The 66795-nt window shown below is 37.4% G+C and overlaps 1 pseudogene; it reads left to right on the top strand.

The window, feature by feature from the left end:
- The first annotated feature begins 3909 nt into the window (after nt 1-3909).
- On the top strand, nt 3910-60719 carry LOC115900325 (annotated as a pseudogene).
- Nucleotides 60720-66795: the final 6076 nt, after the last annotated feature.

Below are 66795 nucleotides of genomic sequence, written 5' to 3' on the forward strand. Positions count from 1 at the left end.
AGTAAGAAAAGAGAACCAGAATAAGGTAATTCAGTCACTTTTTTCTTGAAGTCTGTCAACTTTCTGGATGCAGATGCACTATTATTATATTATTTAAGTCAGATTTGGAACTTCATAACATGCCTATACTATTGTCCTTTTAACCAAAGTTTTCATGAGGAACCAAATCTATCTTTTATTAAAATAATTGATTGAGTATATGTGATGCCTAGCTAATGGCTATTTGTCTTAGAAGTATGAAGTTTAGGCCGGGTGTGGTGGCTCAAGCCTGTAATCCCAGCACTTTGGGAGGCCGAGACGGGCGGATCACAAGGTCAGGAGATCGAGACCACCCTGGCTAATACGGTGAAACCCCGTCTCTACTAAAGAATACAAAAAAAAAAAAAAACTAGCCGGGCGACGAGGCGGGCCCCTGTAGTCCCAGCTACTTGGGAGGCTGAGGCAGGAGAATGGCGTAAACCCGGGAGGTGGAGCTTGCAGTGAGCTGAGATCCGGCCACCGCACTCCAGCCTGGGCGACAGAGCCAGACTCTGTCTCAAAAAAAAAAAAAGAAAAAAAAAAAAAAAAGAAGTATGAAGTTTAAATTACCCAGAACTGTTTCAAAATCCCTTAGCATATATTCACAGAAAATGTTTGCCTATGAATGACAGCATTCTTAGGTAAGCTGCCGTGTACCAGTTCGCATTTAGGAGAAATTTGTTAGTATTGCTTTATCAAAACAATATAAGCTCAAGGCCACTGAATACAGAGAAACCCATTTTCATTTATCTAAATGCATCTCTTATATTTTGCCATTCTTCAAACAATACAGTCTCCAATTTTGGAATGACTTCTTTTCTTTTTTCTTTTTTTTTGTTTTGTTTTGATTTGATTTGTTTTGTTTTGTTTTTTTCGGACAGGGTCTCTCTCTCTCACCCAGGTTGGAGTACTGTGGCACGATCTCGGCTCACTGCAACCTCCTCCTCCCAGGTTCCAGCGATTCTCCTGCCTCAGCCTCCCAAGTAACTGGGATTACAGGTGTGCGCCACCATACCCAGTTAATTTTTATACTTTTTAGTAAAGACAGGGTTTCACCACATTGGCCAGGCTGGTCTCGAACTCCTGACCTAAGGTGATCTACCCATCTCAGCCTCCAAAAGTGTTGGGATTACAGGCATGAGCCACTGCACCTGGCCTGTATTTTCTTATTGTAATCCCAGACAGACAGTTAAATGGAAATAGGAGAAAATGAGCTATTTCTATATGCAAATAGGCCTTGTTTTTTTAACTTTCTAACTAAACTGATTTATTTTGAAGCACATTATATTTACATTTTCATCCACGTTTAGAATTAAACACTTTGACTGGCTGTACTTGCATACAAACAGTCCAGGAAAAAAAATTCCAAAACAAAAAGATGGAAAGTGAGATCCTAAATCAATCTATTTATGTTGAAAGTCCCCAAAAACCTGGAGACACTCACAGGTAGATCTGAAGAGTCACAAGTCTCATACTCATGTGGCAGTAGTCACAACCCCACTTTGTCCCTTCTGTGGTAATCTGTCCTCTTGATGTGGGATTAGATGAAGCCTGAACCACTAGGGGATAAGCCATTTGCAGATAATGGGGCTACTTTGTCAAAGTTGTGATGCCGAACACTCCAAATCCCGGCTCCTGGTGAGATTTAAGTGACATGCCAGTGGTTAATGCTTAACTCACTTTATAACCTATAAATATTAATTTTAGGCCACTCTCATGTAGACTTCAGACAGGGAAGATTTTAGAATCATTTTTTTTCCTAATTCAGACCTTATGAGATAAAAAAAAATGCTTGAAAACACTGTTTTAAATCACTAGAACCACTTCTACTCAAGTGCTACATGCAGAAAGAGAGGTTGAATTATCCCCAGCATTGCAATGCAGTGTTCTTCAATAGCAGCAAAGTTTCCAGACTAGCTCACAGGGGCTAACCTAGTGGAAATATTAACAAATTGCTGAGTAACTCTAAGATATGAATGCAGTTTCATCCGCTGAGACCGTGAACAACGCCTGGGAGCATAGAGATGCTCAGACCATTGCCCTCTGAGGCCTTGTTTTGAATGAGTAGAAACCAGCACCTTCCATGTTGGGTCAGATTCTCTTTGTTTCTTGGCCTAAGCTGTAGATTTTCAGTGCCCAGCCTTCCTATTTCAGCTTCCTTAGAAACCTCCTTTTTTCCCAGATCAGTAGATAACAATAAGTGCTTTTTGCCCCTGTTCACTGGAAAGGGTACAAAAGTAGGGAGCGGAAGGATGATGGTAGGAAGAGGTGTCCTGGAAGAGTGACAAATGCTGTTAATTATTCAGGGGTAGCCAGAATATTCTCCTGGTACCTGTGCAAGCTGGTGGCTCATAGCAGGTAGGGAACACACTCAGTGGCCTTGTCAGTTTAGCTCTGGAAGTCCATAAGATAAAAGGCAGTGTTTGAGTTCCCAAATATTTCATAATAAACAGGGTGTATTTTAACATCCTTTTTGACTGCCTCTTTTCCAGCAAAAGGCATTTTCTCATTTATTGTTTAAATTAAAATTCCACAGGCTCTGCATTGACCTGCAGTATTTTATCTATCCTGAGTCTCAGGACACTGTTTGATGGAATTAAGGTATTATGTCTTAAAGTCTGTGTGACTTTCTCTTGTTTACTTTGGGGGAAAGGATTCCAGGCACATATACAGTGTCTCAGTGCTAATACTCCATGATGGATTAACTCTCAATGTTGAGAGATGACTCATATTATCTTAACATGCTTTCTTTTATTGAAGGTGGAGGGTGGGTAGGGGTAGAATGTGATTCTGCAGAAATAGCCCACGTCTTCAGAATGTTCTGCTGATACATTTTATTTCGGGTCAGATGTGCTCAGTTTTTGTTCTCATTCTGTCTTTGAGTTCTGGTACCCAGCTAGATTCTCACATGTGTATATGTTGAAATTAAACCAATGCAAAGGTTTTTACCCTGAGGTGTTACTAATTCATGAGCCTATTTTCTTTACAGTTTTTTCCTCCTATATAGCCTATATCTTGTTAAATGTCTTTTCTTCTCCTAGATTGTTTTCAATAGTAGATCAATTTTAGCTTTGTTCAGTCTCAATTATAGAAAAACCCTGAAAATAGCCAAATATTTGAACATTGTAAGGTACTAATCAGATTAGTCAGAAAAAAAAAAGGTACAGGAACACTTCCTACAGTTCCAGAAGAGTGAGCTTTCCTGGCTGAGAGTTATTTCATAAGATGTAGTATTTCATCAAAGCCTAAGTATGTGGACACTAATGGTTAGTCATCACCAGGGTGAGATGAACAATCTGCACTGTGTATTTGTGTTGATGCCACATTTCAGGCCAAAGGTTTTGCATCCAAACTATGCACTCTAGCATCCTAAGTCCATGGCTGCTCTGGCAGTGGCTCTTTTCACACCAAAAGGGAGGGAGAAAACCAGCTAACTCCTGGGATCTCTGACTGCAGTCAGGCCAAGGAACAGGGAACCAACGTTTGTTCACTAGGATGAGGATATAAAGCATCTTCTGGGTTTTCAGATCCTGCCAAGAAAAGCTTTACAGGAAGACTCTAGGTCTTTGTGAACCCCAACCTGTCTTTGAATGACTGGGCTCCTCAGCAGATCTACAGACTTTTAGTTCTTTTTGGGGTGGTGATGACTCCTGACATTTATTGTCCAGGTCTGGTCTGCAGCACTTTGGATGCCTCCAGGCTATGGAGATGGATTACATGTCATGCATGGAGACTGTACATGCTACAACACTTCTCAAACCTCAACCTCTATCAAAGGGCATTTGGGTATGGCTCAAGACGGGAGTAATCTCTCTTTTCAGTGTGTCAAGTTCTTATGCCATGTTTCATTTTTCCTCTTTATACAAGGCAAAGCACATCTGCAAAAAGACATTGCTTGAGGAGGTGCAAGAGCTGGAAACCAAGTCTGCAGTCCTGGCTAAAGCAGTGCTGTGGAACAGCAATGGAAAGAGGTAGGGAGCTTCATCCCAATATTTGTGTTTACAGAACACAAATTCTCCTTGTCCCTTTCCCTGTTTTTCTTTCTATTTATACACTTTTTTCCCATCTTGCTTTTCGATGGAAGCACAACATGCTGAGTTTTAAGCATTTTGGTTATTCTCAGATTTAAGTTGCACTCTTTCAGTGGCCACATGAAATCTGACTTTCGGGGTCACTGGGTCTGTCCCTAGGTAAGAATGGGCATTTTGACTTGGCACAGTGGCTCACACCTGTAACCCCAGCACTTTGGGAGGCCGAGGTGAGTGGATCACGAGGTCGGGAAATCGAGACCATTCTGGCTAACACAGTGAAACCTCATATCTACTGAATATACAAAAAACTAGCTGGGTGTGGTGGCAGGCGCCTGTAGTCCCAGCTACTTGGGAGGCTGAGGCAGGAGAATGGCATGAACCTGGGAGGCGGAGGTTGCGGTGAGCTGAGATCACGCCACTGAACTCCAGCCTGGGCAACAAAGAGAGACTCCGTCTCAAAAAAAAAAAAAAAAAAAAAAAAAAAAAAAAAAAAAAAAAAAAAAAAAAAGAATGGGGGTTTTATTGGGTTTAGAAGTGAGCAAAACTACCCATGTGCAAAAAAAAATCAATGTCATAGCATTATTATCTTAAGGTGGAAAGGTCCAGGTTTAGCAGGATTCCACAGAGGAGTTAAAGCCAGGCCTTTGGATTTCAAACCCAATTATTGTACCCAGGGATGAGTATCACACATGAAGGTTTGCATGTGAAATAATTCATGTTATTATTCATTTAAATATTGTCAATCTCACTTCAGCATACCTAGGTGAGGGAGTTGTTTTTAATTAATACTTTCTGCTGAGGTTGAGAGGGATCCTGTGAACTTTTGGAACAAATATTGCTGCTTGCATTGCTAATTGCTCGTGAACATCAGCCTGCCTGCCCTTCCCTGCACATAACAGCTAGGCCTGTGCATAGCTTTTGTTTCATCGCATATGTTAAGATGCTCTTAGAGCACACTCTGTTAAAATCTCTATAACACCAAGGAAAATTTCTCTGGTCCTGAGAAAAATTTTCAGAGTACTAGGAAGCCATTGCTGTATTAAGGATATGGAATGTCTAGAATATTCTGAATATGATTCTATAAATGCTTAGAAAGAAATCTGTAACTAACGTCTAATGAAACACATATCTAGAAGTCAAATATTTATAGGGATTCCCACTTTGTGTATGGTTTTATATTTTGTTTATTTGTACCATCTTTTAACACAATAAAGATAAGCAATTTTTTTTTGTTAAAGAGGATCCAAAAATTTTGAGAGTCTTTAGAAGTATAATTTCAAATAGATATTTTAGGAAGGAGATCATGACATATAGTTGAAGTTGTGGATTTTTGATTACTTTAAGTAAGTACATTTCTTAAGCCATTATTTTATAGCACCTATGCTAGTCACTAAAAACTAATCAGCCAACAACACAAAAAGCACTGTATTCAATAAGCTTAAAATTGTGAATATGTGGGGATAGCAGGCTGATTTTACTGCAGGTGTATATACAACCACTACATGTGGCTGAGGCAGGCACAGGACTGTTCTATCTTTCACATAACTTAAGCACAGGGCTCAGAATCTACTAGAGTTTTAAGGACCTACAACATTCTTTGGGACCTGAAAAAATACATATTTATAGGCTCCAAAAATTGGGGAGCAGGAAACCTCTGCGTAATAAAATTAAGAAACACTTAAAACATTGTAAAATGAATATCAGCTGTAAGAATTGTTAAGCTTAGGAAGAACAATAAGTTTATCATATTTAGAAACAACTTACAGGCTTTCTTATATCTCAAGAGTTCTCAAGTATACAGAATGATTGCTGAGCAAGCGTAAGTAATTTCTAAGTAAAATGAGAATTTCAGAGCCAAGTTCTAAAACTCCTTGAAAATATTCTGCAAGAAAACATTACATAAGGCTGAAATCAGTGTTAGCCAGCTGGGCTCTTATCAGAAGACTCTGGAAAGAAACTTCTTCCAAGCCCATTTATGCTGTTGGCAGAATCCATTGCCTTTCTTGCATTTATAGGACTGAGGTAACCATTCCTTACTGGCTATCAGCTGCAGGACAGGGGACACCTTTAGTTCCTAGAGGCTTTTATAAGGACTTTGCATGTCTCCCTACATCTTCAAGCCAAGAAAGACCAGTTAAATCCTTCTCATGCTTAGAATATCACTGACTTCCCCTTCTGTTATATGTCTCTTATTTTGTCTTCTGCCACATCTTCCACTGGCTTCCTGCCTTCCCCTTCTGCTTTTGAAGGCTCATGTGATTACATTGGGTCTGCCCGGATAATGCAGGATAATTTACTTATTTTGAAGTCAGCTGACCAGTAACCTTAATTCAATCTGCAAAGTCCCTTCGCAGCAGAACCTGCATTAGGGTTTCCTTGAATTACATGTGGATAGAGAATTGGGGGTTTCTTGAGAATTTTGCCTAACCCAAGAAGATACTCTGGGTGCTTCTCATTTATATAGACTGGTATTTGTTTCTAATATTTTTAAATTCCTCCTCTTAGGTCTTTAATCACTGAAAATACTTATCTTATCATCTTTATTTGCCTTTCTATTTTGTAAGAGGCTTGGAGAGCAGTCTAAATGTTTGTATCCATTAATTTGTCATCATAGGGATTGGTTCCTTTCATGTTTTCTTATTTTCTATTGTAAATTTATGTTTCAGTCTGGGTTGAGGTTTTGTGTTTACTCCACCACCTGATTCCTCATGTCAATTTAAAGTTTGGGGTTTATTAAACCAGGTACATAGTGTAAATTCAAACCCAAAATCTATTTATAGCCTGTTGGGCTCTACATTTTTATAGCACACTTTTTATCTCCTCTCCAGAGCATAGAGCAAATTGGACAAGCTTTATTATTGTCTCCCAATGCTGTGATTTGGGGTTTTGTGATTTCTGTGCATGTGTGTTTTGTGTGTTTGTTTGTTTCTATCATTAAATGTTCTACCCTGTCACTGAAAGGGCACCCCTTTGAAATTCTCAGCCATATGAACAGGGTCTCATCAGTTTCTACCTCCCATTCATTAGAAGCCTGAAGTCTTTTTATTTGGAACATTAAAACCAAAGTTCATACATTATTGAGACAGGATAACTTCTCTAAGGCAACCTGTTTGAGCTTTAAGTTTTAAGGTTTCCATTTTATTTCTGACCCCTAAAGATTTTTCTTAGTTTCTTGTGGACTCAAGTACTCATTTTAAGTAATTTTAATTAGGATAGATTTTAGATTGTCTAGTTTGCCTTCTTACCAGAAACAGAAATTCTTTCAGTGATTTATTTTACAAACCAATCTTTAGTGACCTCTACAACTACAACTCCACTCAGGTCAGGAATGACTTTCACATTGCCAAGTCAGTGAATATTTTGTCTTCATCTTAGGCAACATTTCATCAAAAATGTTTTCATTGAGACATTCCTGTCAGAAACATTTTTTACCTTAATATTTTAATATATTTGTTTTTGTAACAGTGTGCTTAGTTTGGCTTTCTCATTTTTCTTTTATTTCACTTTTATTTTTTCAGGACTACATCTGCAGGTCTGTTACATAGGTAAACTAGTGTCATGGTGGTTTGTTGTACAGATTGTTTTATCACTCTTGTATTAAGCCTATTATTATCTTGTATTAACCCATTCATTTTTTTTTTTTCTGATCCTCCCTCTCATCCTACCCTCCACCCTCTGATAGGTTCAAATGTTTGTTGTTCTCCTCTATGGGTCTATGTGTTAACATTTAGCTCCCACTTATATGTGACAACATTTGGTATTCGACTTTCTGTTTCTGCATTGGTTTGTTAAGTATAACAGTCTCCAGTTCCATCCCTGTTTCTGCAAAGGACATAATTTCATTCTTCTTTGTGGCTGCAAAGTATTCTATCGTCTTACTATTCTGGCAATTTTTAGTTTTCACATAGCTTTGTTGTATCCTAAATTGCATAAAACTTCTTTGGGCATTTGCCTTTCTCACTCTATAATTTTTACCAGATTTTAGTACTTAAAATATTTTGTCTCCAATATGACAATAGCTACTGAAGTGATCTCCCTGATAGTACTCCTCTGTTGTCTTTCAAGGTATTGTTCACACTACAGTTAAAGTGATTTTTTTTTTTTTTTGAGGTACAGTTTCACTCCTTTTCTTTCTTTTTCTTTTCTTTTCTTTCTTTCTTTCTTTCTTTTTCTTACAGGGCCTCCTCAAGCCCTGTAAAAGCCCTGCAACACAACTGTCCCAAGGAACACACCTTCTTTGGGTCACTCTTCTTTCCATGGCTTTACTGTGGGTAAGAAATATCCCTTCAAAGTTAGGTCTGAACCCTTTTGAAATGCTGCATGGATGATCTTTTCTTACAAATGATTTTCTTTCAGGGCAAGAGACTTCTTAGTTGATTTAGCATATAACCCCCTAGCTCACTTTCTTGGTCTGCAGTCCAATGCTCTAACCCTGAGCTATAGCCCCTCCTACCCTAGCTCACTTTCAACAAGAGTTAACACACTTTCATAATAAATCCATCTGCATAATAAAAGATTAGGGTGGGAGCTACCAAAGATTTGTGTTCTATGCAAATGGCACACCTGATCTAACCAGTTTTTTACACCCTGTGTAAGTCAGACACCACCCCTTACCAGCTTATCTATGAAACCCCCTGCATTTCACCACAGACCAGCAATCAGTTTCTCCAGTCTCCTGTCTGCAGCAGAGAGCTATTCTCTTTCTTTTGCCTATTAAACTTGTGCTCTCAACCTTACTCTTTGTGTGTCCATGACTTTGTTTACCATAGCTGTGAGACAGTGAACCTCAAGGGTTAGTCCAGATATTGAAGCTGTTTTACTATGAAAACATACTTCTGATTATGCCGTCTCCTGCTTAAAATTTTTAAATGGCTTTCCATTAGAATGAAATTCAAAAGTCCTTTATGCCCTGAAAGCCTACACCAGTTGATTCCTAGCTTCATTTGTGAGCATCTCATTTCTTTTCTTACTATACAATAATGACTGTATCAGCTAGGGTTGACTGTTGCATAAGCCACAGAAGTGAATTCTGTGCAATTTAAGCAAAAAGAGGAATCTATTGCCTTTTTATGCTTGTTGTAGAGAATTAAAGGCAAAGCCTATTTCATAATTCTGGAATGACAGAAATAAGCTTGGTTTTAAGAGTTAGATGAACAAGAATTAACCAATAGGCTTCATTCTACTACCATTGGACTAACATAGGTCTGATAATTTTCTGCTCTTTTGAGTACACGTTTAAGGTTTAAACACCTAAGAGAAACTATTATTGTCTTGGCATGGGTAATGTGTTCACTCATGAGCCAAGAGGGTATGAAATGTGGAAGGTTCACCTCACCAATAGAAAAGAGAATGCGATTTGGGAAAGAAATGAAAGGAATTCTGAATAAGTTAAAACAACAGAAATCATTTCTAAGGATTTCTTATTAGTTGATGTGTCCCTTTTGCAGAGACACCTGCCCTAAACTGCTACTCTCAGTGGTTACCTTTTAAAATTCTATTAAAGCACATTTTACTTTTATGATAACATTAATATGTGTATGATTTTATAATCTCTATTCCCTTCACTTTAAGTTTCATAAAGGCAAGGATTATATCTATTTAGTTTTTTTGCAGTACTATTGCATCTATTATTTTATCTAGGCATAAAAGGCACATATGATTTACGGAATACTGTAAAAGAAAATTATGCAAAATTCTACTGATGTAGTCAACTAAATGATGTTAAAAGATTTAAAAGAATTTTATAATGAAATAGAAAATGTGTATGTTAAAAATAAAAAGAATTGAAAATTCTGCATTTGGTATATAGGCAATTATATAGAAGAAAACAAAACCACAAACTATACACTAAAAAGCTTGAAAAATACTTTATCACTTTTTCATTTATGAAGCTTATTTTTGACAGACACAGAATTCTTGACTGGCATTCATATGGTTTCAGGCTAAAAGCAGGAGGGCCCCAATCCCTCTGGTTTGTAAGGTTTTTGCTGAGAAAATTGCTGTTAGTCTGACAGATTTTTTTATAGGTTACCTGATACTGATACTCTGTCTCAGAATATCTTTCTCACAGAAAACTCTTTCCTTCACATTGACTTTTTTCAGACAAACAAGTGCTGAGGGAATTTGCCACTACCAAACCAGCACTATAAGAAATGCTAAAGGGAGTTCTAAATTTTAAAACAAAAGCTTTATGTACACCAAAATAGAACTTCCTTAAAGCATAAGCCTCACAGGGCCTGTAAAACAATAACACAATGAAAAAAAAAAACAAAGTGTCTAGGTAACTACTAACAGGATTAACTGAACAGTACCTCACATCTTAACGTTAACATTGAATGTAAATGGCCTAAATGCTCCACATAAAAAAAATACAGAATGACAGAATGGATAAAACTCCACCAACCACTTATCTGCTGTTTTCAAGAGAGTCACCTAACACATAAGGACTTAGGAAACTTAAGGTAAAAAGGTGGAAAAAGATATTTCACGAAAATGAAAAGTAAAAGCAAGCAGCAATAGCTATTCTTATATCAAACAAAGCAAACCTTAAAGCTACAAAAGGTTATTGCTTTAAGGTCTGTATCCTTTTCTATGTTTAAAAAAAAAAGACAGGGCCAGGCGCAGTGGCTCATGCCTGTAATCCCAGCACTTTGGGAGGGCGAGGTGGGCAGATCACAAGGTCAGGAGGTTGAGACCATCCTGGCTAACATGGTGAAACCCCATCTCTGCTATAAAAAATACAAAAAAATTAGCCAGGTTTGGTGGTGGGTGCCTGTAGTCCCAGCTACTCGGGAGGCTGAGGCAGGACAATGGTGAAACCCAGGAGGCAGAGCTTGCAGTGAGTCGAGGTCACACCACCACACTCCAGCCTGGGCAACAGAGTGAGACTCCATCTCAAAACAAAGAAAAAAAAAAGACAGATACTATGATACTAACTAAGCATATGAAATACATAAAAAGACAGGATTGTTTTTAAAATGGATTGCAAAACATAGTAATGATTTATGGATATTAGATTTTTCCTATTTACCTTCATAATCAAAAAATAAATTTTAGAAGCAGTTGACATTGATGGAGTAGTTAATTTCCTGTAGCTATAATTTTATTTTAAACTTGGGGGAAGGACACTAACTCACTGATTCTTACTGTTAACTTACAGACTCGAATGAATTGAGAACACACCTGGATAAACTATACAGGACCCAAAGTTGAACGAGAAATATGTTTAGTGTGAAGGCTGGTTATAATGATATCCCATAGCTTATTTGTTGCTTTTTAATATTTTTTCCTTTATTTTTGATAAACAAGCTATCATTCAATGTGGTAAAATATCCAGGCCATAATATAATTAAAAAATTGGCCATCTTGAGAAATTGATTTTATTTGACCTACTTTGTATTCTAATTTAGAAAATATACATATGTAATAAATATCCAAGTTGTGTGCTATTTGTTTAGTTCTCAAACATTTTCCTTTCTATTTTTATCTACAAAGATTACAAGTATATTTCAATATATATTTAATGAGGAAGCTTACTTCTGCATTATTGAACCAAAACTTTTCACATGAAGGTGAATAAAGATGTAGATATGGTTGCTCAAGTAAGGTGCAGTTTCCACCCAAGAAAGCAAAGTTTTGGGAAGCATTTGTTTTTAAACCAATGTTTTTGTGGCCCAATTATATTGCAACAATATTGCTTTATATAAAATTAGAGACTGCTATGTAAATATGATAAACCGTAGTATCTTGTAATTTATCAGAGCAGTATATTTAAATTTTAAAATACATTATTATGTTTTAAGTGACTGAAGTATGCAAATAACCTTTATGTCTTTTTGTAAATTAAAAGTTCTGTAGAAATATTACCTCAAAAAAGTAAAAGCAATTTGTGAAAGGTAGTTAATGATAATGACTGTAAAATTTTTTATGATTTTATTTTTTGTATATAAATTATATTATGCCCTTCTTTTAGAGAAAAGTCCTTTTCCAGAGAGATATGAACAATTATTTTTAGCTTGGTAGACAAAATAGGGGCAAATGGAAATTTTATGCAAGGTTTTAAGAAGGGTTTTTAAATAAAATGCACTTATATATATATACCACATATTTCATAATTCTAACCTTTTTTCCTGTTTGAGTCTTGGTTTTCTTCTTAAGAAAACTGAATTGGAATTTTGATAGGAATATCTCTTAATGGAAGACATGAGGCAGGTTTGAAGTTCTAACATTTTCTTTATGTAGAACCCAAATGGGAAGTCTCGGTTATTATAGTAGAGTACAGTCAGCATTTTTTGTACCAGGGTATTTGTCAACCCATTATAGCTCATTTTACAATTGATATTATAATTGGTTGGTATTTAACAGACTTCTTCATCTGAATAGGTAAACATAATAAAAGTTTCAGGCCATTTGTTCTATTAGGGACATTCTAATTATTTTTACCCTAGCTCTAAACAGTACAGCTACTATGGATTTTTGGAATCCCCATGGGTTTTTGGAAACCCTGTGGATTTCACTGCCTCATTCAGAAGCTCTGTTTTTGTGGGGGATGCAGGAGGTTATGTGTCAAAGCTTTATCCAGTTCTTCTCACAAGTGGTCCTTTGGCTAGATACAAAAGACCATTCACATGGACGAAGTGCTAGGGTTTGCCCTCCCTGGAATAAATCAGAAGGTGATCTGGTGGATAAGATTACTTGATTTGTACTCAGCCGAGGGCCTGGGGTCGAATGTGGACTATGGAAGGCCTAAAAGGAAGAGCAATGATTGATGATCTGTTTAATTTTATGGTGACCTCTCCTTAAACATTGGAAAGCAATAGCCTTGAGCAAGACAGATTCTCAGTTGTCACACACACACAACCTAATGATGCTCAAACTAAATGTTATTTATGTCAATGTAATGTCCCTTGCAGCTGGCTGAAGAGCTTCAGAACAAGCCATTAAACAGTGAGATCAGAGAGCTGTTGAAACTACTGTCAAAACCCAGTGTGAAGGTGAGGACATATTGCACTGCTAATAAATACCTTCAAACGGGGCCACTTTCTGAGCCTTCAGATGAATTTTGTTTCAAGCATCAATTCTCAAGTAAATGTGTTTCAAATAGGCACAGTATTTTAATAGCCTGAATCCTATTAATAATAAAGAAATGAGCTTTTCATTGTAATGTGATGAGAAACTATAAAGTACTCTAATTGGGAAGCTCAGAATTGAAGTTCTGACAAATATAATGTAGCTTCAAGGTCATTTTCATTTTAAATAAAGAGTACACTATACAGAACCTACTAGTAATTTTGTTTAGGCCCATTTTACTTGGGTAGTTAATGGGATTCCAATATGTTTGACAAATATACCTATTTTTCTGTAGGATCATTTCAACATTCCTCTTTATTTCCCCTTTCACCTCCCCATTTCCTGTCCCTTTACTAATTTATGTTTCAAAATATCATTCCATTTTACAGAGAAGAGTATTTTTCCAGTGTAAAATACCCATAAAATATTGGCAGACAGATTTCAGTTCTCCCTTTCCCATTGCCTCCTGAGTTAATCACTTATTTTTCATCCAAATGTGATCAGTTTACAGCAGGCTTTTAAGAATTTTCCTGCAGTTATTCTGAGGTCATTACTGCACTAAATCCTGCAGTGTATATATTTTGGACTTGACACTGTCACAATTATGTGTCAGATATTGTTCTGTGAGTCAGAATTGCATATGGATTACATAATTACATAATTAAAATGATCATTTAGCTTGAGATGATTACTGGTGATCATATGTAGACTGTTGAATGAAAATTTCTGCCTAGATACAAAAACTAGTTTCTACGTTTTTTGAGAAATAGCTTTTGGAATTGTGCTGTAGTTGGTCTTATGTTTATTTTTGTAAAAAGAGAGATGGTATTAAACAAAAAATGACATTAAAAACATGCATGGACTGTAAAACCTAATCCCTATAAATAAATATAAATACATGAATATATTGCTATAAAGGCTAAACAGGCTATGATTAATGATGTGAGGGTAATTGATTTGTAGTGGTTCAGGAAGTCATTAAATTTTTGTTCTAAAAGAACAAGGATCAGATTATAGCAGAAAAGTTCCTTGATGTTAAAAGCAAAGTGTGTAAAAACATTAAGAGAAGGAGATTTTTAGCCAGAGAATGTTCTGAAGATTTCTTCATTTGGTCTTAGTCTGCACCTGAGAAGTTAGTATCACCCAGGGGAGGGAGAGGTGAGCTATGAGTAGTTTCTTAAACTCCTTTTTGAGATTATTGTTTTGGTTTAAGGGTATTAGAAATGAAAGCAGCATGTTTCACACACACACACACACAAATCCCTGATTATGGTATTTGGTTCAAGAGTGTTTCAAATGGAATAGCTAATTATGTAATATTATACTGGATGAGAACTGGTATTTGGCTCAAGAAAGAGGTATGACTTTAGACAGTATTAAGAAGGGCCATTTGGTAAAATATTATAATTAGATAGTTAAATTTTATTAGGTGGAAAATATTTTAGGTAGATAATTTGGTTATTTTTCATATTTATCTATCAGTGTGGCTAAAGAACGGTGTAAAGTTGTCATGAAAGACATATATTCATATATGTAGGAAATATGTGTAGAAAATAGATAATATTCCAGGATACATGATGTTTCATTTGGCAATGTCAGTTTGTAGTTAGCTAGTCTTGGGAAGAAAATATACTTTTTCCCTTTTTGATCTAACATTTAACATTGCTTTTCTTGAAGTCATTCATATTATCTACCATCACTTTGACCTCATTTCCAAACCCCCAAATAAAGACTATTTCAAGATATAATCAGTTAATCTATTTTGTCCTGGGAGTAAACTAAAATCTTTGTTTGTTTTCCTTTTAAACAGAAGCAAGGTATGTAGGTTGTTAGTTGTATTGACAGTCAAAATATGAAAAATCCAACTCTAGTGTGTTAATTTGAATATTATCTTTCATTTCTAGTGGGTTAGGGAAGTTATTTACTTTTTAAAGATTTGCTATTTCATTTTAAATACTTAATTCATTGTACTAAAAGTAAAGTTGAAGTGTATCTTCAAAGTAATAGAACTTTAAAAAAACACAGATGCACTCATTTGCACACACACACACACACACACACAACCAAATATGCACCCATTCTGGTAGATAATACACATATTTCAAACATCTGGCAATTCTTCCTGAAAAAATTTATAACTTTCTTCAGCAATTCCTAAATGTCACCAGGGACAGATATTCATTCATTCATTTATTCTTTTATTTTTTTACGGAGTCTTCCACTGTCTTTTGGGCTGGAGTGCAATGGCGCGATCTCGGCTCACTGCAACCTCCACCTCCCAGGTTCAAGTGACTCTTCCACCTCAGCCTCCGGAGTAGATGGGATTACAGGTGTGTGCCACCACACCTGGCTAATTTTTATGTATTTTTAGTAGAGACGGGGTTTCACCATGTTAGCTAGGAACGCCTCAATCTCCTGACCTCGTGATCCGCCCCCCTCAGCCTCCCAAAGTGCTGGGATTACAGGCATAAGCCACTGCGCCCAGCCATTCATTTATTCTTAGATATTTTTCTATTAATGCCTATTGTGTGCCAGGCCCTATGGATGCAGATTATAGAAGATATATGTACACTAGTGAAGGTGATAGGAGAAATACTGGATTTAAAAGAAGGAGTGCATGGAAATGATATGAAATACATAGGAACCGTGCTAAACCCAAACTTGGGCAGGGGGAGAATATTGAAGAAAACTTTACAGAAGAAGTGGCATATAAGTGAGACCTCATGGTAGAGTATGAGGGAAACAGAAGGGGACAAAGAAGTGGGAGATGGGTCGGGGGTGGGATGTGAAAAAGAAATGATTTCGGTACAGGGAAGAGCACGTAAAGTCCCATAAAGGAAAAACTTTCAGTTTGAAGATGTAAAAATGCAAAACCAGCCTCAGAACAGGTAAATGGATGGCTTGCGAAGGAGGAAGGGGTAACAGTTTGGAGCTGGGGAGTCGAGCCTTTTCAATAGGGTTTGTCAAGGACAGTCTGCTTCATGCCTGCAGTTCCAGCATTATTACAAATAAATACTCTTTCTCCCATTTTCAATCGTTTCCCTATTTGGGGGATAAATTATGTGGCCACACCTGAAATCCTGAGCTTATTAAAAAGTGGAAAACCATTCAAAGGATTTGAAGCAGGAAGTGATATGTCACTCCATATGTAGTCTAAGACCAGCCTTTTGAGGCATTGGGAGGTGTAGAATGGGAGAAATACAATACTGAATGGAGAAAGGCCAGTGGGAGCCTGTAGAAATAATTCAGATAGAATACTAGCACTTTGGTCGGCCAAGGTGGGCTGATCACCTGAGGTCAGGAGGTCGAGATCAGCCCGGCCAACATGGCGAAACTCTGTCTCTACTAAAAATACAAAAATTACCTGAGCGTGGTGGCAGGTGCCTCTAATCCCAGCTACTTGGGAGGCTGAGGCAGGAGAATCACTTAAACCTGGGAGAGGGAGGTTGTAGTGAGCTGAGATTGTGCTCATCACTCCAACCTGGGTGAAAGAGTAAAACTCCATCACACACACACACACACACACACACACACACACACACACACACACACAAAAGCATACGACTGAAGTCCTAATGAAAGAGTGTGGGATGGGTGGAAGGAAGCATGGGGGATGGGCAGCTTGAGGGACAATTTCATTACGTGGTCTTGGAATAACTAATACTTTGGGATAAAAAAAGAACAATTGCCACTAGAGTGAACTCCAAAAATATTAAAAATTTAAGTGTAAAAAGTTGAACCATAAAAATATTATTGGGCTGGGGGCTGTGACTCAGTCCTGTAATCCCAGCACTTTGGGAGGCCAAGGTGGGCGGATCACAGGGCCAGGAGATCGAGACCATCCTGGCTAACACAGTGAAACCCAGTCTCTACTAAAAATATAAAAAATTAGCCAGACGTGGTGGCGGGAGCCTGTAGTCCCAGCTACTCGGGAGGCTGAGGCAGGAGAACGGGGTGAACCCCGGAGGCGGAGGTTGCAGTGAGCAGAGATCACACCACTGCACTCCAGCCTGGGTGACAGAGCGAGACTCCATCTCAAAAGAAAAAATATATATGTTTTTAATTGAAAAAATATATATTAGAAGAAAATTTGAAAGTTATGTGATCATGGGCCAGGCACGGTGGTTGACGTCTGTAATCCCAGCACTTTGGGAGGCCAAGGCGGGCGGATTACCGAGGTCACCAGATGGAGACTATCCTGGCTAACACAGTGAAACCCCATCTCTACTAAAAATACAAAAACTTAACTAGGCGTGGTGGCGGGCGCCTGTGGTCCCAGCTACTCGGGAGGTTGAGGGAGGAGAATGGCATGAACCCGGGAGGTGGAGCTTGCACTGAGCAGAGATTGTGCCACTGCACTCCAGCCTGGGCTACAGAGGGAGACTCCATCCAAAAAAAAAAAAAAAAAAAAAAAAAAAAAGAAGAAAAAGAAAAGTAAAGAAAAAAAAAAAAGAAAGAAAGTTATGTGATCATGGAATAGAAAAACGTTTGAAACACAAAGACAGGAATACACACATACAGACACACAAACATGCACCCATAAAGGAAAGAATATTTTAAAATCCATAAGTGAGGTTAGAAGGAATCATTTATTAATATACCTGATTTATGATATTTGTCCTTAATAAGATGTCTTAATTTATCACGTTCACTTTATTTTACCTTTTACAAAGTGACTTGATAAAGACTTAAAAGGAAATAGAGATATACTTTTTTGATAATATATAATTGTATTTTTCATTTAATTTATAAAGACAGCAGTAGCCCGTATCCTCCTTGCTTTATTAGTGAGGATGAATATCTTTTCCTAAAGTTATATGTTTTTATTTCTTCTGTGAATTGAGTGTTCATATACCTCTAGGGATAACTGCTCTTGGCTGGCTGCATTACCTTGCAACCATTTCTGTATGTATATGTGTATATGTATATATATATAAAATATGTGGGTTTTTCCTAGTATATTCTATGGGATCATAGAATGCACTACTTACTGTGATTTTTTTTTTTTTTTTGCTTTTAATATTTTTGACATTTTGTAGCCTTCTCTTTGTGTGAACAAAATTATTTAACTTTTTCTTATAGATGAACCTTTATTATTTCTGCTTTTCTGCTATTTAAATAAGACTATGATGCACATCTTTTGTTTATTAGACAATTTTATGGATTTTGTCAAAATATACTTTAATTAGGACAGTAAATTATTGGGGCATACATAATGTTTGTACATTTTACAGTTTTGATCATTATTTCCAGCTTGTTGTTAAGACAGACCTTCTTGAGCACCTGCTGTATAGTGCATGAGAAGGCCTGTTTCCCTATGCAGTGGCAATTTGCAAAAGCTATTTTTTTTCCATTGCTTACAATAGCATGTATTTATTTCTTGTTCATGAAAGTTTTCTTTTTTCTTTTTTTTATTATACTTTAAGTTCTAGGGTACATGTGCATAACGTGCAGGTTTGTTACATATGTATACTTATGCCATGTTGGTGTGCTGCACCCATCAACTCGTCAGCACCCATCAATTCATCATTTATATCATGTATAACTCCCCAATGCAATCCCTCCCTCCTCCCCCCTCCCCATGATAGGCCCCAGTGTGTGATGTTCCCCTTCCCCAGTCCAAGTGATCTCATTGTTCAGTTCCCACCTATGAGTGAGAACATGCGGTGTTTGGTTTTCTCTTCTTGTGATAGTTTGCTGAGAATGATGGTTTCCAGCTGCATCCATGTCCCTACAAAGGACACAAACTCATCCTTTTTTATGGCTGCATAGTATTCCATGGTGTATATGTGCCACATTTTCTTAATCCAGTCTGTCACAAATGGACATTTGGGTTGATTCCAAGTCTTTGCTATTGTGAATAGTGCCGCAATAAACATACGTGTGCATGTGTCTTTGTAGTAGAATAATTTATAATCCTTTGGGTATATACCCAGTAGTGGGATGGCTGGGTCATATGGTACATCTAGTTCTAGATCCTTGAGGAATTGCCATACTGTTTTCCATAATGGTTGAACTAGTTTACAATCCCACCAACAGTGTAAAAGTGTTCCTATTTCTCCACATCCTCTCCAACACCTGTTGTTTCCTGACTTCTTAATGATTGCCATTCTAACTGGTGTGAGATGGTATCTCATTGTGGTTTTGATTTGCATTTCTCTGATGGCGAGTGATGATGAGCATTTGTTCATGTGTCTGTTGGCTCTATGAATGTCTTCTTTTGAGAAATGTCTGTTCATATCCTTTGCCCACTTTTTGATGGGGTTGTTTGTTTTTTTCTTGTATATTTGTTTGAGTTCTTTGTAGATTCTGGATATTAGCCCTTTGTCAGATGAGTAGGTTGCAAAAATTTTCTCCCATTCTGTAGGTTGCCTGTTCACTCTGATGGTATTTTCTTTTGCTGTGCAAAAGCTCTTTAGTTTAATTAGATCCCATTTGTCAATTTTGGCTTTTGCTGCCGTTGCTTTTGGTGTTTTAGACATGAAGTCCTTGCCCATGCCTATGTGCTGAAGGGTACTACCTAGATTTTCTTATAGGGTTTTTATGGTATTAGGTCTAACATTTAAGTCTCTAATCCATCTTGAATTAATCTTCGTATAAGGGGTAAGGAAAGGATCCAGTTTCAGCTTTCTACTTATGGCTAGCCAATTTTCCCAGCACCATTTATTAAATAGGGAATCCTTTCCCCATTTCTTGTTTCTCTCAGGTTTGTCAAAGATCAGATGGCTGTAGATGTATGGTATTATTTCTGAGGACTCCATTCTGTTCCATTGGTCTATATCTCTGTTTTGGTACCAGTACCGTGCTGTTTTGGTTACTGTAGCCTTGTAGTATAGTTTGAAGTCAGGTAGCGTGACACTTCCAGCTTTGTCCTTTTGACTTAGGATTGTCTTGGCAATGCGGGCTCTTTTTTGGTTCCATATGAACTTTAAAGCAGTTTTTTCCAATTCTGTGAAGAAACTCATTGGTAACTTGATGGGGATGGCATTGAATCTATAAAGAACCTTGGGCAGTATGGCCATTTTCACGATATTGATTCTTCCTATCCATGAGCATGGTATGTTCTTCCATTTGTTTGTGTCCTCTTTTATTTCACTCAGCAGTGGTTTGTAGTTCTCCTTGAAGAGGTCCTTTACATCCCTTGTAAGCTGGATTCCTAGGTATTTTATTCCCTTTGAAGCAATTGTGAATGGAAGTTCATTCCTGATTTGGCTCTCTGCTTGTCTGTTACTGGTGTATAAGAATACTTGTGATTTTTGCACATTAATTTTGTATCCTGAGACTTTGCTGAAGTTGCTTATTAGCTTAAGGAGATTTTGCGCTGAGACAATGGGGTTTTCTAAATATACAATCATGTCATCTGCAAACAGGGACAATTTGACTTCTTCTTTTCCTAACTGGATACCCTTGATTTCTTTCTCTTGCCTGATTGCCCTAGCCAGAACTTCCAACACTATGTTGAATAGGAGTGGTGAGAGAGGGCATCCCTGTCTTGTACCAGTTTTCAAAGCGAATTTTTCCAGTTTTTGTCCATTCAGAATGATATTAGCTGTGGGTTTGTCATAAATAGCTCTTATTACTTTGAGGTACGTTCCATCAATACCGAATTTATTGAGCGTTTTTAGCATGAAGGGCTGTTGAAATTTGTCGATAGCCTTTTCTGCATCTATTGAGATAATCATGTGGTTCTTGTCTTTGGTTCTGTTTATATGCTGGATTACGTTTATTGATTTGCGAATGTTGAACCAGCCTTGCATCCCAGGGATGAAGCCCACTTGATCATGGTGGATAAGCTTTTTGATGTGCTGCTGAATCTGGTTTGCCAGTATTTTATTGCGAATTTTTGCATCGATGTTCATCAGGGATATTGGTCTAAAATTCTCTTTTTTTGTTGTGTCTCTGCCAGGCTTTGGTATCAGGATGATGTTCGCCTCATACAATGAGTTAGGGAGGATTCCCTCTTTTTCTATTGATTGGAATAGTTTCAGAAGGAATGGTACCAGCTCCTCCTTGTACCTCTGGTAGAATTCAGCTGTGAATCCATCTGGTCCTGGACTTTTTTTGGTGGGTAGGCCTGCAAGAAGTATGGGATTATGTAAAAAGACCAAATCTACGTCTGATTGGGGTGCCTGAAAGTGAGGGGGAAAATGGAACCAAGTTGGAAAACACTCTTCAGGATATCATCCAGGAGAACTTCCCCAACCTAGTAGGGCAGGCCAACATTCAAATTCAGGAAATACAGAGAACGCCACAAAGATACTCCCCGAGAAGAGCAACTCCAAGACACATAATTGCCAGATTCACCAAAGTTGAAATGAAGGAAAAAATCTTAAGGGCAGCCAGAGAGAAAGGTCGGGTTACCCACAAAGGGAAGCCCATCAGACTAACAGCAGATCTCTCGGCAGAAACTCTACAAGCCAGAAGAGAGTGGGGGCCAATATTCAACGTTCTTAAAGAAAAGAATTTTAAACCCAGAATTTCATATCCAGCCAAACTAAGTTTCATAAGTGAAGGAGAAATAAAATCCTTTACAGATAAGCAAATGCTTAGAGATTTTGTCACCACCAGGCCTGCCTTACAAGAGACCCTGAGGGAAGCCCTAAACGTGGAAAGGAACAACCGGTACCAGCCATTGCAAAAACATGCCAAAATGTAAAGACCATCGAGGCTAGGAAGAAACTGCATCAACTAACGAGCAAAATAACCAGTTAATATCATAATGACAGGATCAAGTTCACACATAACAATATTAACCTTAAATGTAAATGGACTAAATGCTCCAATTAAAAGACACAGACTGGCAAACTGGATAAAGAGTCAAGACCCATCAGTCTGCTGTATTCAGGAGACCCATCTCACATGCAGAGACATACATAGGCTCAAAATAAAGGGATGGAGGAAGATCTACCAAGCAAATGGAGAGCAAAAGCTATTTTTAATTAATATTCTTTTTCTCTTTTTCTGAGACAGAGTCTTGCTCTGTCACCCAGGTTGGAGTGCAGTGGCACAATCTGAGCTCACTGTAACCTCCACCTTCTGGGCTCAGCGATTCTCCTGCCTCAGCCTCCCAACTAGTTGGGACTACAGGTGCATGCCACCACACCTGGCTAATTTTTGTATTTTTTGTGGAGTCGGGGTTTTGATCTGTTGGCCAGGCTGGTCTTGAACTCCTGGCCTTAAGTGATCCACTCACCTAGTCCTCCCAGAGTGCTGGGATTACAAACGTGAGCCACCATACACAGCCTCAAGTAATATTCATTTTTAGCTTTGCTAGTTAATCACCACTAGAATATAATCTATGTGAGAGTAGGGAATAAAAATTGCAGACATATAGCAAGGTTTCAGTCAGTACTGCAAGATTAAATAATGGTTAGTAAAAATTTTGTGTTATTCCTAATGAATTGTGAGTGATATAAGGATATAAAATCATTATATTATATTTCTCCTCAGTTATTTTTCTTTAGTCTTACATGCATTTTCTAAAACTGTAGAAATATGTACTTTTAAGTAGGAGAATTTGGTATGCTTTTTTCTTTATGACTTCTGGGCACTGAGTTAACTTAGAAAGGACTACCATTCTTCATGACAAGTTCAGGAAAATTTGCTTTCCTGTTTTATTTTGACTTAAATTGATTTTTTACAGTTTGAAATCTTTAATTTGTATGAAAGTTTGGTGTATGGTATAAGATGTGGTTCTAGTTTTTTTTTATTCAAGTGGATAGCGATTTTCTCACAGTTTGATTTGTCTTTATTATGTATATGAATCTGTTTTGAACTATTGGTTTGATTGTTGTAAATTTGGTTACCTTATCGTTTTAGTAATTACAGCATGATACCTGCTAAGGCCAAATTTCTATCATTATTCTTGCAAATGTATTTTTCCAGAAGAACTTTGGAATTCTCTCTTCATGTCCTTAAAAAACCCTTTGGGATGCAGTTGAATTTTCCAGTCAAAGAACATGGCAATATATTTATTTAGGTCAAATGGTTTCTTGTATAAACCTGGAATATTTCCTGCTAAGTCTGTTCCCAGACCTGATGTGTATGTGTGTGTGCACGCACACATAAAAAATATATGTATATATTTATATACACACATATACATATGTATAAATTAATTTTCCCCAATGTATACTACTTATTATTTTCTAACAAGTATATTGTTTCTATATGGTAAACATGTTAATTTCTATAATACTTATTTTGTATCACCTTACTGAAATATTTCATTTTTAAAAATTTTCAGTGTTATGTTATTGACAAGATTTTTTTAAATCTTTTCCTTTTTAGTAATTATAGATCATTTCCTCCCTTACTTTATTGCCTTGATATGGCTTGCATGAAAAAATGCTGAAAACTTGTAGTAAAGGATATGCTTCTATTTTTCTGTACTTTTATAGGGATACTTCTGTGCTTCCTGTTATTACACTTCTGTGCTTCATGTTATTATCATCAAACATCCTGTATGATGCTTGTTGCTGGTTTCTGATAGAATATTTTACAAAATTTTTTTCTGTCTTTTTTTAAAAAAATCAAGATTATATTACATTTTGTCAAATGCCTTTATGGTACTTATCAAAGTGATCATAGAAACTTTTTCAGTTGTTGGTATGAATAATAATGTGCAGATATTTATATTGACAAAACATTAAATTATTGGGATTAGATCTTCCTTTTGATAAAAGAAGATTGTTTTTTATTATACTTTAAGTTCTGAGGTACATATGCAGAACATGCAGGTTTGTTACATGGGTATATACACGTGCCATGGTGGTTTGCTGCACCATCAACCCGTCATCTACGTTAGGTATTTCTCCTAACGCTATCCCTCCACTAGCCCCTCATCCCCTGACAGGCCCTGGTGTGTGATGTTCCCCTCTCTGTGTTCATGTGTTCTCATTGTTCAACTCTCACTTATAAGTGAGAACATGCGGTGTTTGGTTTTCTGTTCTTGTGTTAGTTTGCTGAAAATGATGTTTTCCAGCTTCATCCATGTCCCTGCAAAGGACACAAATTCATCCTTTTTAATGGCTGCATGATATTCCGTGGTGTATACATGCCACATTTTCTTTATCCACTCTATCATTGAGGGACATTTGGGTTGGTTCCAAACCTTTGCTATTGTGAACAGTGCCTCAATAAACAGTGCCTCAATAAACATGTGCATGTGTCTTTGTAGTAGAATGATTTATAATCCATTGGGTACATACCCAGTAATGGGATTGCTGGGTCAAATGGCATTTCTGGTGCTAGATCCTTGAGGAATTGCCACACTGTCTTCCACAATGGTTGAGCTAATTTACACTCCCACCAACAGTGTAAAAGCATTCCTACTTCTCCACATCCTCTCCAGCATCTGTTGTTTCCTGACTTTTTAATCATCACCATTCTAACTTGCATGAGATGGTATCTCATTGCAGTTTTGATTTGCAATTCTCTAATGACCAGTAATGATTAGCTTTTTTTCATATGTTTGTTGGCTGCATAAATGTCTTCTATAAAAGAAGATTTTTATATCTGATTTTGTAATATATTACTTTGGTATTTTAAAAAATCATCCTGAGACCAAAGTTGTGCTGTCATCTTTTTATACTTTCTGGTTAGGTTTTGCATTTGGGTTGTGAGACCTTTGAAAAAGAAACATTATGTTTTATTATGTGTTGGAATGCTACAAATAAAACAGTAAACTTTAATATGACCCTTCATTTGGTTCAAATGCCATTTCTGGGGAAAATTTTTTGATAGTGCTTTCAATTTCTTCTGTAGTTATCTAGTTAATCCAGCTTTCAAGTTCTTCTAGAGTTACTTCATTATTTATTTTTTCCCAGGAAACTTCATATTTTATTACGATTTCAAGCACATTGGAATGGTGTTCAATTTATTCTGTTGATTTGTATCTGAAGTTCTGTCTGGTTTCTCAGTGCTGTTGATATACAATTTTTTTTTCCTCTGGTTTCTTGCTGTGCATACCAGAAATGCGTAATTATCTCATCTCTCAAAAGAACTGGCTCTTTATTATCAAATATATTTTTCTTTCTTTCATTTATTCTTTTTCTTTTTTTATTTTAAACTAAGTCTCACTCTGTTACCCAGGCTGAAGTGCAATGGCATGATCTCAGCTCCCTGCAACCTCAGCCTCCCAGGTTCAAGCAATTCTCCTGCCTCAGCTTCCCAAGTAGCTGGGATTACAGGCACATGCCACCATGGCTGGCTAATTTTTGTATTTTTAGTAAAAAAGTGGTTTCACCATTTGGGCCAGCTGGTCTCAAACTTTTGACCTCAGGTGAGCCGCCTGCCTCGGCCTCCCAAAGTATTGGGATTACATGCAATAGTGACTGCACCCAGTCTAACTCTTTTCTTTATATCTATCTTTGATTTCATTTAGTGGAACACTTAGCTTTTACGCTTGTTTAATTACAAATGCATTTAAGAGTATGTGGCTTTCTTTTAAATTTTGTCATCTTCCATGGACATCATGTATGTCATATTGGCATTGATATTAATTTCTTGATTGTCTGTAATAAATTTTGATAACTTCAATACCCTGACATTTAAATTTGGGAGGTTGTTTGGGTTTCATTTTTTTATATATACAGATGTTAATTTCTAGTTTGATGCATTTTTATCACAATATACAACCTGTTAACATTTTTAATGTAAAATTTGTTAAAGGTGTTTGTTTGCTAGTTTGGCCAACTTTTGCAAATATATGAAGGAAAAGAATAGCTATATGGAAAGAATTTTTTTAAATGTATATATGGTCCTCTACAAGTTTATAGACAAACTTAAATATTCAAAGTGACTATTCCTGAAAATAAGATAATCATTAAAGTTAATTATAATAGCTAATAAACCAATAAGATGAAGTCTTTACTATGCAGCAGCATTTTTGCTGTGCACTTTCATGTGTTATCTCTTTAATCATTGCGAAGCCCTATTAAGTAGGTACTAATATTAACTCTGTTTTTTTGTTTGTTTGTTTATTTTTGTTTGTTTGTTTTTGAGATGGAGTCTCACTCTGTCACCCAGGCTGGAGTGCAGTGGCCTGATCCCGGCTAACTGCAAGCTCTGCCTCCTGGGTTTACACCATTCTCCTGCCTCAGCCTCCTGAGTAGCTGGAACTACAGGCACCTGCCACCAAGCCCGGGTAACTTTTTGTATTTTTAGTAGAGACGGGGTTTCACCATGTTAGCCAGGGTGGTCTTGATCTCCTGACCTCATGATCCAGCCGCCTAGGTCTCCCAAAGTGCTGGGATTGCAGGTGTGAGCCACCGTGCCCAACTAATGTTAACTCTTTTTAAAGGTTAGGAAAACTAAAGCTCAAAAACATGTATCCAGAAACTAAACAGGACTTTTAACAGATGTGTGTGTGTGTGTGTGTGTGTGTGTGTGTGTGTGTGTGTGTGTGTATTTCAGGGATTTTCTGTGTTCCACACCTAATAAAGAACACAAATACGTCTTTCTTACTGATGCACAGGATGGTCTTCTTATCTTTGTTTCTAGCACATAGCACTGTGTTCGGAACATTGGGATTCCCAGTAAACTGAATTCAATGTAAATTATTAAATGTTTGATGGAATTTTTATTCCATTATAGCCTTCTTTGTCTCTTCATATAATTCTGTACATTTATATGACATTCAAACTTTTCTTTCATATTCTTTAATTCATAGTAGTATAAGATTGCAATTTTGTTCATTTTACTCTTTAGGAATCTCTTGCTTTGTTCAGAAGAATGCCAATACTTCTTTTGTATAACCTGTTACTGTCTTTGATAGTTAGGAAATGACTTATTATTCTGTAACAATAGTGTCACCAGAGAACTGTCAAAAATTGAAAGATTATACCCAGAATGAATTGATCAGTCAATTGCCATATTAAAAAATAGATTATTCTTATTAGTCAATAATGTCTACAAAATCCAATTCAGGAAAATAAATGCAGTATAAAAACAGATGTCTGAAAATGTAAAAGTAAGTAGGCAAAGGCCTAACTAGATTAAATGTGAATTCTTCCTGCAGTAATGAAATAGACAAAAGCAATAATGTCCATAACATTTAGGAACATTGATGGAGGGATGTTGTTCTGTACACAGACTTTGTTTCTAGGGGAAGGAAAGATAGTCATTAATAAATCAGAACCACTTCTAACCTTCAAATTGCCACAGTAAAGGCAAATTAACCTGCATGAGTCATCATTCCGGGGACTCACTTTTGATAAAACAATGAAGTAAGCCGGGCGTGGTGGCTCAAGCCTGTAATCACAGCACTTTGGGAGGCCGAGACAGGAGGATCACGAGGTCAGGAGATAGAGACCATCCTGGCTAACATGGTGAAACCCCGTCTCTACTAAAAAATACAAAAAACTAGCTGGGCGAGGTGGCGGGCGCCTGTAGTCCCAGCTTACTCAGGAGGCTGAGGCAGGAGAATGGCATAAACCCGGGAGGCAGAGCTTGCAGTGAGCTGAGATCCGGCCACTACACTCCAGCCTGGGCGACAGAGCGAGACTCCGTCTCAAAAAAAAAAAAAAAAAAAAAAAAAACAATGAAGTGACATCATCTCTAGAATGTAGCATTATAATTTTGGAAGTCATGGAAAATTTGGTTGATTTTTTTTTAAAAGGCAAAATAAGAAGATTTGTTGTAATTTTTAGCTTCCAAATATTCACTTAACAGAAATTACTGCCTGAGCATGTAATGAAGCTTCATTAAAGCAAGCTGAAGGAAAAAGTTAAGCTTCCTTCTGGAGGGATAAATCAATGTTACTCATCCTTATAAGCTGGACACTTAATTCTGGGAACCTGACAGATACTTAGAACATAAAGTTGACCCCAGGAGGTCCAGTGCAGTGAGTTCTTCTGAGACCGATAAGTTACAAGTTTTAGGGTTCAATTTCCTGCAGATTCTTCTGAGCAACAGGTAAACCTATCAGTTGTGATTGGTGGTTCCGGCATATGGAAATGCAATTTCCCAGCCATAAGTAGAAAGCTGAAACTGGATCCTTTCCTTACTCCTTATACGAAAATTAACTCAAGATGGATTAGAGACTTAAATGTTAGACCTAATACCATAAAACCCTAGAAGAAAACCTAGGTAATACCATTCAGGTCATAGGCATGGGCAAGGACTTCATGTCTAAAACACCAAAAGCAATGGCAACAAAAACCAAAATTGACAAATGGGATCTAATTAAACTAAAGGGCTTCTGCACAGCAAAAGAAACTACCATCAGAGTGAACAGGCAACCTACAGAATGGGAGAAAATTTTTACAATCTACTCATCTGACAAAGGGCTAATATCCAGAATCTACAAAGAACTCAAACAAATTTACAAGAAAAAAAAAAACCCCATCAAAAAGTGGGCAAAGGATATAAACAGACATTTCTCAAAAAGAAGACATGCATACAACCAACAAACACATGAGAAAATGCTCATCATCACTGGCTATCAGAGAAATGCAAATCAAAACCACAATGAGATACCATCTCACACCAGTTAGAATGGCAATCATTAAAAAGTCAGGAAACAACAAGTGCTGGAGAGGATGTGGAGAAATAGGAACACTTTTACACTGTTGGTGGGATTGTAAACTAGTTCAACCATTATGGAAAACAATATGGCGATTCCTCAAGGATCTAGAACTAGAAGTACCATATGACCCAGCCATCCCATTGCTGGGTATATACCCAAAGGATTATAAATCATGCTGCTACAAAGACACATGCACACGTATGTTCATTGCAGCACTATTCACAATAGCAAAGACTTGGAATCAACACAAATGTCCGTCAGTGATGGACTGGATTAAGAAAATGTGGCACATATATACCATAGAATACTAAGCAGCCATATAAAAGGATGAGTTTGTGTCCTTTGTAGGGACATGGATGCAGCTGGAAACCATCATTCTCAGCAAACTATCACAAGAAGAGAAAACCAAACACCGCATGTTCTCACTCATAGGTGGGAACTGAACAATGAGATCACTTGGACTCCGGAAGGGGAACATCACACACTGGGGCCTATTATGGAGAGGGGGGAGGGTGGAGGGATTGTACTGGGAGTTATACCTGATGTAAATGACAAGTTGATGGGTGCTGACGAGTTGATGGGTGCAGCACACTAACATGGCACAAGTATACATGTGTAACAAACCTGCACGTTATGCACATGTACCCTAGAACTTAAAGTATAATAATTAAAAAAAAAAAGGAAACACAATTTCCATTTAAGTATTGCCTTTTGAAAGGCAAGTCTGTATATTAAAGAATAAAATCACCTCAATTAAAACAGGATAATGGAATCCAAAATTTGTTTTAGTTGTCCAAAATTAAAAATGTTGCTATTCAACAATATTTGTAAAATAAAGCTATTAAAATTGTGAACTTAATGTCTATGAAATCGTTTTGGAATGTAGATGTGGAACAAAGCTAAGGAGAAAAAAATATTTAGCTGATGTTCTTAATATTGCCTGCCAATTATCAAAATTGCTTTATTTTAAAACATTTTATTCAGCTATCTCTATTTTACTATGTGCAAGATAGTTGCCACAGATACACAGATAGTAGACATTCCCAGTGTTCTTTATTCCTCTGTATGTGCTCACATTTCCATCTGCCAACATTTTCCTCCTGTCTGAAAGACTTCCTGTGACATTTCTTGCAATGCAAGTCTGTTGGTGATTAATTCTTTTAGCTTTTACATATCTTTAAAAAGTCTTCAATACCCCTTGATTTCTAAAAGATAGCTTTTCTGGGTATAGAATTCTAAGTCAATAGTATTTTTCTCTGAGTATTTTAAAGATATTGCTCCATTTTTTTGTGGCCCACATTGTTTCTGATGAGTGGTGTGCTGTCGTTTTAAATCCTTATTCTTTTATATATAGTGTGTTTTTTTCCTTTGGAAGATTTTAATATTTTCTTCCTGGTTTTAAGCAATTTGGTGGTATTGTATGTTTTCTGTGTGTTTGGGTACATTGAGTTTCTTGAACATGTGGGTTTATACATTTTTCATCATATTTGGACTATTTTCTGCTGTATTTCTTTAAATAGTTTGCAGCAACTTCCCCCTTTCTTTGGAGATGCTAGTTAACATAAATATTAGGCCATTTAAAGTAGTTCCCCAGATAGGCACTAAGTCTGGTTCATAATTTCCCAGTATATTTTCTCCTTGTGTTTCATTGTAGACAGCTTATGTTACTTACTCTACAAGATAACTTTTCCTTCTGTAGTATCTATATTAATCTCATCCAGTGTACTTTTTTCTTATTTCATACTTTCCATCTCTGGAAGTTTGATTTGAGTGATTTTTATATATTCCATATCTCATGTTCAGTCTTTAACTTTTTTGAGCATTTGAAATATAGTTATAATAACAAGTTTTAATATTTTTGTCTGTGTAATTTTAGGTTTTGGTTTTATCTGGTTTTATCATCTGTGTAATTTCAGGGTTTGGTTTCATTGTTTTTCTTCCTTCATTAGGAGCAATATTTTCTGTTTTCTTTGCATACCTAGTAATTCTGAGTCATTGTGAGTTTTATCTTGATCAACTACCAGTAACTGAGAGTTTTGTCTTGTTGGGTGCTGAGTATTTTTGTGTTTCTGTAGATTAGCCTCTTCTAACCTTTTAGGAACCAGGGACCGGCTTCATGGAAGACAATGTTTCCACAGATGTGGGGTTGGGAGTGATTTCAGTGTGACTCAAGTGCATTACATTTATTGTGTACTTTATTTCTATTATTATTACATAATCACCATAATGTAGGATCAGTGGGAGCCCTGAGCTTGTTTCCATGCAACTAGATGATCCCATGTAGTGGTGATGGGAGACAGTGACAGATCATCAGGCATTAGATTCTCATAAGGATCATGCAACCTAGATCCTCACATACTCAGTTCGCAATAGGGTTCATGCTCCTATGATAATCTAATGCTGCTGCTGATCTGACAGATGGCAGAGCTCAGGCATTAATGCAAGTGATGGAGAACAACTATAAATATAGATGAAGCTTTGCTTGCTCACCACTACTAACCTACTGCTGTGCAGTCTGGTCCCTAACAGGCCATTAATGGGTACTGGTCTGTGGCCTTGGGTTGAAGACCCCTGCTATAGATAGTACTATTGAGCTTCATTTTGTTATACAGTTAAATTAATTGGAAACATTTTGATCTTTCAGAGGCTTGTTTTTAAAGTTTTTTTTTTCTTTTTATATTTTCTGAGATGGAGTCTCAGTCTGTTGCCAGGCTGGAGTGCAGTGGTGTGATCTCACCTCACTGCAACTTCTGCCTCCCGGGTTGAAGTGATTCTCCTGCCTCAGTGTCCCGAGTAGCTGGGACTACAGGCTCCCAGTTCCATGCCCCGGCTAATTTTTTTATATTATTTCGTAGACACGGGGTTTTACCGTGTGCCCAGGCTGGTCTTGAACTCCTGAGCTCAGGCAATCCACCCACCTCAGCCTCCCAAAGTGCTAGGATTACAGGTGTGAGCCACTGTACTTGGCCCTAAGCCTATTTTTAGGTGAAACCATAGCAGCATTAAATCTTGGGCTTACTTTTTCCACTATTGAGACAATATCCATCCCATAACTCTTCTCAGTGCCTATGAAGTTTTTCCTGCTAACTGATGATAACAAGAGCTATTTCTTCCCTATGCTAACTTCAGGGATTATTCCTTGTAATGCAGTTTCTCTAGCTTAAAACTACTGACATTCATGGGCTGAATAATGGTTTCTGGAGGAGAGGGCATTGTCCTGTAAATGATCAGATGTTTAAGAGCATCCCTGGCCTCAGTACTGTAGATGATAGTAACATCCTTTAAATTGTGACAGTCAAAAAATGTCTCCAGATATTGCCAGTGGCTCCAAGGGAGTACAGTTGCTCTCAGTTAAGAACCACTGCTCTAATCCTTTCTGATAGTTTTCTTATATGCCTGCCATGACTAAAGACTTTGCTCAGGACTCAAGGGAGACCTCCTACAGATCTCCCAAATTTTGTATCTGTCACCCTTTCCTCTTCTATAGGCTTCCCTGAGAAATTTAGTCAGTTGACCTCCCTGGATTCTCAGCTCTGTTTTCTCAACTCAAGGAGACCACTGAGCTTTGACTGTGTTTCTTTTTCCCCATCACAGCCTGGAAACTCTAGGCGGTAATGCTGGTGCAATCATAAGTTCACATTGCTTCCTGTCTCTCAATGATCTCTGCCCTTTGTTGCTTGATGTCCAGTATCTTTGAAAACTATTGTTTCGTTATCCTTTATTTTTATTTATTTTTAGTTTTTTCAGGTGGATCCCTGTTAACCTCATCTTGGTCCTCATCCTTATTCTTGAAAGATACTTTTGCTAGATACACAATTTTGGATTAGCTTTTATTTTTTCTAAGCACTTTGAAAGTATTTGAACTATCTTCTGGTGTCCATTGCTGCTGTTATTCAGCTGTCAATCAATTTTCTTCTTTCCTTTCTGAGGATCTATCTTTTTTGTTCTGAGTACTATTAAGATCTTCTCTTTGCCTTTGCCATTTTGCAGTTCTGCTATGATGTAGTAAGCATAGGTTTCTTTTTATTTTTCCTTGTTCCTAAAGGATATATCAGGCTTCCTGATATATCTTTCCTGAACCTTTAGAGTCTTTCATCAGTTCTCAAAAATTTGCAGCCATTATCTTCTTAGGTGTTTTATCACCTTGATGTTGTTTATTTTTTCCACTTTGAAAGTCTTATTGGATACAAAAAGCATGAACCACAAAGGAAAAAACATTAATTGAGGTCATAAATATTAGGATCCTTTATTGAGCAAAAGTCACCAAGAAGGAGAGTGAAAGGGCAAGCTACCAAAAGGGAGAATGTATTTGTAGTACATATGACTGACAAAGACTTGGATCCAGTGTATTATAAATAGTTCTTACAGATTAGTAAGAAAAAGATGCAAATTAATATGAAAAACATGCAAATATCTTAAGGAGGCATCTCACAAAGAGACACACATGCCCAATAAACACAAAATGGTTTCAGTCTCATTCACTATAAGACAAATGAACATTTCAACCACAGAAGTACCACTATACACTCAGAATCACCAAATTTAAACTAATAATGTAAAATGTCTGTGATCATATTAGACAGCTAGAACTCACATATATTGTTGGTGGAAGTATACTTGAAAAACACTACTAATCTTGAATGTACTTACTATATAACCCATGACCCAGATGTTCTACTCTTAAATATACTTTACTAACACTGTGTATTTATATATATATGTGTGTGTGTGTGTATATATATATATGTATAGATGTTCATCAAAAGATATGAAACATTTATGCCAGCATTGTTTATATTAGCCAAGAACTGAAAACAACCCAGATGCCCCTCAAAGGCACAATGGGTAAGGAAACTGTAAGATATTTGTATGTTGGAATACTATATAAGAAGGAAAATTAATTACTTCTGCCATCAGTAACAGCATGGGTGAATTTCACTAACTTAATATTGGAAAAAAATGAATACACATTTTTTTTTAGATGGAGTTTCGCTCTTGGTGCCCAGGCTGAAGTGCAATGGTGCAATCTCAGCTCACTGCAACCTTCGTGTCATGGGTTCAAGTGATTCTCCTGCCTCAGCCTCCCGAATAGCTGGGATTACAGGCACATGCTACCATGCCCACTAATTTTTTTGTATTTTTGGTAGAGACAGGGTTTCTCCATGTTGGTCAGGCTGGTCTTGAACTCCCAGCCTCAGGTGATCCACCCACTTCGGCCTCCCAAAGTGCTGGGATTACAGACGTGAGCCACCATGCCTGGGCAATGAATACACATTTTTATGTAATTACATAACATACATTGTGCAATTGCCGAGACCAGCTCAGTAGGGGAGACCCTAACCCAGTGGCACTAGAGGAATTACAGACACACACACAGAAATATAGAGGTGTGACATGGGAAATCAGGAGTCTCCCAGCCTTCAGAGCTGAGATTCCCGAGCAGAGATTTACCCACGTATTTATTAACAGCAAGCCAGTCATTAGCATTGTTTCTATAGGTATTAAATTAACTAATAGTATCACTTGTTGGAAACGAAGGGATGGGCCAAATTAAAGGAATAGGTTGGGCCAGTTAACTGCAGCAGGAGCATGTCCTTAAGGCACAGATCGCTTATGCTATTGTTTGTGGCTTAAGAATGCCTTTAAGCGGTTTTCTGCCCTGGGAGGGCCAGGTGTTGCTGGCCCTCATTCTGGTTAACCCACAACCTTCCAGTGTGGGCACTATGGCCATCATGAACATGTCACAGCGCTGCAGAGATTTTGTTTATGGCCAGCTTTGAGGCCAGTTTATGGCCAGATTTTGGGGGGCTTATTCCCAATAGCAATTATATAATGAATTTTATGCAGTTGGAATCCTAATTGTATAATTTTCAAATAGTTGCAAAGATTGACACCTTGGGGGGTATAGAGGACATGATGACTAGGAAGGAGCATAAGTGGGGACAACTGGAGTTTGGTTAATGTTGTATTTCTTGTTTGGGGGGTGTTTATGTGGGCATGTTCATGTTTGAAATTGTATACTATACACTTATGATTTGTACTTTTTGTATATGTGTTATAGTCGATTCAAAAGTTTGATTAAAAAGACAGTATTTGCCATTTTAGAACTTCTGTTTCAGTAAACAGCAAACATTAACCATATAAACATAAAAATGCACATATGATTATAAATTATGAACATATATGAAGGCAAAGAACAAGGTGTTAGGGGATCGAGTCACCAAGGTGTCTGCTTTTATGAGATGTTTTGGCCAGACCTCTATGAGAAAGAGTTATTCAAGTTGAGTGAGGTGGAGGACAGTGTAAGATAAGGTTGGAGAGGCATGCAGGACTTTTAGGACATCCTGGAGAGTTTGGTCTTCATCCCAAGATCGATGGGCAACTGTAGAAGGGCGATTAAGGGGTTAATTATGTGATTAAGTTTTAAAAATAATTACTCTGGCTACACTGTGAATTGTGGACTTGAAAATGGGCCAGAGTTGAATTCCGGTGAGCCATTAAAGACTACTGCAGTGCTCCAGGCAAAAAATAATGGCATCCATGATCTAGACCAGGGACTTGCCAGTTTTTTATGTAAACAGTGTGTGTTCCACCTACTAAACTTCACCGCTGTAGCATGACAGTGGCCATATACAATGCATGAATGAACAAGCATGGCTGTGTTCCAGTAAAACCTGATTTACAAAGACAGATATTGTAGTTGCCAATCTCTGATCTAGAGTAAAGAAAAAATTTAGGTATATTTTGAAAGTAGATTTAATAGGATATGGACTAGGTGTAGTGGCTCACGCCTGTAATCCCAGCACTTTGGGAGGCTGGGGTGGGTGGATCATGACATCGGGAGTTCAAGACCAGCCTGGTCAAGATGGTGAAACCCCATCTCTACTAAAAATACAAAAAATTAGCTGGGTGTGGTGGCAGGTGCCTGTAATCCCAGTTACTTGGGAGGCTGAGGTAGAGAATTGCTTGAATCCAAGAGGCAGAGGTTGCAGTGAGCCAAGATTATGCCACTGCACTCCAGCCTGGGTGACAGAGCAAGACTCTGTCTCAAAAAGAAAAAAAAAAAAAAGAAAGGAAGAAAAGAACATTAAAAAATTAGCTGGGCATTGGAGCATGCATTTGTAATCCTGGCTACTCAGGAGACTGGCAAAGTAGGATCACTTGAGCCTGGGAGTTTGATGTTGTAGCAAGCTATGATCCCACCACTGAACTCCAGCCTATGTAACAGAGAGAAATCTTGTGTCTAAAAAAAGCTTTTAAAAATAGAATATGTATTGGATGTTGAGAATGTCAGTAAGAGGAGAGGAATCAAGGATGATTTCTAGGTTTTTGGTTTGAGTAATTTATGAATAATGGTGTTGCTTATTAGGGGTCAAGTTCATTGAAGAATAGTGACATGTCAAAGTTCTGGTGTTCTTCTCATCTTTGGTCCAGAATTACTTTTATTATTTTATACACATAGTGGTCACCAATTGCACAAACAATTAAAGTGAGAAAAAAAAAGCAAAAGAATCCATCATATTGATCATTGCTGTGTTTTCTGCTAATAGGAGGAAGAATAGTAGGAAAGAAAAAAATATAAAATATTCTCAAACTCTCATTGACCATGCATTTTTAGCCCTCGTGTTCTCCCTTCCTCCGAAAGTCACATCCCCTGCACTCTTGCCCCAAAATGATACCCTTATAAGAATAAACCAGAGAATGTACAGATTAGAGGAGATTATATGTTGATTCTTTACATACATCAGTGACATTGGGGACAGAGGTGACTGCTAAGTAGAGCTGTCGTCTGCTCTCTGGACAAGGACTATTTCCCATTCCATTTGTAAGAGGCACCTGTTCAAGTAACTGCCTTATTACCGCTGCTATGTCAAAACCGTAATGCTGTTTTGATTTTCTTTATAGTTTGATGTGCTTTAAATGATATATATATATCATTTATTTATATATATATCATTTATATATATGTATATACCTTTGAATGTTACAGGCTTTACTCTCTGTACATAATACTGTGGCTCAGAAGAATTATGACCCTGTGTTGCCTCCTATGCCTGAAGATATTGACAATGAGGAAGACTCAGTAAAAATAATCTGTCTGGTCAAAAATAGAGAACCACTGGTGAGTTTTGGTGCTCAGATATGAGTAGATATCATGATAAGGCCAAATCTGATGGTGCATACCATGTATAACTTTCTTTGAAATATGCTTCCTCTATGTTCTCAAACTTTAAAAGAAATAGAACATCGATGTCTAAAGAACATGCTTTTGAAAAATGAAAATGGACCGGGTGCAGTGGCTCACGCCTGTTAATCCCAGCACTTTGAGAGGCCAAGGTGGACGTATCATGAGGTCAGGATTTCGAGATCAGCATGACCAACACAGTAAAACCCCATATCTACTAAAAATACAAAAATTAGCCAGGTATGGTGGCACATATCTGTTGTCCCAGCTACTCGGTAGACTGAGGCAGGAGAATTGTTGAACCCGGGAGGCAGAGGTTGTGGTGAGCCAAGATCGCGTCACTGTACTCCAGCCTGGGTAACAGAGCGAAACTCCATCTAAAAAAGAAGCCAAAAAAAAAACAAGAAAAGAAAAAAGAAAACAAAACCCAATAAAATAATAGGCATTTTATTGGCTACATTTGCATAGCAATGCTTTTGAAAATGTGACATGTTGACTTTTATGAAAGATAGTGTAACAGGTACCAAGCATGACTGATTTGAGATTAAATGGTACAACTTAAAAAAAATTGCCTTTGTCTATGGGAACACAACTTTAAGTTATTTTATATGCTTCATTCAATTGTTTTTTAAATTTAAACTAATTTGCAGCAGATCCAATAAAACTTTTGAAAAGTCTCAATGAAGTAAGTGTCTAATTTCTTAGATAAACATCTTTTGAAAATCTTATTTGGTCAGGAGGTGTGCAACTTAAATTTGTTTAATTTGGCCAGGTGCGGTGGCTCGTGCCTGTAATCCCAGCACTTTGAGAGGCCAAGGCGGGCAGATCACGAGGTCAAGCGATTGAGACCATCCTGGCCAATATGATGAAACCTTGTCTCTACTAAGAATACAAAAAAATTAGCTACCATTCCTTCTGAAACTATTCCAATCAATAGAAAAAGAGGGAATCCTCCCTAACTCATTTTATGAGACCAACATCATCCTGATACCAAAGCCTGGCAGAGACACAACAAAAAAAGAGAATTTTAGACCAATATCCCTGATGAACATTGATGCAAAAATCCTCAATAAAATACTGGCAAACCGGATTCAGCAGCACATCAAAAAGCTTATCCACCATGATCAAGTGGGCTTCATCCCTGGGATGCAAGGCTGGTTCAACATTCGCAAATCAATAAACGTAATCCAGCATATAAACAGAACCAAAGACAAGAACCACATGATCATCTCAATAGATGCAGAAAAGGCTTTTGACAAAATTCAACAGCCCTTCATGCTAAAAACGCTCAATAAATTCGGTATTGATGGAACGTACCTCAAAATAATAAGAGCTATTTATGACAAACCCACAGCTAATATCATACTGAATGGGCAAAAACTGGAAAAGTTCCCTTTGAAAACTGGCACAAGACAGGGATGCCCTCTCTCACCACTCCTATTCAACATAGTGTTGGAAGTTCTGGCTAGGGCAATCAGGCAAGAGAAAGAAATCAAGGGTATCCAGTTAGGAAAAGAAGAAGTCAAATTGTCCCTGTTTGCAGATGACATGATTGTATATTTAGAAAACCCCATCGTCTCAGCCCAAAATCTCCTTAAGCTGATAAGCAACTTCAGCAAAGTCTCAGGATACAAAATTAATGTGCAAAAATCACAAGCATTCTTATACACCAGCAACAGACAAGCAGAGAGCCAAATCAGGAATGAACTTCCATTCACAATTGCTTCAAAGAGAATAAAATACCTAGGAATCCAGCTTACAAGGGATGTAAAGGACCTCTTCAAGGAGAACTACAAACCACTGCTCAGTGAAATAAAAGAGGACACAAACAAATGGAAGAACATACCATGCTCATGGATAGGAAAAATCAATATCGTGAAAATGGCCATACTCCCCAAGGTTCTTTATAGATTCAATGCCATCCCCATCAAGCTACCAATGAGTTTCTTCACAGAATTGGAAAAAACTGCTTTAAAGTTCATATGGAACCAAAAAAGAGCCCGCATTGCCAAGACAATCCTAAGTCAAAAGGACAAAGCTGGAGGCGTCACGCTACCTGACTTCAAACTATACTACAAGGCTACAGTAACCAAAACAGCATGGTACTGGTACCAAAACAGAGATATAGACCAATGGAACAGAACAGAGTCCTCAGAAATAATACCGCACATCTACAGCCATCTGATCTTTGACAAACCTGAGAGAAACAAGAAATGGGGAAAGGATTCCCTATTTAATAAATGGTGCTGGGAAAATTGGCTAGCCATAAGTAGAAAGCTGAAACTGGATCCTTTCCTTACCCCTTATACGAAGATTAATTCAAGATGGATTAGAGACTTAAATGTTAGACCTAATACCATAAAAACCCTAGAAGAAAATCTAGGTAGTACCATTCAGGACATAGGCATGGGCAAGGACTTCATGTCTAAAACACCAAAAGCAACGGCAGCAAAAGCCAAAATTGACAAATGGGATCTAATTAAACTTAAGAGCTTTTGCACAGCAAAAGAAACTACCATCAGAGTGAACAGGCAACCTACAGAATGGGAGAAAATTTTTGCAACCTACTCATCTGACAAAGGGCTAATATCCAGAATCTACAAAGAACTCAAACAAATATACGAGAAAAAAACAAACAACCCCATCAAAAAGTGGGGAAAGGATATGAACAGACATTTCTCAAAAGAAGATATTCATACAGGCAACAGACACATGAAAAAATGCTCATCATCACTGGCCATCAGAGAAATGCAAATCAAAACCACAATGAGATACCATCTCACACCAGTTAGAATGGCAATCATTAAGAAGTCAGGAAACAACAGGTGTTGGAGAGGATGTGGAGAAATAGGAACACTTTTACACTGTTGGTGGGATTGTAAACTAGTTCAACCATTATGGAAAACAGTATGGCAATTCCTCAAGGATCTAGAACTAGATGTACCATATGACCCAGCCATCCCACTACTGGGTATATACCCAAAGGATTATAAATTAGTCTACTACAAAGACACATGTACACGTATGTTTATTGCGGCACTATTCACAATAGCAAAGACTTGGAATCAACCCAAATGTCCATCTGTGACAGACTGGATTAAGAAAATGTGGCACATATACACCATGGAATACTATGCAGCCATAAAAAAGGATGAGTTTGCGTCCTTTGTAGGGACATGGATGCAGCTGGAAACCATCATTCTTAGCAAACTATCACAAGAAGAGAAAACCAAACACCGCATGTTCTCACTCATAGGTGGGAACTGAACAATGAGATCACTTGGACTCGGGAAGGGGAACATCACACACTGGGGTCTATCATGGGGAGGGGGGAGGGGGCAGGAGGGAGGGATTGCATTGGGGAGTTATACATGATATAAATGATGAATTGATGGGTGCTGACGAGTTGATGGGTGCAGCACACCAACATGGCATAAGTATACATATGTAACAAACCTGCACGTTATGCACATGTACCCTAGAACTTAAAGTATAATAAAAAAAAAAAAAAAAAAAAAAAAATTAGCCAGGCATGGTGGCGGACGCCTGTAGTCCCAGCTAGTTGGGAGACTGAAGCAGGAGAATCACTTGAACCCGGAAGGCAGAGGTTGCAGTGAGCCAAGATTGCACCACTGTCCTCCAGCCTGGTGACAGAGTGAGACTCCGTCTCAAAAAGAAACCACAACAAACGAACAAACAAACAAACAAAATGAGGATCTTCAATATCTGATTTCTTTTGTTGGCTGATAGATGTTTTCCTTCTTTCCACTAATAATAAGGGATTAGTAACCTGTGTCATCATTATGCCTCTAACTCTTCTGGGCACCAGACTTACCTCTTCACTTACTATATTTTTTTCCCATAAAGCTAGACCTGTTTAGGTGTTCTCTGTATTAATGAGCAGCATTCACCCAAGCTAAAAACCTGGCTGTCAACCTACATTTGTTCATCTTGCCTCACCTCCCACATCCATTAACCACTGAAGTCCTGTTGACCTAACCTCCTAAATCTTTCTTAAATCTGTCCCACTGCCATAGATACCCTATAACCATTTGTTGCCTAAATTACTCTAATGAATACTTGTTTAGTCTCCTTGCCTCTAGTCTTGCTACATTCAGTCCCACCTCCAGACTGCCACCTATCAGTCCTTCTAAAATGATGATCTAGTTACATTACTTTGCTTTGTTTTTTACCTCCACCTGATACACTGGGAATTTCATTATTTGGTCTCTACCTGCCGTGTTTCTCTTCTCACCATTTGATATGCCCCTCCATTTCCTGCTCCTCTCTTGGCATTGAAGTCTTATATAAGATTGCTGGTAGTTCTTGAGCACTGGCGGCTAATTGTTTCATACCCCTATCAGATTGTTCATGGTGTTTATTTTCTCTCTTGAGAAAGGGAAACCATCAGCAGAATCTCCATTTCTACATCGATTAAGTTACAAATATAGTGGAATTTATATAGTGGTGTTTCAGATGTCCTGTGCTCTGTAAGGCCTTTCCTGTCTTCCTGAGGTAGCATTTATTTACCACCATACATAATACTTCTAATATGATATCAAAATGATTTAAGAAACCCAGCTGTTTACATATGTTTCTTCACTAGACTGAAAACTTAAAGACCAGTGGTTACATCTTCAAAACCTTTTTTTTTTCTTTTTTGAGACGGAGTCTTGTGCCATCTCCCAGGCTAGAGTGGCAGTGGCTCAGTCTCAGCTCACTGCAAGCTCTGCCTCCTGGGTTCATGCCATTCTCCTACCTCAGCCTCCTTAGTAGCTGGGACTACAGGCGCCAGCCACCACACCCGGCTAATTTTTTGTATTTTTAGTAGAGACAGGATTTCACCATGTTACCCAGGATGATCTCCATCTCCTGACCTCGTGATCTGCCCACCTTGGCCTCTCAGAGTGCTGGGATTACAGATGTGAGCCACCACACCTGGCCACATCTTCAGAACTTATATAAGGCCAAGTATGTGAACGGTGCTTAGTAGATATTTAGTAAATTAATGAAATTTTTCCTCTAGCAGAGATAAGGTGATGTGAACATTAAGCTAATCAAACCCTAAGATAATATGTGACCTATTTGTAGTATAGTATTATTGCAGAGAATAATGCCACTTTCTTGATACTATTAATTGATTAATGCAGGAATAGGATCTAGTGTTAGTTTCCTAGTTCTTGATTAATTCATTGTTGAGTCTTAATCTGTTTCTTCACATTGACAGTAAAAAGTATGGAATTTTAGTGAATTTTTTTGAGTGGTCACAATATTGCTGGGGAGTGTCACTGTGTTGTTAACCAGTATTTATGTGTTGTTTGCGTATTCAGGGGTTTCTTTTGCAGGACAGAGGATCAGATGTTGAGAGTTTGGACAAACTCATGAAAACCAAAAGCATTCCTGAAGCTCACCAAGATGCATTGAAAACTGGGTTTGCAGAAGCTTTTCTGAAAGCTCAAGCACTCTCAAAAAAAAACCAATGATAAGTTGATTTGAAACCATTCATGTTTGAGAAGAATAACTGAAAGGAAGTCATAATCCTACAGTGAAGTTTTAAGTAACTTTTCTAAGACCATCCATCTTTCTACTGATTGAATTCCACTATATTTGTAATTTTATGTAGAAATGGAGATTCTACTGATGGTTTCCCTTTCTCAAGAGAAAAACCAAATTGAAGAACAGGAAGTGTGAGTGGCTTAATAAAGGTTTTTGTTTCTTTGTTTTTTGTTTCTCTGTGTGTGTGTGTTTTCGTTGTCATTGTTGTTGTTTGTTTGTTTTTGAGACACAGTCTTGCTTCATCGCCCAAGCCAGAGTGCAGTGGTATAATCACAGCTCATTGCAGCCTTAACTTTCTGGGCTCAAGTGACCCTCTCACCTCAGCCTCCTGACTAGCTAGGACCACAGGCATATGCCACCACATCCAGCTAATTTTTGTAGAGATAAAATCTTGCCATGTTGTCCAGGCTGGTCTTGAACTCCAGGGCTCAAGTGATCCTCCTGCCTTGACCTCTTAAAGTGCTGGGATTATAGGAATGAGCCACGATGCTCAGCCTTAATGAAGTTTTTGATAATAGGGTACTTACAGGAAATCATAGCAGTTATGAAAAAGAATGCCAGATTCCAAAATTGCATGTGATGAAATGTGATTGTCAACAATAACCTAATATTTGCATTTCACTGAGCTGTCATATTTCATTAATGTTATTTGATGTAAGGCTTTTTCTTTCTCTCCTAGATTCCTTAAGATGAACCTGTCTGATTCTCTTCGTTCTGCTGCTATTCGGCATTTATGGACTTTTAAAAAAACCATTTTTATCTGTTAAAAGTTTTCTTATTAATCCAACTTATTAGCTTCTTATTCCTTTAAATACGTGATTCTTTTTAATGCTTAATCTAAGCCTTAAAGAAAGAACACATTAGTGTTTATAGTTCTAGAAGCTAGGCTTTCATTCCCAGTAGTGATTAGTTTCCCAGATTTTTGGAAATGATACCTGTCCAGTTATAAAATTTAAACATTATCCTGATCAACAGGGTGAAAGGAAAATTAATTATTTAAGTAATTTAAAAATTATGTGGAAGAATTTTATAATAGCAATACAAGCTGATACAAGCAATACAAGCCTTCTATTTCAAAGATAAACTAATAAAATTACATTAAATGTTTCCCTTTTTATAGTTTGCTTATCTGAAATGAAGTAGTAGTGTCAGACTTAAGTGGTTCCAATTACCTTTTCAACCACCATGCAGTTTTCACCCTGTGTTCTCTATTCTCTTTATTGTTAAGGATATGTACAGATTCTGTAAAAAATACTTTAGTGGGCTAAAACTATTAGTGTTCATTCTAGAATTACTATTTTAAATTTGCTCTCCCAGCTTCCATATTCTTGATTTATTAAGGATTTCTTCTTAACCCTGTATTTTGCCAACTCATTTTTCAGCCTATTTTAAAAGTATTTTTGGGCTTCTTTTGAGGAAATTAGAATTTGCTCAATTTACTCATTTATAACTGCTCTAGTTTGGAAGTTTCTACATGAGTGGGAAAGATTTAAGAAATCCTTGTAATAGTTCTCCAGAACTGATCTCAAATATTTTCCTGTCCTATCAGACTTGTTCTGTCTTGGTTGTACTTAATGATGTCATAACTGATAGGCCATTTGAGGGCAAGTAATAACAGTTTTCAGAGGAAGAAGACTACATGAAAAGTGTAATAATGTGTTAAACTTCAATTTCTTATTAATGTGTGTCAGTATTTTCTGCTAACTTTAAGGCAATATATTTCAAAGTGTAGATCTGTGACCAGTTATATCAGAATAATCAAAGTTTTTGTTAAAAATGCAAATTCTGCTGGGCCCTTTCTCAAATTTCCAAACACAGTTCTGTGCTGTGGCCTGAGAACCTGCATTTTAACATATTTCTCAAGTGAGTTTTATTCACACCAAAGATTGAGAAATGCTGATTTAAGATTTCTATCATTAGATACTATAATGAGAAGTGGAAAATAATTTTTTATTTTATTAACTGGAAAGTACAAATATGTCTTATTATTTTTGAATTTTTATTTTTTCAAGTTTATTAAGAAAGTAAAGGAATAAAAGAATGGCTACTCCATAGGCAGAGCAACTGAAATATGTCTTTTTAATGTGAATCGCTTACTCTTTGAAAACGGTTTAGAAATCCAGGATACCTAGTTTCTATTCCTCATTCTGATTTGATATGTGAAGTTAGTTCTCTTAGATATTTAATTTTTCTAGGCTTTGCTTTCTTGCATCTAAAAAGTAAAGTGATTGGAATATTATTAACCTATCAAATTTAAACATTTCTTTCCTTCCCTTTAGTCCGCTTCTGGACAACAATGGGGCTTGATTCTGCAGTAGATCCTGTCCAGATGAAAAATGTCACCTTCAAACATGTAAGTCCAAGTCTTTTTTTTTTTTTTTTTGACCATAAATCTCATTGAAGTTTAACAAATTCACACCAAGGTGCATAAATCCATAAATTTTCAAAAAGTGCCTGTGTTATATGTATCCAGCTCAAGAAACAGAGCATTATCAGAAGCCCAGAACCTCCCTGATGCCTCCTTCTGGTTACCGTCTTCCCCACCTAGGGACACTTTCCTCTTTAATACCACACATGAATTTTGCCGGTTTTTGAATTTTGATAAATTTGATAATCCATATAGAATATCTTCTTTTGTATGAGGCTTTTTTTTTTTTTTTTGACTTGGCTGGTTTATTAAAAGACAACTTGAAAGATAATATCCATGTGCTAAAAGAAGACTAAAATATATTTGGTCAAAATGATAGATACAATGCCAATTTTAAGTTTTTGAGTCTTGCCCTGTCACCCAGGCTGGAGTGCAGTGGCGCAATCTTGGCTCATTGCAACCTCCACCTCCTGGGTTCAAGCGATTCTCCTGCCTCAGTCCCCCAAGTAGCTGGGATTACAGGTGCCTGCCACCAAGTCTGGCTAATTTTTGTACCTTTAGTAGAGGCAGGGTTTCACCATGTTGGCAAAGCTGGTCTCAAACTTCTGACCTCATGATCTGCCTGCCTCGGCCTCCCAAAGTGCTGGGATTACAGATATGAGCCACCACACCTGGTTGAGGCTTCTTTTATTCAACATGTTTGTGAGATCCATCAGTTATTTGAGCTGTGGTTTATTTATCCTTATTGCATAGTATTCCGTTATATGAATACCACAACACTGTGCAATTATACTACTTTAGGTGGACATTCGGGTTATTTCTAGTTTTTGGCTCAAATAGAGCTGGTGTGAATATTCTTGTACACATCTCTTGGTGAACATATGTACACACTTCTGGACCTAGAAGTGGGCAAAGCTTTCATATATATATATATATTATATATATATATATATACACACACACACACACACACATACACATATATATATATACACATATATATACACACACACACACATACACACATATATATACACATACACTCTGTGAAAAGAAAATGCTTTATTTTTAACCATTAACTTGATTAAAATGTTAGTAATTTTTTTTTTTTTTGAGATGATGTCTCACTTTGTCACCCAGACTGGAGTGCAGTGGCATGATCTTGGCTCACTGCAACCTCCGCTGCCAGGGTTCAAGCAATTCTCTACCTTACCATCCTGAGTAGCTGGGATTACAGGTGCCCACCACCAAGCCCAGCTAATTTTTTTTTTTTTTTTTTTTTTTTTGGTATTTTTAGTAGAGACGGGGTTTCTCCATCTTGGCCAGGCTGGTCTTGAACTCCTGACAATGTGATCTACCCACCTCAGCCTCCCGAAGTGCTGGGATTACAGTCGTGAGCCACCACGCCCAGCAACATTAGTGCATTTTTAATTAATAGTTTAATCAGAATAACTTTCAAAGACCATTCCAAATCTAACAAAAAAAACATAACTTTGCTCTTTAATAAGTATAATATTTCCTGGAAATATGACTGGGACTTTTTCTTGAAATAATAAGTGAATCATGACATTAATTGTACATTTTTGGAATGCCCTTTGGTATGAAGATATGTTTCATGTTTAAGTCTGCTCCTCATTAGGTAGTTTATTTTTAACCATGCCCAATGTATTTGACTTTTGTTTTCTCACTGAGAAAATGAAAATTCAGAATGATTTTTTGGGGATAGTAAGGAGACTTTGCATAACTGGAAATAATGGTCAGGGGAAAACCCTTTGTGTGTTTTATAAGGGGCCATTTTTGTGTGCTTCTTTCACTGAAACAAAGAAGGCCAGGTTAATTCCATATCCAAATTAAATTTATGATTTTCAAAAGGGAAGCCTTGATAATCTAACCAAATGTATCCATTATCTAAAGTTATTTGAAAAATTGTGTCACTTTAGGTGGAGGAAGCTAAACAAGAATTACAGGACGTTGTTGAATTCTTGAAAACTTCACAAAAATTTACGGTTCTTGGAGATAAACTTCTGAAAGGTAAGATATCTTTTCTTTCCCATGATTTGATGTTAAAAAAAACCTTTAATATATCACTAATATAATTTTAACTGATTAAAGTTTAAGTCTTAATTGCTATTTTACAAAATGGATGTTCATTCTGAACAAATTCCACAGCCTTTTTTTTTGTAACTGCAAGTTTTTATATAATTTCAGACTTTAAGTTACAATAGGATAGAGAATGCTCCTCATATCCTTAACCTAGACTCACACATTTTTAATATTTAGTTCTTTTTTTTTTTTAGATCCGCGCTTGAGTACAGTGATGCAATCATGGGTCACTGTAGCCATGACCTCCTGAGTTCAGGTGACCCTCCCAAGTAGCTGGGACCACAGGCACACACCACCATGCCTGTTAATTTTTGTACTTTTTGTAAAGATGAGATTACTCCATATTGCCCAGTCTCCTCTTGAACTCCTGGGCTCAAGCGATCCACCCACTTTGGCCTCCCAAAATACTAGGACTGCAGGCATGAGCCAGTGCGCTCAACCTAGCTCCATTATAAAAATCATTCACTTTGTCTCTTTACACATATATAAATATAAAAATTATTTGTAAGTAAATAGATTTTTAATTATTTGAGAGTAAATTGTAAACATAGTCACCCCTAAGTGTATTCTTTTACATAACTCCAGAGTAATGCGAAAATTAGGACATTAGCTGGGTGCGGTGGCTCACACCTATAATCCCAGCATTTTGGGAGGTGGAGGCAGATGGATTGCTTGAGGTCAGGAGTTCAAGACCAGTCTGGTCTTTAACCAGGGGCCATTGGAGTTCTAACCAGCCTGACCAATATGGTGAAAACCTGTCTCTACTAAAAATACAAAAAAAAAAAAAAATTAGCCGGGCTTGGTTGCAGGTGCCTGTAATCCCAGCTACTCAGGAGGCTGAGGCGAGAGAATTGCTTGAACCTAAGAGGTGGAGGTTGCAGTGAGCCAAGACTGAGCCACTGAACTCCAGCCTGGGGGACAGAGTGAGACTCCATCTCAAAAAAAAAACAAAAAGACATTTAACATATCTACAAAACCATTATGAAATTTACAGTCTATATCCGTTGTAGTGTTGCCCTGATCCTTACTCTCTTCCCCAGTTGAAGACCCAATCCAGGATCATACATAACATTTAGATTTTTATTGTTTGTTTGTTTTAATGAAACAATTCCTTAGCCTTTTTGTGAGGGAGTGGGGAGAAGATGATTAATCATGCTTTTTATAGTTGCAAAAAGTACTTGCCTAATTATTTATAGAATGTTTTCAGTTTGGCTTTGTGTGATGTTTTCTCATGGTTAACATGGTTTTTAATGACTTCATAGTATCCTTCTAATTTATGGTTGTATCACAGTTTAACCATTTATATTCAATTTTTATTTGGTTTCCAGGCTTTTGCTATTAAAAATAGTACTGTGGTGATCATCTTAATTCAAGGCTTTGCCTTCATGCTTAATTATTTCCTTAGACTAAATTTCTAGAAATGGAATTGCTGAGTTAAAGGATGACATTCCTTTTTAATGCTTGATTTTATACAGCCACCTATCTCTAGTGAGAATACAGCAGTGTATGAAATTATCTGCAAGGAACCTTTGCTAATTTAGGGCACATTTATTAAAGCAGTGCTATCACATCACGGAGTGAGTGTTTAAAACCACAGAAGTATTAATAGTTACACTCCTCCCCGCCTTTTTTTTTTTTTTTTTTTTTTTTTTTTTTTTTTTTTTTTTTGAGACAGAGTTTGGCTCTTGTTTCCCAGGCTGGAGTACAATGACGCGATCTCGGCTCACTGCAACCTCCCCCTCCCGGGTTCAAGTGAGTCTCCTGCCTCAAGCCTCCCGAGTAGCTGGGATTACAGGCATGCTCCACCATGCCCGGGTATTTTCTTTCTTTCTTTTTTTTTTTTTTTTTTCAGTAGAAAGAAACGGGGTTTCTCCATATTGGTCAGGCTGGTCTTGAACTCTCGACCTCAGGTGATCCACTAGCCTCGACTTCCCAAATTGCTGGGATTACAGGCGTGAGCCACTGTGACCGACCTACTCTCCTCCTCTTTCTTTTTTTCTTTTTTTTCTTTCTTTTTTTTTTGACAGAGTCTCGCTCTGTCGCCCAGGCTGAAGTGGAGTGGCACGATCTCCGCTCACTGCAAGCTCCGCCTGCCGAATTCACGCCATTCTCCCGCCTCAGCCTCCTGAGTAGCTGGGAGTACAGACGCCCGCCACCACCCCTGGCTAATTTTTTGTGTTTTTAGTAGAGACGGGATTTCACCGTGTTAGCCAGGATAGTCTCAATCCCCCGACCTCGTGATCCACCCGTCTCGACCCCGCTAAGTGCTGGGATTACAGGCGTGAGCCACTGCACCCGGCCTCACTCTTCCTCTTTCTAATCACAAGGAGTATTTTAAATTTGTAGAAAATTTGAGTAGTATAAATTTGTAGAAAAATCTTCAGATACCAAGACGTAATCCATATAAATTAATATGATTTAAACCAGTTAAGTATCACTGAAACATGACAATACTAGGATAGTCATAAAGCTATATTTGAACTTGAGCTTTCTTTACTATTTTTTAATGTTAAAATGCAGCAAACATGTATGTAAAGAAGTTTTGTTGCTTTTTAAATGTAACATGTATATTTACAAAAACATACAAATCAGGCAATTCTGTTTTTCTAACATGTGAAAATTATTATGATATCATGAAAATTTTCAAATATATGGAAAACCTTGAAAGAACAGTACAATTAACATCCATATCCTACCAACTTAGACTAAACAATTGTTAACATTTTGTCATATTTGCTTTCTGTATATGTGTGTATTTTCCTCCCAAACATTTGAGAGAAAACTATAGACATCAACTACTTGACATCTAAAGACTTCATTATACATCACCTAAGAATAAGAACAGTGTCCTAAATAAACATAATAATCTTATCCCACCAAAGAAAATTAACACTATTTCCTTAATATCATATTGTCAATTCAAGATTCATGAATTACATTTGATTGTTCAGTCTTTTAATCTATTTCTACTTGAAGTTTTATCTTACTTATTTAGTGATAAATGGGTTTGTATTTTTTTGCCTCAAGGTTCTCCCTGTCATGTCTGTTGTTGGTATGTAAACAATACTTACATGATACAGGAAAATTAATTTTGGACAAGATTCTGAAGTGAACCTATAGCAGACACAAGTATAGTTTGCTGCGTTTCAAAATCTTGCTTATTGTTGTGACCTCAACCTGAAAATTACATAAATGAATAACTATTTGTTTTATAGGTTCATATCGAGGGATTTTTTAAAAATACTTTGAATCATTCTTGTTTTGTTTTCTTTTAGGAATTCTTTTAGTTGGATTCCCAGGGACTGGAAAGTCACTTCCTAAGCAGGAGAAGCTGATGTTCCTTTTTATTATGCTTCTAGATCCAAATTTGATGAGATGTTTGTGGTGTGGGAGTCAGCAGTATCAGAAATCTTTTTAGTACATTTTGATGTATCTTTCATACAATGCTAAATTTTGTTAATTTTAAGGGAAATGTGTATCTTCCCCTTTCTTCGATAATTACTTTTCTTTTTCCTTTTTTTAATTTCTATTTTTGGGGGCCTCTAGCTTTGCATGCTAATTAGTTTTGATAGCTAAAATAGCAATTGTGGGATCTTGATTTGGATAGCTTAATATATGAATTATTGAAAGAGCTAGTGGAAGTGCAAAATGAGGTTGGAGGCTACCAAAAATCTCTTAGTATTTTTTTTTTCATTTTATTTATCAATTTTATAGTATGGAATTAGGGAGTAATTAGCTTCAAACCTAATTGTATATGATATTTGTATATCTAGGAAGAATGAATGCCCAGTTGCTTTTATTTTAAATCATTTTCTTTGGTATAGTTTTTTTTTTTTTCCTCCTAACGCTACTATTCTTAAATCAGTAAAAATTGATCTCCTTTTGTGTATTTTCTTACAATGAATATTTTTGTTGGCTTTTGACAGTTTTATAGAATTTCAATATTTATCTTGTTCAAACCGTTAACTTCTTTCAGCTTATTCGAATCTTTTTTGTTGTCTTAGGGGAAGAAAAGCGAATGTTCCTTGTGTTACATTTATTGAGGAATTAGATTCTGTTGGTGGGAAGAGAATTCAATCTCAATGCATCCATATTTAAGGCAGACCATAAATCAACTTCTTGCTGAAATGGATGGGTAATTGAGTCTCCTTTTGTCTTAGAATGTGGTGATGCCTCCCAGCATTTGATATATGTAGAAGTGATCTTATGCAAATTATTTCCATAAGGCATTTCATATCTAGAGATATGAAAAATGTGATGTGTATAGGAAACAGAGTAGTCCCTCAAGCAAGAACTCAAGACAAGCTTTTTCTCTCATTATTGTATTGTTTTCACTACTAATTGGATATTTGAATATCAATTCATTTAATTTGTGGTATTTATATTATTTTTCATTTGTTGTACTTAAGATAGAAAAACAGTGATTCAAGCTGAGACTAGTAGTCTATTTGAAGAAATACACTTGTTTCTACACAGTTTGTGACTAGCTTTTAATGTTGTGGCAGGTTTAAAGCTTACCTCAATGTTTATAATGTAAAAAGCAAGAGTTGATGTTGCTTTGAAAGAAGTGTCTTAAAAGTCAATATAAGACATTTTGAAACCACATAGGAAGCCCAGGAGCGAATAATTTGAGTTGGTATGCTTGAAAGTAATTTTTCAAAAATTAACCGGGCACCTAAACTTTTTATATTAGGTTATCTTTTCCTACATAGACCAGATAATTGTGAAGATATGTAGTCACAGATGACTGGTGGTATCAGTCTCTTTTCTTAGCAGGCAGATCACGAGGTCAGGAGATTGAGACCATCCTGGCTAACATAGTGAAACCCCGTCTCTACTAAAAATACAAAAAAAAATTAGCCGGGCGTGGTGGCGGACGCCTGTAGTCCCAGCTACTCGGGAGGCTGAGGCAGGAGAATGGCGTTGAACCTGGGAGGCGGAGCTTGCAGTGAGCAGAGATCGCGCCACTGCACTCCAGCCTGGGTGACAAGAGAGAGACTCCATCTCAAAAAAGAAAAAGAAAGAAAGTAAATAGTCAGTGGCCTGTACCTAGAAATTGGGGAGAAAATTTTTTAAAATAAATAAAAAATAAAAATAAATTAGTCAGGTATGGTGGCATGTGCCTGTTGTTCCAGCTACTTGAGAGGTTGAGGCAGAAGGATCACTTCTTCCCAGAAATTTGAGGCTACAGTGAGCTATGAAGGTACTGGTGCACTCCAACTTAGGCCACAAAGGGAGTCCCAGTCTCAAAAAAAAAAAAAAAAAAACTGTTTTGTGTAGAGCATTTCTACATGTGTGCTGTGCTTCAGTGTTAGTGAAAATATATTTTCCTATGTAGTTGTCAACCCAATGAAGGACTTATCATAATAGGAGCCACAAACTTCCCAGAGGCATTAGATAAGTAAGAATTGAAAGAGGATTTTTGTGAAGTGCTGTTTACATGCTACAAAATTGTACTAAAAGAAGTCCATTGCAAAAGATCACATTATATGATTCCATTTATAGGCAATGTCCAGAATAAGCAAATCCACAGAGGCAAATTAGATTAGCTGTTACCAGAGGTTAGGGAGAATGGGGAATGGCTGTCACTGGATATGGGATTTCTTTGTGGGGATGGGAATATACTAAAATTAGATTGTGCTGATGGTTGTACAATTCTGAATATATTAAAAACCACTGAAGTATCCACTTTAAATTCTGTTATGTGAATTACATCTCAGTAAAACTGTTAAAATATTTCTTTGTTATATGTCACAAAAGTTTTATGTAGACAGCATTTTAAAAATAAATTCACTGTAGCATTATAACTAGGTTTAAAGTTACTATGAAAAAAATTTTATTGTACAAGTTATTCATGTTTTTATTTGATCACTAGTTTGTCACGGCCTAAGACTCTAGTCTAACATTCTGTACTTAGTCTAACATTCCGTACAAGTCTAACCACACACTTAGATGTGTGCTTGTCATAATAGTTTTTTGTGGAATTATTTGTTCCTGAACCGAGGTGCTTCCATGCTTTTGTTTCTGAGGGGTAGGCTATCTAGGTACACACATGTATCTAAATGAGCCTTTGTTCTGCCTTCTGGTTATTGACACTGTTACTTGAGCCTTGTTTTGAAAGGAATTATCTGAATATTTACGTACAAAACTCCATCTGTTCTCTGGCTGCCCTTGGCTTCCCACTCACGTCATTAGGGTGTCAGTCCTATTGAATCTGAGCTTTAGGCATCATCAGTTTATTAATTTATATTTTCCTTTTACATTATTCCTGTAGTACCTTAATACTTCCTGGTCGTTTTAACATGCAGGTTACAGTTCCAAGGACAGACGTAAAAGGTTGAACAGAAATTTTGAAATGGTATCTCAATAAAATAAAGTTCGATCAATATAAGTCTAATTCTATCGAAACAAACATTATCATTTCTATAAAGTGGTAATACACAACTCACCCTGTGTGTGCTCCTTTCAGGGTAAATGTATTAATATTAAAAGACCAGTTCATTTTTATCATCTGTTTTTTTACCATTAGTATGTTCATTTAAAAGTCCATTCCTTAGTTATTGTGTATCCAGGAGATTCTATTGTTTTGAACCCTGATTCTAAAGAAAGGTTTTTTTTTAGAGTATTCAGACAGATAATATTTGAGGAAATATATATGTATATACATATTTTCTAAGATGAATGTAAAATGCAAAATAACAGAAAAAGCTTCAGCAACAGTAGCTCATGATATAGTCAGTATGGGGCAAAAAGAGAAGAATGCAAATTATAAAACAAAACATATGAAAATGTATTACCCATTTTAGTAATAAATGAAATTATTAAAGCTGCAGTAGTTTCAGAGATAGCTGGATCAATTCATTAAACTATATACGTTTCCTATAATTAGGGCACCTTTTATGTCCAAAGTAAGTATTTCCAGATGAAATTCAGAGAAAAAATGTCTAAACTATGGCTCAGAATAGCTATAGCTAGCTATTTTCTTTTTTTCCCTCAGAAGGTGAGTTTTTTGTTTTTGTTTTTTTGCGTTTGTGCTTTGTTTTGAGACAAAGTTTCGTTCTTTTTGCCCAGGCTGGAGTGCAACGGTGCGATCTTGGCTCACTGCAACCTCTGCCTCCAGGGTTCAAGTGATTCTCCTGCCTCAGCCTCCCAAGTAGCTGGCATTACAGGTGCACACCACCACAGTAAGCTAATTTTTGTATTTTTAGTAGAGACAGGGTTTCACCATGTTGGCCAGGCTGGTCTCAAACTCCTGACCTCAGGTGATCCACCTGCGTCAGCCTCCCAAAGTGCTGGGATTACAGGCATGAGCCACTGCACCAGCCAGAATGTGAGTTCTTCGTGAAGAGCTTCCTTTGACCTGTTTTGGACTTTTAGTGTTGTGTTCTCTTTTTACATTAGCCATTGATCCAGAAATTATAGCTCGAGGTACCACTGGCTTTTCTGGAGCAGAGTTGGAGAATCTTGTGAACCAGGCTGCATTAAACGCAGCTGTTGATGGAAAAGAAATGGTTACCATGAAGGAGCTGGAGTTTTCCAAAGACAAAATAATAATGAGTAGGTTTCACTCCGCCTCCTGGGTTCACGCCATTCTCCTGCCTCAGCCTCCCCAGCAGCTGGGACTACAGGCACACACCGCCATGGCCGGCTAATTTTATATTTTTTTGTATTTTTAGTAGAGATGGGGTTTCACCGTGTTATCCAGGATGGTATTGATCTCCTGACCTCGTGATCCACCTGCCTCGGCCTCCCAAAGTGCTGGGATTACAGGCATGAGCCACAGCTCCCAGCCTCCTTTGTTTTTTTAAACAATTTTCTCAGAAACATTTTTTGGTTTTAATTGTACAGGTCTTTCACATAGCTTTTCAGATGTACCCATAAGCATTTTATATTTTAATGCTATGATAAATAGTATTATTTCAAAAATGTCAATTTCTTAATTTTTATTCCTAATGTAGAGAAATACACTTGATTTTGTATCTTGATCTTCTATCTTGCAACTTTGCAAAACTCATTTATTAGTTTAAGTCGCTTTTTAATGAATTTTATTGAGCATTCTGGATGTATTGAGTTGAGTATTGAAAAGCTGCCGAAGCTTAGAAGACCATATCTGTGAATAAAAAGAGTTTTACTTATTTCTTTCCAATCTGGATGTCTTTCAGTTCCCTTCCTTTTTCCTTTCCTTTCTCCTTTAAACATTTTTAGTTATTTTTAATTTCTATAGGGTTTTGGGGGAATAGGTGGTATTTGGTTACACGAGTGATTTCTTTAGCAGTGATTTGTGAGATTTTGGTGCCCCCATTACCCAAGCAGTATACACACAACCCGATTTGTAGTCTCCTATCTCTCACCCCCTTCCCACTCTTTCTCCAAAGTCTCCAAAGTTCACTGTGTCATTTTTTGTTGTTGTTTTTTGAGACGGAGTCTCGCTCTGTCACCTAGGTTGGAGTGCAGTGGCGTGATCTCAACTCACTGCGACCTCCGTCTCCTGGGTTCAAATAATTCTCCTGCCTCAGCCTCCCAAGTAGTTGGGACTACAGGCGTGTGTCACCACGCCCAGCTAATTTTTTGTATTTTTAGTAGAGACAGGATTTCACCGTGTTAGTCAGGATGGTCTCGATATCCTGACTTCGTGATGCACCCGTCTCAGTCTCCCAAAGTGCCAGGATTATCACTTTGTCATTCTTATGCCTTTGCATCCTCATAGCTTAGCTCCCAATTATGAGTGAAAACTTAGGATGTTTGGTTTTCCATTCCTGAGTTACCTCACTTAGAATAATAGTCTCCAATCCTATCTAGGTTGCTGTGAGTGCCATTAATTCATTCCTTTTTGTGGCTGAGTAGTAGTCCATAGCGTGTATGTGTCTGTGTGTGTGTGTGACACATACACACACACACAGACACACACATGCTATATGTGTGTGTGTGTATGTATATGTATATATATGTGTGTGTGTATATATATATATATAGTACATATATACAACAGTTTCTTTATCCACTCGTTGATTAGTGGGCATTTGGGTTGGTTCCACATTTTTGCAACTGCAAACTGTGCTGCTATAAACAGGCATGTGCAAATCTCTTTTCATGTAATGACTTCTTTTCCTCTGGGTAGTCAGTAATGGGATTGCTGGATCAAACGATGGTTTTACTTTTAGTTCCTTAAGGAATCTCCACACTGTTTTCCATAGTTGTTGCACTAGTTTACATTCCCACTAGCAGTGTAGAAGTGTTCCCTTTTCATCATATCCACGCCAACATCTATTAGTTTTTTATTGTGTGCATTCTTGAAGGAGTAAGATGGTATCTCATTGTGGTTTTGATTTGCATTTCCCTGATCATTAGTGACACTGTGCTTTTTTCATATCTTTGTTGGACATTTGTCCATCTTTTCAGAATTGTCTATTCATGTCCTTAGCCCACGTTTTGATGGGATCTTTTTTTTGTTCTTCTTTCTTTCTCTCTCTCTCCCTCTCTCTCTTTCTTTGTTTCTTTCTTTCTTTTTTTGATGGAGTCTTGCTCTGTCACCAGGCTGGAGTGCAGTGGCACGATCTTGTCTCACTGCAACAAGCAATTCTTCTGCCTCAGCCTCCTGAGTAGCTGGGATTACAGGCGTGCCCCACCATGCCCAGCTAATTTTTGTATTTTTAGTGGTGATGGAGTTTCACCATGTTGATCAGGCTGGTCTCAATCTCGTGACCTGGTGATCCACCCACCTTGGCCTCCCAAAGTGTTGGGATTAGAGGGGTGAGCCACCGTGCCTGGTTGGATTGTTTGTTTTTTTCTTGCTAATTTGTTTGAGTTTGTTGTAGATTCTGGATATTAGCTGTTTGTCAGATATTTAGATTGTGAAGATTTTCTCTCACTCTGTGGGTTGTCTGTTTACCCTGCTCACTGTTCCTTTGTCTGTGCAAAAGCTCTTTAGTTTAATTAAGTCCCAGCTATTTATCTTTGTTTTTACTGCATTTGCTTTTGGGTTCTTGGTCACGAAATCCTTGCCTAAGTCAATACCTAGAAGAATTTTTCCAATGTTATCTTCTAGAATTTTGATAGTTTCAGGTCTTAGATTTAAGTCTTTGATCCATCTTGAGTTGATTTTTGTATAAGGTGGGAGATGAGGATCCAGTTTCATTCTCCTATATGCCACTCACCTGTTTTCAAAAATGATTACAGTGGCTAGAACCTCCAGTACAATGTTGAATAGAAGAGGGAAGAACTGAAATTCCTGTCTCTTTCTTGATCTGAGGGAAAACCATTCAGACTTTCCTCATTACATAGGATGTTAGCTGCAAATAGCTTATTTTATTTTATTTTATTTTATTTTATTTTATTTTATTTTATTTTATTTTGAGACAGGTTCTCACTCTGTCATCCAGGTCAGAATGCAGTGGCATAATCTTGGTTTACTGCAACCTCTTCCTCCTAGGCTCAAGGGATCTTCTCACCTCAGCCTCCTGAGTTGCTGGGACTATAGGTGTGTGCCACCACATCCAGATAATTTTTGTAATTTTTTGTAGAGACAGGGTTTCACCATGTTGCCTAGGCTATTCTAGTACTCCTGAGCTCAAGCAATCCACCCGCCTCGGTCTCACAAAGTCCTGCTGCAGATATCTTAAAGATGTCCTTTAACATGTTGAGGAAAGTCTCTCGTATCTCTACTTTGCTGATATTTTTTTTAAAAAATGGGTAGTGGATGTTGAATTTTGTCAAATTTTCTGCATCTACTAGAGAATCATATTTCTTTTTAGTTTGTTAATATGGTGATATCATTAATTGACTTGCAAAGGTTAAATTTATTAAAATAAATCTTAAAATGTAGTTCTTTCATGAATTTTTTAGGTTAACCGCAAATCTTTTGCTCTCTTTAAAATTGTCTAAACTTTGTCAATTATTTTTTAAAATTCTGGCAAAATATACATAACATAAAATGTACCATCTTAACCACTTTAAAATGTACAACTTAGTGGCATTAAGTACTCTTACAATGCTGTGCAAGCATCACTTCTATTTATTTCTGGAATTTTTTCATCATCTCAAACAGAGACTGTCTGTACCCATTAAATAATAAATCAACATCATCCCTCCCCTAGCTTCTAGTAACCTCTATTTTGCTTTCTGTCTCTATGAATTTGCCTATCACAGGTACCTCATATAAGTGGAATCACCTGATATTTGTCCTTTTGTGTCTGGCTCATTTCACCTAACATAATATTTTTAAGAGTTATCTATATGGTAACATGAATCAGTAATTTTTTTAATTTTTAGTTTTTATTTTTTTCATACAGGCCTCACTCCATTGCCCAGCCTGGGGTGCAGTGGCTTGATTTTGGCTCATTGTAGCCTTGATCTCCTGGGCTCAAGTGATCTTCCCACCTCAGCTTCCTGAGTAGTTTGGATCATAGTTATGCGCCACCATGACCCAGCTAAATTTTTTGTAGTTTTTGAAGAGCTGGGGTTTCGCCATATTGCCTGGGGTGGTCTTGAACTCCTGGGCTCAAGCAATCCTCTCACCTCAGCCTCCCAAAATGCTGAGATTAAAGACGTGAGCCATCATGCCCAGCCAGTAACTTTATTTTTTTCTTATTGCTAAGTAATATTCTATTGTAGAGGTTTATCACATTTTATTTATCAGTTGATGGACATTGGGTTGTTTACAAGTTTTGACTATTATGAGTGATGTTGCTATGAACTCCATGTGGACATATGTTCCTCTTGGGTGAATATCCAGGAGTACAATTTTTGAGTCATAGGGCAACTGGTTTTAATCTTTTGAGGAACTATAAGACTGTTTTTCAAAGCAGCTATCCAATTTTACGTTCCCACCAGCAGTGTATGACTGTATGAGTGTTCCAATTTCTCCACATCCTTGCCTGTACTTTTTTTGTGTGTCTTTTTGATTATGGGCATTATAGAGGTGTGAAGTGTTCTTATTGTGGTTTTGATTTGCATTTCCCTAATGACTAATGATGTTGAACATCTTTTCAGATGGTTAATGGCCATTTGTCTGTCTTCTTTGTTTTGTTTGTTTGTTTGTTTTGAAATGGAGTTTCACTCTTGTTGCCCAGGCTGGAGTGCAATGGCGCGATTTTGACTCACCACAACCTCCGCCTCCCAGGTTCAAGAGATTCTCCTGCCTCAGCCTCCCAAGTAGCTGGGATTACCAGCATGCGCCACCATGCCAAGCTAATTTTGTAGTTTTAGTTCAGATAGGGTTTCTCTATGTTGGTCAGGCTGATCTTGAACTCCCGACCTCAGGTGATCTGCCCACCTTGGCCTCCCAAAGTGCTGGGATTATAGGCATGAGCTACTGAGGCCGGCCACTGTCTGTCTTCTTTGGTAAAATACCTAATCAGATTAATTGACCATGTTTTAACTGATGGTCTTTCTGTTGTTGAGTTGTAAGACTTCTTTATATATTCTGGTGAAAAGTATTTTTAGTACTCTTTTATCATAAACTTTATTATAAATCTTAATGTTCTTTATTGTTTTGATGCTGTGCTTGTTCTTTTTTTAGTTTTAATTTTTTATATTTTTTGAGACAAAGTCTTGATCTGTCACCTAGGCTGGAGTGCAGTGGTGCGATCTCAGCTCACTGCAACCTCTGTCTCCAGGTTCAAGTGATTCTCATGCCTCAGCCTCTGGAGTAGCTGGGACTACAGGTGCGCACCAACACACCCAGGTAATTTTATGTATTTTTAATAGACTCAGGGTATCGCCAGGGTGCCTGGGTTGGTCTCTACCACCTGAGCTCAGGCAATCCGCCTGCCTTGGTCTCCCAGAGTGCTAGGATTACAGGTGTGAGCCACCAAGTCCAGCCTGTTTCTGTGTTTTACACTTTTATCTCATCAACCTCTTTGCCTTTTCTCGGGAATTTACCAATGGCAGCATATATTTTTTTATTTTAATCTTGGTTTTATAAATTGCTTCCTTGCCCAAAAGAAAAAAAAAAAGTTATTTTTATTACCCAACAATTTCCTAGCCCACTCATACCTACTACTTCCCTATAATCCACATTATCTCCTAAAGAAGGGATTGGAAGGATTTAACTTTACCTTGCTTGGGGAACTTTCTTTATGTTGGTGAGGAATTGCTTTCATGAAATTTTACTCAGTTGGGGAAACCAGGCAAAAGCAGGCATGTTGCTGCTTCACTCAGAAACACTGGCCGGATTGAAAGGATTAGTAGACCCTCAGCAAATTTTCTAGGATACTAACAGCTGCCATCTCATTAATTGTCAGGGTTTCTTATAAATCAAAGGGGAAAATAGAACTCACATAACAAAATATTCTGCTATAAAGGTGGCAAATATTTGACTAAAACTGGAATGTTTGTTCCATGTAACAAAACTAGAACCGAGTTTCTGCCTTTCTCATTCCCCTTACGTTTTTATTTTTATTTGTGTATTTATTTTTTGAGGCAGGGTCTCACTCTGTCATCCAGGCTGATATGCAATGGTGTGATCTTGGCTCGCTGCAAACTCCACGTCCTGGGTTCAGGTGATCCTCTCACCTTAGCCTACTGAGTAGCTGGGATCACAGGTGTGTGCCACCATGCCCAGCTAATTTTTTGTAGAGACAGGGGTCTTCCTATATTGACCAGGCTGGTCTCAAACTCTTGAGCTCAAGTGATCTATCCACCTTGGCCTCTAAAAGTGCTAGGATGACAGGCGTGGGTCAGCATGCCTGGCCACATTTTCATTTTTTATTTGACAAATGCCTTTTTCCCTTTTATGTTGTGCTTCCAGGTGTCACTCTGGAGGTGTCACTCTGGAAGTGTCAATTTGAAATGACCACACACCGAATTGTGAAGGTTATTGAGGACACCCATCTCATGAATGAGAAAGCTCAGGAAGTCTGAGCAGATGACTCTGGAAGCAAGAAGGAGGAAAGATAAACTTCTCTTCCTTCCATGCTGATTCTCCCCATTATTTCAACGTACACTACAAAAACCACAGATGAGCATCATTTGTTTAACTACAAGAAGAAAAATATTCAAGGCAAAGTAATTGTGAAGGGAATTGTTTTCCAAAAGCCAATTATTCTATGGGCAAATTTCAGCATATATTAGATGAATAACAGGTGTAAGGTTAGATCTCATGGTTTTGATTTGCATTTTCCTGAGGATTAGTGACATTGAACTTTTTTTAATGTACTCATTGGTTGTGTTTATTTTATTTTGTTGAGAAGTATTTATTAGGTTCATTTTGCCAATTTTTAAATTATTTGAGTTTTTTTATTTAAACAAAAATATTCAAGATAAAGTAATTGTGAGGGAAATTGTTTTCCAAAAGCCAATTGTTCTATTGGCAAAGTTCAGTATATACTAGATGAATAATAGGTGTAAAGTTAGATCTCGTGGTTTTGATTTGCATTTTCCTGAGGATTTGTGACATTGAACTTTTTTTTTTTTTTTTTTTTTTTTTTTTTTTTTTTTTTTTTTTTTGAGACGGAGTCTCGCTCTGTCGCCCGGGCTGGAGTGCAGTGGCCGGATCTCAGCTCACTGCAAGCTCCGCCTCCCGGGTTTATGCCATTCTCCTGCCTCAGTCTCCCGAGTAGCTGGGACTACAGGCGCCCGCCACCTCGCCCGGCTAGTTTTTTCTATTTTTTAGTAGAGACGGGGTTTCACAGTGTTAGCCAGGATGGTCTCGATCTCCTGACCTCGTGATCCGCCCGTCTCGGCCTCCCAAAGTGCTGGGATTACAGGCTTGAGCCACCGCGCCCGGCCTGAACTTTTTTAATGTACTCATTGGCCATGCTTATTTTATTTTGTTGAGAGGTATTTATTAAGTTCTTTTGCCCATTTTAAATTATTTGGTGTTTTTTTGTTTGTTTGTTTTGTTTTTTGCTACTGAGTTGTATGAGTTTCTTATTTTGGGTATTAAACCCTGGTCGTATGCATAGGTGGCAAATAGTTCTTCCGTTCTATAGGTTGTCTCTTGATTCTAAAGAGGCCTTTTTGATGTAATCGTATTTGTTGATTTTTGTTTTTGTTGTCTGTGCTTTTGAGGTTTTATCCATAAAATCCATGCCTGGACCAATGTCATGAAGTATTTCCCCTATGTTTTCCTTTAGTAGCTTCATAATTTTTGGTCTTGCTTTTAAGTCTAATCCATTTTGAGTTGATTTTTGTGTATGGTGAGAGATAAGGATCTAATTTCATTCTCTGCAAAAGTATAACATTCCTACCTTTGAAAAATTAGAGGTGAGGCGCGGTTGTCTCACGCCTGTAATCCCAGCACTTTGGGAGGCTGAGGTGGGTGGATCACAAGGTCAAGAGATTGAGACCATCCTGGCTAACACGGTGAAACCCCGTCTCTACTAAAAATTTAAAACACACACACACACACACACACACACACACACACACACACACACACACACACAATTAGCCGAGCATGATGGCTCATGCCTGCAGTCTCAGCTACTTGGGAGGCTGAGATAGGAGAATTGCTTCAACTCGGGAGGCAGAGGTTGCAGTGAGCCAAGATCGCACCACTGCACTCTAGCCTGGGCAACAGTGTAAGACTCCGTCCAAAAAAAAAAAAAAAAAAGACCAATTAGAGATAAATGAGTGGAACATTTGCTTTTGGATTTTATAAATGGGATAATTTATTCAAATGGTAAGTACAATTAAATATTGTGGGCTTAGAAGTCAAGCATAGTTATCTTTAAATCTTGACTCTACCTGTCACTTACTATTGTGCAACATTGGACAATTTATGTAATTCTCTGAGTTTCACCATGGCAAACTTAGAGAGTCAAAAATGAATCTTAAATGAGGGAAGGCTCTTTGTACATTGTGGAGCACAGAATAACTACTTAGTAACTATTAATTGAGGTAACAATAAATATTAATAGTAGTATTACTACTACTATTATAGCAGTATAGTAGTAGTTTCTAAGAAATTTCAATTATTTAGTGCCTTGAAAGATAAGAAAAAATTTCTTCACTACTATTACTATTAAATTACTACTAGTATTATGGTAGTAACAGTATTACTATAAACAATAGTAGTAATACTACTACTATAATAATGACTAATGTTATTGTGAGTATTGGGTTACTTTTTAAGTTTGGTTAAGAAGCTTGGTAAACCCAGAGCTTTTACGACTAGGAGCATTACTGTTTTAAATGTTTAATTATTTTCAAAATTTCTCAATAGAAACACTGTCTCTCTTAAGGCCGGCTCAAAGTGTCTAATGTATTCAACCACATACAAAATAATGTTTGGAGATGAAATTGAACTGAATTTGTCAGCGTAGAAAATCTGCCTTCTGAGACATGTAGGACATTGTAATGAGGCAAAATTTGGCTCCAATTTTCTGGAATTAAGTGAATTGAGTAAAGTACCCAAGTCACCATTTTCAGTCAAGAGAAAATACACACTTTGGGATAAGGGAGTGGTAGAGAATCATGCTATTCTTCTGCCACTTAATATAAACAAATTTAAAATAGAAGGTAATCCGTCTCAGAGATTAAGTCAAGAAGCACCTTAACAACAGAATTATTCTAAAATGATTTCCTTGATGATCAATTTAAAAATCAAGTCATTGTGGTAATTGAAATTGCAATGCATAACACATAGTGGTGGTGGGAGCTGCTGAGTTTCAGAGGACTAACAGTACCATCATGACACTCAATCTATGCCCTGATGATAGGGCTGCCCAGGGTGGTGAGGAACTGGTGTATTCATGCTGACCTTGTTGGAAACAAATGAGTTCTAAGAAATTTCAATTATTTAGTATCTTGAAAGATAAGAAAAAAAATTACTTTAAAACATTGAATTGCAATTAGACGTATAAATATCTGACTTTTTTTTTTCCTCAATCATTACTCTGTTTTGCAGTTTGGGCATCTAAATTTCAGAATACAGTCAATTCTTGGCCAGGCGCGGTGGCTCACGCCTGTAATCCTAGCACTTTGGGAGGCCAAGGCAGGCGGATCACGAGGTCAGGAGATTGAGACCATTTCAGCCTATATAGTGAAAACCCGTCTCTACTAAAATACAAAAAATTATCTGGGCATGGTGGCGCATGCCTGTAATCCCAGTTACTTGGGAGGCTGAGGCAGGGGAATCGCTTGAACCCCAGAGGCAATGTTGCGGTTAGCTGAGATCAGGCCACTGCCCTCCAGCCTGGCAACAGAGCAAGAGTCTGTCAAAAGAGAAAAAGAGGCCGGGCGCGGTGGCTCAAGCCTGTAATCCCAGCACTTTGGGAGGCCAAGACGGGCGGATCACGAAGTCAGGAGATCGAGACCATCCTGGCTAACACGGTGAAACCCCGTCTCTACTAAAAAAATACAAAAAATTAGCCGGGCGAGATGGCGGGCGCCTGTAGTCCCAGCTACTCGGGAGGCTGAGGCGAGAGAATGGCGTAAACCCGGGAGGCGGAGCTTGCAGTGAGTTGAGATCCGGCCACTGCACTCCAGCCTGGGCGACAGAGCGAGACTCCGTCTCAAAAAAAAAAAAAAAAAAAAAAAAAAAGAAAGAGAAAAAGAGAGGAAGAGAGGAAGGGAGGAAGGGAAGGAGGGAGGGAGGGAGGGAATTCTTACTAGATCAGGCCACAGAGTTCTTAAATTCTGGAATGAAATGTGTGCGGTCTTATATATTCTCAAGCAAAGTACTGTATGGTACTTCTGTGAAACTTCACGGTTTTAATTCCATGATACGAGAGAGGTATAGGCGAAGAGTTTGACCTGGATTCTTTTGTAGACTGCTCTATTTTAGTTAGGCTTACTAGTGTGAATTAGCTGTAAAATGTATCTCTGGAGAGCTGAATGACTTTAATAGTTGAATGAGGGACTTTTAATATTGACGTTTTGGAAGTGGATCAACACCTACAAAGAACAACAATTTTCTTTTCTTTAATTAATATAAGCCTGCCCCATCTGTTCACATCTTACTACTGCTTTTGAGAGCTACTTAGCATTGCTCCTAGTCAGTGACAATGAGGTGAGAGTATTAGTTAAAATGGAGAATATTAGCTCTGCTTTTAGATTTTAGAGAAAACTCCATACTGTTTTCCCCGGCTCTACTAATTTACATTCTCACCTACACTGTAAAAAGTAGTCCCTTTTCTCTGCATCCTCTCCAGCATTTTGTTATTTTTTGTCTTTTTGATAATAGTCATTGTAACTGGGTTAAGATGATGGCCCATTATAGTTTTGATTTGCATTTCCCTAATGATTAATGGTGTTGGGCATTTTTTCATATACTTGACCATTTGTATGTCTTCTTTTGAGATATGCCTATTCAGGTCAAATGCCCATTTTTAATCAAATTATTACTATTTTTATTTTGAATTCCTTGTGTTTTCTGAATATTAGTACTTTGTCTGAAGCTTGCAAATATTTACTCCCATTCTTTGGATTGCTTCTTCCCTCTGCTGATCATTTCCTTTGCTGTGAAGATTTTTTTTTATATAGTCCCATTTGTGTATTTTGTTTTTGTTGTCTATGTTTTTGAGGTCTTACCCTTAAAACCTTTACCTAGACCCAATGTCCTGAAGCAATTCCCTTTTCCCTTGTTTTTTCTTCTAGTAGTTTTATAGTTTTGGGTCTTACATTTAATTCTTTAATCCATTTTGAATTGATTTTTGCATATGGTAAGAGTTAGAGGTCTAGATTCTAGAAATCCTGCTGAGTATTTATTCAAAGGAAAGAAAATTAGCATATCAAAGAGATATCTGTCCTCCTATATTTATTGCAGTACTAGTCATGAGAGCCAAGATATGGAATCAACCTAAATGTCCATCAACAGATCAACAGATAAGGAAATGTGGTCTATATATCCAACAGAATACTATTTAACCATAAAAAAGAATGAAATTCTGTCATTTGCAGCCTACATAGATGAACCTGGAGGACATTGTATTAAGTGAAATAGATCAGTCACATAAATATAAATACTGCATGTTCTCAGTAATATGTGGGAGCTAAATATGTGAATGCATAAAAATAAAGAGCAGAATTATGGTTATTAGAGGCTGCAGAGTAGGGATGAGGGAAACATAGTGAGGGGTTGGTCAATGGATAAAAAATTGTAGTTACATAGGAGGATAAATTCCAGTGTTCTATAGCACTGTAGGATGAAAATAGTTAACAGTAATTTATGGTACATTTTCAAAAAGCTAAAAGAATTTTTAATATTCCCAACACACAGAAATAAGAAATGTTTAATGTGATGGATGTAATTACCCTGACTTGATCATTACACATTATGTACATGCATGAAAATATCACTCTGTATCCCATAAATATGTACAATTACTACATGTCAACTAAAAGTGAAAGAAAAAAAAGAAGGATAATTAAGTTACCATCTGAATGACATTTGGGCAACTAAATATTTTATGGGCTACCTTCCCTTTCCACAATCATTGATTTAGGTTATTAATATTTCATCATGATTTCATGATTCAATTCAGAGGAACTAAATCATCTATTTTAGAACTACAGGAAAAAAGTTAGAAGACAACTGATAATTATTAAATATTGCAATGTATGTAATAAAAGATAATATTATTGTTCACCTACAAACTATATTGCGATCATTAATTTAGTCCAGTGATTGTTTTGTATCAAATGCTAATTATAGGTATGAATTCTGCAAACAGTTTTGATTTACTCATGACTATTCTTGTTATAAGATTGGGCTAGCTATAGCAGAGCTGGGTGATGTGAAAATACCGTCTGAACCTTGTTGAAAACTGGTCCTGTAGTTTTGAGGGAATATCTAAATTGGCCAATAACTTTGCAGGATTAAATTTTATTTTCATGTGGGTTGGTTGATATTTCTTAGCCCTAGCCAGCTTGTATCTATGGAGTTCATTCAGGAAACTGTTAGGCAAGAAATAGGATCCATGATTTGGGCAGAATTGTGGGCAGCGACAGGACTACTGTTTTCCTTGCTTATAGATATATTCAAATATTTCAC

This window comes from Rhinopithecus roxellana, chromosome 11, assembly GCF_007565055.1.
Source record: "Rhinopithecus roxellana isolate Shanxi Qingling chromosome 11, ASM756505v1, whole genome shotgun sequence".
NCBI lineage: Eukaryota > Metazoa > Chordata > Mammalia > Primates > Cercopithecidae > Rhinopithecus > Rhinopithecus roxellana.